This window comes from Amblyomma mixtum, chromosome 7 (genome assembly GCF_055824585.1).
Source record: "Amblyomma mixtum isolate Tamu chromosome 7, ASM5582458v1, whole genome shotgun sequence".
NCBI lineage: Eukaryota > Metazoa > Arthropoda > Arachnida > Ixodida > Ixodidae > Amblyomma > Amblyomma mixtum.
The window spans coordinates 15,951,717-16,023,488 of record NC_143018.1 but is presented as its reverse complement, the minus strand read 5'-3'; the positions used below and the strand labels follow the sequence as shown (position 1 = coordinate 16,023,488).

The window sequence follows — 71,772 nt, the reverse complement described above, 5'->3', positions numbered from 1 at the left end:
AATGGCGTGAAATTCCCTTGAAAAGCTTAGAGACTAGATATTGCCCTGATTAGAGATACTCGAATGGTTCTAAGAAAATAATTGCAATCACCACGTTATCACCTCTGCAGCAGTGTATTGTTGTTCTGTAATCTTCTTTATGGGCACTGACTGTTTCTGCTCTTTGGCGATTCATGTGCTATAAGTCAAAGTTAGCCACTTAACCGCTTCCTAACTAGACAATCTTATGAAGACAAAGATTCGTGCCAAGTTACAGTAGCTCTAACCCTCCTGGAGTGCACGAAACTCACGGGGATCCTCTCTGTAGCATTACCTGTGCAGGTCTGTGTTGCTGCCTTCCAAACTCTGCAGCAAACCATAACATAACCTTTCCGAAGACAAATAACCTCAAAGCCTTAAAGTAGTTTTGAAGGACAAAAATTGCGGCGTCTTCCTCGTTAATAAATTCAAAACGCAAGCGAGGCTCTTCTCTCTGCAAGCTCCCTCATCCTTACCGCTCCTAACGCACACACATCACGCATCTGTCACAGAAAAAGATCTCGCTCTGAGGCGACTGCAAAGCTGGAATGCAATTTCGTATAACGAGACGGAAAAGTAACGTTCACCGCCTGTCCTCGTCTCTCTCCCTTCTCCGTAACCGTCCAAAATCATTTCACGGGCGGTGCCTTCAAAGGAAATTCGAGCGCTCTCTCGAAAAACAAACAAGAAAGCAAACAGGACCGCCTTTTCAACCCGTCCGCGCTCGTCTCTTGCGCCGTGCACGCAAGTCACTCTCGGCGTGCTTCTTCCACTACGGTCCCGCGCTACCACCAGGAGGAGTCGCGGTCGCTTTCTCTTTTCCGATGCCGCGCGCGAGGTGCTTGGCCGCAGGCGGTTCCTCCTTTCCCCTCCGGACCCCTTTCTATCTCTCTCTCTCTCTTTCCTTCCCACCGCTCGTGCGCCACCCGTGGGAACAAAACACTCACTCTCTCTCTCTCTCTCTCTCTTTCCTCAGCGCGCAGCCGTACTGAGGAGGAATCGGCGGCCGGGAAGCAACTTCCGAGCTCCCGGGCATCTCTCTTCCTGGTGCCCCCCCCCCCCCCCCCCTCTCCTCCTGCGGCCAACAGGTGCATCGCCCGGCGCTGCCGCGGGCGGCTCGCCGTAACTTCTTACCGCGGAGGCTGACGGCATCATGGAAGGGAGTGCGTTGGCACCTTGGTTGTCACCCTCGGCGCGCGTGTTAGCCGTGCTCATACAACGCGTGGCTGCGAGGTGTGTCGTCGCACACGCGATGCACGTTGATTGTGAGGCACTGTTTCGCTAGGGGCTTGGTGCATGCACGAAACACTTCGTAAGAAGGAAGACAATGGGATAGCTAAAACCATTTACAGCTTGAGAACAGCATCAGAGGCCCCGTTTTTCACCAGAGGGTGGGGGTGTGAACGAAATGCTTCATTAGAGAGAAAACAATGCGATAGCTATGACCGATTACAGCTTGAGACCAGGAAATGGTTTACTGTATTTCACCGATCACTAACCTCTGATTTGTCTACGCGAAGTGATATGCATGCAAGTTTGGTAATAAATGTATTTTTTAATCATTACTGCAACCTAAAAGTAACATGTTCACATGTAACGTAATCGAGTAATTTTAATTTCCTGGGCTGATAGACAACTGCAGAAGCTCTATCTCTGTAAGACAATATGTTGCCGTTTCTTTTTAATGCATTTAATTTTAACGCATTTTTAATGCCAAGCACTTTAGTGGCAAGGTGATCTTGTGATGAGCCCGTATCTGATAGCAGTGAGACTCCGTAACATCACCGGTCAGGCCATGAATGGATTGAAAAGGAGAATAAATGGGCAATGGGGACAGAGGGGCAAGGGGCGATTAGAGGTAGTTTTCGTCTGAAAAACACTGGCCCCTATTCCACTATTTTATTCCGATACGACATTAACCGCTTTAAATACATTGCGACCTCACTAAAGAAATAACTGTATCCGCTAGTCCTGTCTACCTTTCTTCTGCTGTCCCGTGTGTTGCGCTTTGTAGTAATCCGTTTTAACCATGACCCAACAATCCCCGAAGCAAACGCTGCTAATAACGACGCCTGCTTAAAAGAACGCCTTGTTGGGCTAGTTGGTAACTGGCTAGTTGATTTGGCTAGTTAGTTGGTAGGGCTAGTTGTTTGGGCTAGTTGGTATACCCGCCTTGTTTCTGTGTGTGTTTCGCGCCTTTACCCAAAGAAAGACACCTGCATCCCCTCATCCACCCTATCACCGGCCTCTAAAATATATATATTTTTTTTTTTTTCATTTAGCGCTTCACAGGATTTGCTCACACCTGCTACCGCGCAGCGTCTACGGCGAGCTTGATTACCCGTACAGAATTTATCCGTCAGTGGCACTTAAAAGCGCTCGACGAACGCCGATCCCATGCGTGGAAGCCCCTCAGCGCCTGCAGCGGAGGCTTCTCCGTGGAGCAAGTTCGCGCGTGGTATGTCCTTTTCTTTCTTTCCTTCTTCTTCAACGGCGCGCTATCGGCCATCCCTCGCTGCGCCCCCGGCGGCCACTTACGGTAACGCCGGAAGTCCCTCTCCGTTTTGCCGCAGCCCCCTTTGGCCTCCAATTACGTCGCAGAGGAGAAATCGATCTGTGGGATCCGTGGTGGCACCGGCAGCCGAAAAGAGGATGCGCGGCCGCTATGCGAGTTCTTCCCCCTTCCCCTGCCCGGAGGGGAAGGACAGGTGCGACCTCCGGCCGCGCTCCGAACGCATCGCGGATTATGGAGGAACTGCGAACGGCGCGCGTTAATGCGTGCGGGCTGATCGACTGCCGATGGCGCTGGCGTTATACGATGGTCCGGACGGGGATATGGCTGTATTAAGGCGAAAACCTTAATAAGCCTTAATAAAGCCTTAATAAAGCTCACACTGTCGTCCGTTAGCAGAGGGTATCACACCTTTGGCAGCGTTTGAGTCGTGTTAACTCAAGACCTAAAAAAGATAGGAGAAAACGAACGGTTGCTTCAGATAGAGGAGGAAAAAATGAACCTAGAAGCCAGGTTTGATGACTGTCGATTAATTAGTTAATTAATTATAGCAAAAATGTCGAAATTGCGTCGAAATAGCGCGGACGTCGATATAGCCACGGGAACGATGTGACGTCACATCCACGGGAAGTAGTCACGGCATAGTGAAAATTGTCACATAATGGTCGGAAAAACGTCGGATTTATGTCAAATTAGATGGAAAAGAGTGTAATTAAGCATCATTACCACTTGAGATCTGCGAAAGATGTATAATTTGGGTATCGATATAGCCACGGGAACGGTGCGACGCCACATCCACCGGAAGTCGTCATGGTATAGTGTCCTCGGCTTTCGCCTCTCAACACTAGTTGTCAAAGTGTCCTCGCAATTTTTGGGGTTTACATGCGGACTTAAAGGCAACTTCCAGGGCAATCCTTCGTTTTTCTTGACCTCCTTGCCCTGACAATTATCAGTAGGAACTTTAAAACACGTTTTATAAGAGGCATGCGCTCACCATGCATTTTCTTAGAGCTGTTTTTCGTCTCGAGAACATGGGCGCTGGAGCGGGATGGGGAATGGTAGCTATTTCCCGCTTTCTTTCCCTCAAATTAACCCTGGAGGTCCGGCCTGTGGCGATGGCTTGCACGACAAGGTCCTCCGAGCGCAGCAAGGTCTCCAGTCCTCCCAGGTCTGATAAACACTTGAGTGCAGTAGGGTCATGCGGGGAGCCAAGGCTCTGCGTGACCCGAATTCCTTCGTTATAATAGTTTTCCTCTCTCTCTATCGCTTCCCTCAAACCTCCCTTGACCCAAAGCATGACTTTGTCTTCAGAAGAGAAAGAAATAAACATGCACTGCACCTGTCCTTCTCTATGTTCATGTAACTGGTTGTATAAGTTTTGTAGAATCACTCAACGGCGGTGGGGGCTCGTTGGTATGACACTTTAATGCGTCAAGTCGCCAGCAGAGCAGGGAAAACTTTAAACTTGGCACGGAAGTATGGAGGGGTCGACACCTCTCCAGATTATTGTTTACGAGAAAGCAGCACTGGCTGCTTTTCTTACGACGACGACGAAAGTTCGAGGAACGCATTGTGCAAATAGTATACGGTCCCCTCCAAGAGTTGCTTGTAAACAGAGACATAACGAAGCAGCAAAGTGCATAAACTTAAGCGCAGAGTAGGGACTATCTGGTTCAACGGTCGCGAAAATAAATTGCCCCAGGAACACATTAAACAAAAAATCAGATTCAGACATGCACTCAATCATTCAGCATGATTTCACAGGATGATGCCGCTCGACAAGTGTGCGTATGTCTGCATGTTTCACGTGTTTTCTAATGCGTTCCCTTATCGTCCTTGCTGGTAAAGGCTGCACTGAACAGTAGTCGGTTTTCGCTTCAATGTATGTACTAAGTCGTTTCCTTGTCTGCATGTACTGCATTTTCTTAACTAACGCAAAGGCTTAACGCATGGTGGCTTAACGTATTAAAATTAGTAAAGCAAGCGGCGCTACGTTGATTGGCCGATACAGAACCGGCAACATTATTTTCTTTAAAAAACGGGTTCGGTAAACATTCTGCTCTGTGTTTATACCTGTCTGTCTACCCCCCCCCCCCCCCCCCCGCTCCATTTTTATTTCTTTTTGCTTCTATGTACGGATATGTTTCAGTTTAGCACGCCGCCACTCTCACGTCGTTGCTGAAGCCACAGACCTTTCGTTTGAGCGCACCGCTCGGCCATTTTTCTTGCGCTCCTAATTCCTTATCTTCCGGCAAGTCGCCCCTGTAAATGTCTTCCTTGCCTGGCCACAGAGCGAGGGACGAGCAGCTGAACCGGTCACTTGCGGGACAAGCGCTGCATTTACGGTGCTAAGCCGAACGACGCCACGGCGATGGACATCTATTACTCAGGGCGGCGTCGATAAGAGCGGCGCGTTGGCGGCCGGACTCTGAGAACATCGCTTCCGCGGCTCGAATTCCCCGGTATGGCTTCGCGACTTGGTGCACTGGTTAGAACCGTTGCCCGCGGGAATCCCGCAAGCATCTGCTTCTTATCCATTCTTGCCCCAGTCATTCCTGGCCTTCGGGCATTCTTGGCCTTTTTGAACGTCGTATGTAATAATACAAAAGAAATCATCATCGTCCTAATCCTGATGATCGTCAGCTCGGCTCAGGGATACTACCTCTGCCATCTGTCTCCAATTAGCCATGTCTCGTCTTATATGTAAATTACTTTTGAGGAAAGGACAGAAGGCAGTAGCTGTCCCACCTTCCATACAAACCACCTGGACACGGCATAACAGACAGGGGTATTGCATATAGACCTTCTCACTGCTACAGCTTAATTGGGTGCACGAGCGTACTGGGATGCAACGCGCATGCGCAGTAGGCTACCTCTATGAAATCTGCCAACCTGAATGCTGTCTGCCACAGCACCCAACGAAAGTATGGCGGCGCCCATAAGGTTCAATTTCAAAAGGCGCGTATACCCCGTGGTTATTGCTGAATCGAGCGTTAATGACAGAGGTGTGTTGCAGTCCTCAGTGCACCTCGATCCCACCCCCCCCCCCCCTTGCCCCTTACATCGAAAGGGAAAAGACAAATAATCCGTCACCCAAGAGCTATGTGCCCTTTGACTCGGATGCATGGCTGCACAGTTTGCAGGTATAGCTGTCAGCGGCATTTTGCAGCTATAACCGAATGAAGTATACCTAATAGGCACGTCCATCGCTATAATAAATATTTTGACGGTTGCACCGCCCTCGTTCGTAATAAGGGAGCATTCGTTATACCTGCTGCCGTTATAGGTGGGATCAACTGTAATGTTCAACTATACGAGAAAAAGGTCTTTCATGGACGGTAGTGCATGTGCATTAGTGCATTTACACTGGCGCTTGTACTCAAGGTATCGCCAACACGACGGTGTCGCGATTGTGTCGAACTCCAACTGAGACAACTATTGCTCCCTCCGCAAATCTCTATACTTCTAAAAAAACGTCAACGCTTGCTATATTGAAGGGCCAGGCTTGGGTGTCTGGGTTGGCCACCGCCGTCCAGTCCAGGAGGACACGTGTCACGTCCTTATGTCCGTGACCGTACACGTAACTGCGGCGGTTAATCTGCAGGTGAGTTATGTCCACAGCAGCGACCTTGATGATGCCCATCCCTCTCTCTAGAGATGGTCACGCTCACTGTCCTTGCGTTTTGGAATAAAAGCACGTGCGGAGATACAGAGCTCCAAGCAGTGCGGAAGTGCTGAAGCAGGGTTGGGGATGAGGGCCATCGCGTGCCTTCCAGAGCAGGGCAGAACTATGGAGCGCATGCGCGTATCAGATGCTGCATAGGCTGCGAAAGGGGCTCAGGCGAGTAAGTTGGCCGGCGTTTCGCATAAACTGTGACGCTATCCCGCCATCCTCTGCTCGTACATGCATGCTCCAGAGTGCCCTGCCGTAGCGCGGGGAGACATAGACGGACGAGGAGAACGGAGGGGGGGTCGCGCCGCGGATCAACGTCCTCGCCGCTGCGTGAACGAGGCACGCGGCAACAGTGAGCGGCTGTCCTGGGAACCCGGGCCTCGGGTGCCTATTCCGCGCTTGACCGCCGCCGCGCGCGCCGGAAATCGTCGCGTAATTGCGGCGCCCTTTGCTGACCCCCGCCGGATGCGGCAGCGCTCGTCGGCGTCGACGCCGCGTGCAGTTCCGAGTGGGGGACGTCGACGCGACGACGGTAGCTGGAGCGGCCGCGTACAACAGCGCGCTCCCGAAAGGCGCCCCCCGGCACCTCTTTCGCCCTCGCTCTTTCTCTCTTTAACCGAGCCATCTTTTTCTCCTCCCCTCTCTCTCTCGTCGTTCTTCTCCTTCCTGTTCCCCTCTCTGGGACGTCTTTACACCGGCTGCGTTTTGATAGTGACCCCTGCCACTGATCCCGACCTCGTCAGGGCGCGGAACGTCAAGTTATGTATTATGTCGCACCCTTCCAGGTACTAAGATGCCCCTTCATGCGTTGTGATCACGGGGCCTTAGCGTCTCAGCTGGGCGCACTGGGCATCCAGTTGTCGCGCTCAGCCATGCTGGAGAGGAATAAGATTTTACTCTAATAACTTTTGTGATGTCGTGCCAAAAATCCGCTTATACATCGCGGGTATCGAACTAAAAGCTTTGCCGCCATGACACTATGTAGTGTGTGTGGTGTAGTCCGGACAGTTTTAGACGCAATGCCGTGTAGTTTCCTTGGATGCCACAGACTTCATAAAGATGACGCGTTGCTTTTCTTCACCATGGTAGTATTATTTAACAGGTAAGTGACAACTGTCACCTCTTTGATACAAAGGGGATGCTATGTATGTCCGTCCGTCCGTCCGTCCGTCCGTCCGTCCGTCCGTCCGTCTTTCTATCTGTCTTAGAGGCCTGAAAGTAGGGAAGTGACAGTGATTTAGGGATGGTGTTTGAGGTATCCAAAATGGAATAATTATAGAAGTGAAATCCTAAGAAAGAGTTAAATTATCAAAGTTAAAAAAAGGTTTGAAAACATAATAGTAATAAATCTCGCACTTTTTGGCGCCCACCACTTCTCTTTTCGAAGGTGACGCTCCTACCATCCATCGATCCACGTATCTTAATAAATAACAAGTTATTTATCATTTTGGGCTATTTAATTTGTAAAGCGTATTCTGTATAGTCGCCTTCACTTCATTTTCGAGGCCGTGTTTCCTGGTCACGAAATATTCTACAATAAATCATGGATTTCCGAAAGATCATATTACATTATCATTATATCATCATTATACAGCATTTCCGGCCTGCTACCACCCCAGTCAGGTTACATCCATGGCGGACGAACACCTCTCCCCTTTACTGTCGATTATCTTTGCCCTGCATCAACTGCGTATACCTGAGGAGTATGCTTTCGGGTGTTTATTTTTGCAAAAAATCCGTAGATGCGTTTGGGCGTTTATTTCTTTTCGGAGAAATCGATGTTTTTCGGCTAGGTCTACGGTGGAAACGCTAAAAGAAGTGATTATCTAGCAAAGAAATTGCCGTATTTTACCAAAAGGGGTGATAGAAGCAAAGATCAAGCATTTTTTTTTACTTTAAGTTAGAAAAGAACGCCTACCAAACTTGAATTAAATTCCTTTTCGCAAACCGACGGCCCTCTGTCGAATGTTTTGTTTTGATTTTTTTTACTTGACCGGTGCGAACGCTATGCACAGTTGCTTTTAGTGTTGAGCCTATTGATGCTCACTACCTTGTGTTGTGTTCGTAGCAGTGCAGAAATTATTGTTCCACATTAACACTTGAGTAGTTAAAATACGCTCAGCAAAATACGGGCTAGTCGCACACATGTAGTTTTCAAAACAAAGGAACAACGACGGCAGCAGTTTTAATTGACCTCCGACAGAAGATTCTTGAAGTTGCATTCATCCCGCACAACCACAATAAGTCTGTAGGTGTGTTCGTAGTCCGCCAGTTCCCCTGTCAACCCGCACTATAAATATGTAGGTCCGTTCGTTGTGCGCGAATTCCTCTCGCAACTCCTTTCCACACATGAAACAACAATTTGGACGTCAATATAGGGGTCACCTGTGAACTGGAAATCATATTGGGTGCTCATGGTGCAGGGAACCGCTTGGATTTAACAACTAACTGGCCTCCTCAACTTGTCTGAGGTCCTTGTAACATGCTTCAAAATGCTGCAAGGTAACTCCTTAGCTGCTCATCTACCGTGTTCATCAGGCTGTCCACGCTTCAGAGGCTATTTGTGCCTGATTCAACTTGTAGCAGGAAAAGTTTCACACCAACGACGGGACACATCTAGTGTGCAATGTTCCCCGATTAACATGCCGTAACCTCGATTAACGATGCAGATATCCCGCTTAAGAAGGCATCCTCAGAACCTCTTCAGAATATTCAAGAGGTTAGACAAGTGCTTTGAAGTTTTGGCTCCTGTCTATGATGAAGTAAGTGCTTGTGACAAAAGGCGTAATCAGGCGCGAATGGTTCACATCTTCTGTGAGGGCCATGGTTGAGGGCCTTGATAAAAAGCCACCGTGGCACTGTCGAGAGCCTCTTCTCTTGTACAAAAATTTGGAATATTTGAAAATTTTAAGAGGCTGTCTTGAATATATTGAACGTAATGGTTAATTCTTCCGTTGTGTTGCAAATTTTTCTTTTAAAGTTTTTCCATCGCTCGCACAGAGCAGTTAGGTTTGCAATAGAAAACCAATGGGGAATGCTTTTGGCGATAGCAGAAACGCCAATAGCAGAAAAAAGTGCAAGCCTACCGACGGCACATCAGTAGATACATTTATTGTTATAGCGAAATCTTACAATATATGGAAAAATTGCGTTCATCACATCTTTCCCGTTCGAAAATGTCTAGAATTGCTGGGTATTGGAAATGAGTTCATATGGTGAGATTCTCACCGATGTGAGCTTGAAATATCGGCAGTACTGTTCTGAATGCCTCGTGAATATTTTGCGTGTTATGAAAAGGAGGGGAGTAGGAAAGTTTGTCGGCGAAACAATCATCCGCATGTCTCAACAAGTCGAATACCGATGCTTTTTGGTTTTGACCGATTCCATAATTTCTTTTATTGGTGGTTGTTTATCGGTGTTTTTCGGTAAGATTGCAAAGTGTACTTTACGTATAACTTGTGCCAAGAATTTTAAACAGTGAGGAGTTTCGGTTAAACAATTTGCTGGGACAGTGACGGAGAGTCAGTTTGGGAGATTAGGTGTTTTGGTATGATGACCCAGCGAATATCCGAGATAATTGTGGCCAAGCACATTACGGAATGAAAGTTAGTTTCATTTTGGTATTGGAACATGACAGAATAACATAAATTTCAGAAAAGGTTTAGACAGCTCAATGTAAGGTTGTACCAATTGTACCAAAGTTATTTTGCACTGTAGATTTTTTTTTGCTTCATCGAGCTTGCTTGATGTGGTCCCGTTATTGCTCCAATCCAATCGGATTGACGTCAGGAGGGTGCAATAACTGATGTAGTGCGTGTGCCTTACTTACATTGCTTGAAGTTTCTGGGACAGTAGTGTCTAAAATTGAGAGATTTTCCCTACAACAGAGCAGGTTTTCTAACAGTCTTGCCGAACTAAATTTAACGACTGTGCTCCGAGTCTCTTCCTCATGTGAAGGATTTACCAGATCGTTTGACAGGCTACTCCGTTGCATCTGCCTATAGTGGGTGCGATTAACTACAAGCAAAAGAGCACAATTAAGGACCATAGTATATAAGTATGCGACTGTTGACACCACAGTTGCATAATACTGTGCACCCTCACCCAATGAGCAGTGGTGTCGTGTAATTTATTGCGCTGGCTTGCTTACTTTCTTGTGCGTCCCGTAACGTTGCCATTGTCTTTTGTTGGCAACAGTACCACGTGGTTGGGGAATGCTCCATGAAAAAAGTTGGAGGCTTATCAAGGTTAAGCCCAGTGGATGCGAAGCAGCCTTCGTTTTGCATTCTTATTATTAACGTCCTTAGCGTTTGGAGGCATCTTGACCGCATACACGCCCGGCGCAAAGACGCTGGCGCGGTTGCGGGCGCAGAGACTGACGCGACGGCGGGCGCGCGCCGCCTCATCCCTGGCGTGACGTCACATATCACGTGATGCAGCGATGGTGGCGCCGCCGCCGCGTCGCGCGCGACGGCGCGAACCGAAGCGTGGAAGCCTCCGCCGGGCGACGTCCGACGGCGCGATATGAGGCCCCATCTGCAGCCGGTGTGACGTCATCACGTGACGTCACATCATGTGATCTCACTTCAAGGTCAATGGTGGCCACCGCCGGGCGTCGCGCGAAGGCCCGAAACCTACGTTAATATGCTCCGCATAAAAACTAACACACACGATGACTCTCAATTTGTGAATGGAGACATCTATTTCGCGTACGCCCCATACTCTGTTCTAGCGTCCTCTTTGAGATCGGACCAAGAAATCCATCGCTGTTTATAAGGGTGTGGCACTCGAAAACCTGCCGGCTATAAGAACAAACGAGACACGTCCAACACGGCTGGGAAATTTGAAACGATAGAGGGTATGTAGCAGGAACTTGCAGTCTCCATATCTGCGCGGCTTCGAAGATCGGCCCCAACCTGCGAGGGAGGAGCGCATTCCTGTTGTCCCGTGCGGCTCACCTGACATCGGGTCACCGATAAGGTCACGTGATGTTTGACACTTTGGCAGCGATACGCGCTGTCCCGCGTAGGCTGCGCCGCATCGTACTTATCAGGCAGGCAACGTTTTCGCGTCCGCTCTGCATAGCACTGCTACAGCTCTGGTTGCGAGGCTTTGTGCGGGTGAAGATAAAGTGTTCGCGACTCTAGAAAGTCACATTAGTCATTTTTGGCAATATAGTCGCTGCTAAACAGGCTAAGGAGGAACTGACAGGAGTAGAATTTCGGGCCTGGTGAATAAGTGGCTATAGTTGACTTGAATAAAATTCAATAAAGAGTAGACTTTGGAGTTGCCGTTTCCTGACTCTAGGTAGACTGTCTATGAACTGCCTATAGGCAGTCTTTAGATACCGTGTAGGCCCATAATTTTATATGCACTGTGTAGTGCTGATTCTCTGTAGTTTTTTACATTTATCTACGAATCTAAAACTGTCTGCTGTAACACAGTCTATAGGCCTCCATAATTTTCTAAAGACAAACACTACCCACACGACTCTCTGGAAACTGTATGTCTGTCTATCACCTTTTAGTGTGTGTCTTGACTTGTCTACAGACCATCTATGAACTGTCGAAATAAATGGTTGTTGGGATAAACCGTAGCTCCTGCCCGTCACGAATGCTCACCAGCAGAAAAGTATGGTTTGGTTTGGTTTATGAGGTTTAACGTCCCAAAGCGACTAAGGCTATGAGAGACGCCGTAGTGGAGGGCTCCGGAAATTTCGACCACCTGGGGTTCTTTAACGTGCACTGACATCGCACAGTACACTGGCCTCGAATTTCTCCTCTAAAGAAATTCAACCGCCGCGGCCGGGATCGAACCCGCGTCTTTCGGGACAGCAGCCGAGCACCATAGCCACTGAGCCACCGCGGCGGCTAGCAGAAAAGTATGTATACGTAGCAGAAAAGTATGTATACCTTGTGCAGTACTCGATACGAAAGACAAACCGGTGCCTCATTTCACTGAAACCAAGCTTCTTGAATAACCTTCATTTCGAAGTTGATGCTGAGAAGTCCGCTACATCAGGGCTCTCCTGTGCATATAAACCTATGAGTATTGTCAGTAGACAGCTTTGGTCACAACATTCCAATCTCAATCTTCCTCTTTTCAAATTTCCAAAGGAAAGTATCGGTTTCTAGGCGCTCCCTTCCTATGGAGGAATATCAATGAATCGCGTATAGTTTAAACCATTCACAATGGTTCTCGTTTTTTTCTTCTCTCTATTCTGGCTATCAAGAGATAATCAAATCATCCGTCTTTGCCCGTGACATGTTTCAGACTATTCCCATAATTATTCTATAAATTCCAATGAAACTCCAACTGACTAACCTTTATTAATCTAAACCAACGAATGCGCCATTGTCTACCGAACAATTCTAGGATTAACGGTGATATTTCGGACGTCTAGATCTCTAGTTCAGCGAAGGCAGACAGGTAACAGTTGCCGAATTAATAACCGATATGTAGCTGAGGGAACTTGAAACAATACTTGATCTTGGCTCCGTAACGTATAGGCTACTTGCAACGCGTTAAAATGTCCAGGATGGTTTCGCCCGATTTCGTCAGTTCTCACTGCATATCGGAACCGGCGCACGGGCAGTGCGAACTGCAAGCGCTGCCAATTTTTCATGGCACCTGAATTGAGATAACTTTCTTTGTACTTTATAACTTGCGCACACTTTGTCTACTCTTTTCACCGCACCGATTGCAGGCTGGTTAGTGAAGCCAATTGTTTCACTGCCTGAAGTGTATGGCGTATAAGGACCTGCATCATCATCATCATCAGCCTGACTACACCCACTGCAGGGCAAAGGCCTCTCCCATGTCTCTCCAATTAACCCTGCCCTTCGCCAGTTGTGGCCACCATATTCCCGCAAATTTCTTAATCTCATCCGTCCACCTAACTTTCTGCCGCCCCCTGCTACGCTTGCCTTCTTTTGGAATCCACTCCGTTACCCTTAAGGACCAGCGGTTATCCTGCCTTCGCATTACATGCCCTGCCCATTTCTTCCTCTTGATTTCAACCAAGATGCCATTAACCCGCGTTTGCTCCCTCACCCACTCTCTCCGCTTCCGATCTCTTAACGTTACGCCTATCATTTTTCTTTCCATAGCTCGCAGCGTTGTCCTTAACTTGAGCTGAACCCTCTTTGTTAGCCTTCACGTTTCTGCCCCATAGGTGAGGACCTGCAAGTAGTGTTAAATCGTTGTCCTGCTGCCCACTGCTCGGCTGCCTTGGAGCGTTATGGCACCGCAGCGCACACCGTTTCCTTATTTTTTTTTACCCCGCCACCATCCATCCGCCCGACCATCGATCAAAGCGAAAACGAGACACCACATGCGCTGCCGAGCGGCCCCTTAAATACGCCAGGCCGTGACCACGCGCCTCTCTCGCCGCTTAGAAAAAGAAGGGAGAAGAAGGAAGAGGAGTAACTGAACCCGGGGTTCCGGAGGAGGCGTGTCCCTCGGACCAAGCGGTGGGATCGAGCGAGGGGTGGCGGTGGTCGGGGGCGTGGCCTCGGGTGAACGACCCGTCTCCTAACGACACACCGAGCGGCGGCGGCGGCCCCGCGTCTATGGGACTCGGGGGTGACGTCCTTGGGATCCCAGACCAGCGGAGAAGGGACCCGGGTCACGCGGGGGGCGGCGCCTAACGACCGTCGCGCCGCTATAGCGCAACGAGCAGTCGGAGAAAAAGAACGCGCGCGAACCATTTGCCGGTAATGGCGGATCCGGGATCATCGGGGGCGAAGCCCGGCTCTGTGCTGCCCGCGTTACGCGCAAGGCACGGACGGCGGGGGCGAAGGCGGAAGCGCCGCCGATAAGGCGATCTGGGCCGGCCATCTAGGTCAGCGGCGCCCCAGCCAGCCTCTGGTCCGAGCGCGCAGCTGGGAGCGGGCGGGCCAGGAATAAACCGAGGGAACGAAGGCTGCCGCCGGAGCCAGGACTCGAACGAGCGCGAGGCCAGCTGTGCACGAGACACACGCGCGAACACACCGGCGCGGAAAACCCCCCGCGGAGCGCGAAATCTCAGCGGGATGTCCAACTGCGCGCAGGAGCGCCGTGATCCATCAGAACGACGAGCCGGTCGCGGACCCGTCGCCGGAGCCCCGAGTCGGTCGGGCGCAGCTGTTGCGCTGGAAAAACGTAGGCCTTTCTCCGCGGCGTCGTGCGAGAGCGCGGCCGTTGCTCCAGCGCATGAGGGCGCGCGCGCACCGCGCACTGTCAAGCTGCCAGTCAACGGAACGCGGTCGGGGAGCCCGCCTCCCCCGCACGAACCGGGCGCGACGTAGCGCCGCAACTCCGATGCTGCTGCGGCGGCGACGGCGCAACGCTGCCGCTTTCTGAGCGCTGGCGCGCGTGCGCGGCCCACACTCTCCCCCATTGGCCGCGCATCACGTGCACTTGACGTATGGCGCCGCGGCGCCTCCCATTGGTCGCGCTAGGCGCGCGGGGGGCGGCTTGGCGTTGCGCCGAAGCATGGCCGCGCGGTCGGCGCCGCGCGCCAGCGGAGAGCCGGGATGCAACGGGAGCAGCACGACCCGCGCGAGCTGGAGCTCGCCGCGGCGGCGGCCGCCGCCGCCGGTGGGGAGTGGGCGTCGCGCTGGACCCTCGAACCGCCGCCGGGTCCGCCGAGAGGCAACGCCGTGCTTCCGCCGCCGGCGCCCGAGAGCCCGACGGCGGTGCAACAGGTGGCCGCGTTAGCGGCGGGCAAGAGGCCCTCGGAGCAGCGCATCCGGAGGCCCATGAACGCCTTCATGGTGTGGGCCAAAGGGGAACGCAAGCGGCTCGCCGATGAGAACCCGGACCTACACAACGCCGACCTCAGCAAGATGCTCGGTGAGTGGACGTCGTGCCTGTTGTCGCGGCCTTGGGCCCGTGCGCGGTCGTCGCGGGGCTGTCAGCTCGCGCACGGCCGCGTGCTGCTGCTTCTCTGAGGAGATTACGCCCCTTGTGCCGTGTGAGGTGCGCGGTGTGCCCGTGTGCAGAGCGGGCCTTGGTCGGCGTTCAGAAAGGCCGGATTGTACCTGCTGCGGTGTCGCTATAACGGTGATCCTCCCAACTCGGCGCTCTATGGACTCTCGGAACGCTTTCATCGGCTGGGCACCCCTGGTTCACGGCACATGCGCACATGTCGTCTCACATGTGACGTCCTTGTGACTTTGCCTGTGGCGTCGTCGTTTCGGTCATTGTTAAAAACGGATGTGGCATTTGTTGTGATGACGCTGACGAATTGGAAGAAAAAAAAATCGCAGTATGCGCGTAAGCTGACATTGGTTTGCCGGGGCACATTGCTTGTCTTTAAAAGACTTCCCCAAATTTTTGTTTTGAAAGGTAGCGTTTCATCGTTTAACTAGCCCATCTTGATTCGTTAGAACTCTAGCCTGCAAGAAATGCTCTTGATGGTAGGTTTGGAGAATGTTCGCTGTCGAACTGTATTCGCGAATTCTTCGAGGAGATTCCAGTAGCCCAGTACTGTCGGTGGACTGCCAATAAGTTTTCTTTTTTTTTTTGGATCAGCGGTGTCCGAAACGCGAACACCGTGTAACGATACCGCCGCAGAACGTCCGGTTCCCACGCCCCTTTTCCAAGTCTCGATGACCTCCTTGACACTTCGATCGCGACCACTTCCGTTCTGCCGTCTCTTGGCCCGTGTGTTTGACCCCACGGCGAGGCTCGATCAACGCTAGCAAGGTATAAGCCAACAGTTCGCCCTGTATCACGATACGGAACCTGTCCGGTCTGGTGCTCGGTGAGCACGTGATCTCTGCGTCGCTGAGTTCCTCGGCCCCGGCCACTTTCGGATAAGGTTTTGGGAGTTTTGTCGTAACATTAAACATGACCAACTTTCACATAGTCGTTTTAAAGTCCATTTTGTCATTATTTCGCGCGCATTTTGAAGTCCCTTTGCGTTATTGCTTCAATAGGTTTGGTTCGGTTTATGGGGTTTTAACGTCCCAAAGCGACTCATGCTATGAGACGCCGTAGTGAACGGCTCAGGAAATTTTGACCACCTGGGGTTCTTTAACGTGCACTGACAGTACACGGGCCTCTAGAATTTCGCCTTCATCGAAACTCGACCGCAGCGGCCGGGATCGAACCAGCGTCTTTCGGGTCAGCAGGCGAGCACCATAACCACTGAGCCACCGCGGCGGCTATTGCTTCAATAGAGAACTAGAAACTTTCCCATGCGTGTCATGCCAGGACTTGTACAGTTGCACGACAGCTTCGAGGAGATTCAGAAATAATGGATTTTATGAGACAGGCCGGGTTCTCGACATGGATAATGGTGTTCTATTTTTTTTATTGCTTTGAAACGACGTCTGCAACTATGATCCCTTTGCATTGGAGCAGCCTTTCACCGCGATAACTATATACTCTGCAGTTTTCATCACATTTCACCCTTAAGCATTTGGATATATAGCTCATACCGATATTTAAACATAACTCAGCTCGAAGCTAAATTTGCCGCTCTGGAATCAGCGCTCGGATCCTTCGCAGAGAACTTCACGCTTCGTCGTTTATGGACGGCGCGTGAAAGACGCAGCCTTTTAGTCCCTTGCAAAACACTGCTGAGTGTTATTTATTATTTCTGTGATTGTACTTCTCTTGAGCTGACAGGAATGCATAGTTTCGGAAACACTGCTGTGCCAGTAACTATCTGTGGTACATACGCATGACGGTCGTATTCGACTCCCTCGAAGTGCAGCAAGGAAGCGTAATCTTTTAGAGTCAGCAAGTGTGGTTGGAACGATAGTTTATCGTTTGCAGGCGAGGATGAAAAAGATCGGGGCATTTTTTAGCTAGACGATGGCATTCCCGTCTGGCGAACATAGTACAGAAACTGACATGCATTTTGTTTCTTTGATTCGGATTTGGCACATTAACCGATTGTAGCCCAATTTCTCCTGCACCGTGGTCTGTGGCATTCAATACATCCCGCTATGATGTCATCGTTAAGAGACCTTATCGCACTCTGACCCGATCACCTCGCTTTAACACATGAATCTATGTGCAAATCTATGTGATTCTCGGTTTTCATCTGTTCGCTTTTAATGAAGTTAAGCGCTACTTGAGTGGGAAGCCAGGAGGCTGTTAAAGTTATAGTTAAAAAAATCAGTGAATCAATGCTATGCTAGTTTACGCGGGTTGGGGTAACGCGAGTGTTAATAAGTGACGTCGGGCAGTCGCAGGTCTCGCGGAGTCGGCATATGCTGATGTGACAACACATGCAGGAGATGGCATCGCAAATCTTCGCGGGAATATGACGCAGTCGCGAATTCACCGCGGTTGCAGTTCAACAGATGGAATGGCTGCATGCGTTATAGCTATCGCGCTATATAATTATAGGCACTTGACAGCGTTTTATAGCGTTAAATGAGAGGTCGGTGTGCTCCGCGCAAAAAAAAAAAACAACTTGCTTGTTTCTCCTTTTTTTTTTTTTACTTTCGGTCGTAAAGCTTGAAATTCAACTGTCGCCTACGCTGCCCCTTTTTTAACTCCTTCGTTCTCAAACTGATGTCTTCTATCTATAGCGAACTCCGACCGCGCTCTGTCGGTCAGCTACTCCTCCAAGTCAGTGCTCTCTACGCATAACGGGGCAATGCCACTTGCAATTCCTGCGCATGTGCTTTCATCCCTGCCTTTGGCTGCGCTTAAATTCTTCTCCCATCTTGCAAGAACAGTCGCTTAAACGGCTCCCTGCGCACTTGCCTTGCATGTGCCCATAACGCCAACTTCTTCTGCTAGCAGCCGGCTTGGCTCGTCGTCTTTTGCTTTCTTTTTTTTTCCGCTTTAAGCTGATTTATTCGTGCGAAACACGTACACTTCTTTTTCTCACGAAGTAGTCGTCGCCGTGTGTGCCTCGCAGCTTGATCTCTTTCGCCAGCAGCTAAATGTCAGCGCGCGACCGTCGGCAAGGGTTAGGACTCGTCGTGGTATATTGTAGAGCGGCGTTGTGAGGCCGCGCGGTGGCATGCAGGACGCGGAGTTGCATCGCTTAAATGCCATAGCACATCGCGGATGCCGTCACGAGAAAGACACGTGAGAGCTTGAAGAGCTGTTGCTGCATTTATCGATTAGAGACCGAGTTTAGTAGATACACCAGGAAGCTTCAACGTAAAGGGTGTAGGCAGGGTCTGATATACAGCACAGGGTGCTGACTAGTAGCAGACAACAGGAATTTGGCTTGAACTCAGCTTGATTTTTCTTCCCGCGCAAGATTTGGAACGTCAGCTTAACAACGGACTTAAGCAGCCGAAAACACCCCACACTGGCGCTATAGAGCGCTAGAGCTTTTGTGTGATGTGTTTTCTGTGTTTTTGATGTATTGCTAAGTTTGCGCTCTGAAAGATAACGAACGTTTACTGGAATTTACCACACCGGGTTCCGCTGGAATCACGTGTTATACACCTTTTCGTCGTTATAATTTGAGTAGCCGCGGACTTGCGCGCATCTGCTGGCCATAGTCCTGCCATGATGAAGACGATAAGTTGTGACAGGTGCTCTTTGAAGAAACGGGTTTAAATAAATGTGGTTTTTTCCAATAAACGCTTATATGCAGTCAGCGCTCTGTGGAGCGTCCCTTCTTTTTCTATCCCTGCCTGAACTTTTCTCGTTGAAGCTTGAAGGTGTATCCGTAGACCACAAGTGAGCTGTGCGGTGTATATACAGCTTCTCCATAAAGTTCTGTGATGTTAGCTAATTTCTGTGTAATGATGCTCCTCTAATAGCCGACGCGCACGCGAACACTGAGTAGTCAGGGCGGGGCACGATCCAGTACACTTTATTAACTTAGAAGGTTTGTAAAGTCGGGACATGATTGAATGACTTCGGCTGTTCATGTTTTTTAACGCAGAGTGATTTCAGGGTCACAAGTAATTGATGGCCTGTGCGGCGCCCACTAAGGAGATGTAAAGTACGGTCTAGAACTGTTTAGGAAGCTCATTCGAGATTCAGTATTCCTCTGAGACAATTGCAGAACTAAGAGTTTAAGGTCTGTTCTCCAGGAGGATAACAAGAAAAGAAGTAGGAACCGACAAGCTGGGTTGTAGCGTCTGCTGCGAGAGTATTATCTGCTAAATAATCCATTCGATGTTCCCCTTGATACTGGACACTACTGTATAGATGTAGATCGCTTACCTTCGTGATTTCTCGTATATAGGACCTTGCAAGCAGTTACAAGAAAACAGAGGCAATGAAGATACAGTTCACAAAGAAAATATCAATAGTTTATCGGTGCTACATCGTGATCTCACGCACATAGTCACACAAAATGGCCTTGCAAGCAGGAGATCTTATTCGAAAAGATCACCATGCCGCTGTGATGCACCCGCTGTTGGATTATGCACTGGCTTTTCGCCTATAGATCCTTGACTGACGGCTTCATTTCAGTAATTCTGGCACTTTTTACGCTGTGTGCGGTCCTCTCTTATCTAAATTTCTGCGGGAATTCTTGTAGTCACGTTTAGTTAATATATCCACATTTGTCTTTATCTTCGTTTTGCGCAGCGTGCATTAATCAAAGAGAAGATTAAAGGGCTAACCGGCTGGACAAATTCACAAACTTAGCGCCGCTGTTGATCGGAGAAAAATTCACTAAGACTTAATGCGCATGCGTGCATAAGTGACGTGTATATATATACGATCACCGATCACTGGACGTAATGGAGCTTTGCTTACTCGTACATTTTTTTTTTTAGGAAAATGTACGTTCACAGTACAGTTCATAGTACGTTCAGAGTACTGTACAGTACGTACAGTTGGGCGAGCAAATTCGATCCCATCTATCCTGGCATTCGTTGAATCGTTGAAAGATGTGCACTGACAAAAGCGGAATCCAACTACTCAGTAACCGAGAAGGAATGCTTGGCGATTGTTTGGGCGATCGGAAAGTTTCGCCCTTACGTTTATGGCCGCCCTTTCGATATCGTCACGGACCATCATTCCCTGTGCTGGCTGGCCTCCTTGAAAGACCCTACAGGCCGCCTCGCTCGCTGGGCCCTACGCCTACAGGAATATGATATCCGTGTCATCTATCGCTCCGGCCGAAAACATAACGACGCCGACGCATTGTCCCGCTCTCCACTGCCGCCAGACGTTGTCTGCCACTCGCCAACCGGTTGCGCTTCGCTGTCGTTTTCAACAGATACCATGGGCAGCGAGCAAAATAAGGACCCCTGGATATCTTCGCTTGTAAGTTTTCTCTCAAATTCCTCGGCGGCACCCGTGCCTCGTGCCCTCCGCCGCCAGGCTGCTCACTTCGCCATTCGTGATGGTCTATTGTACCGCCGCAACTACGTCCCTACCGGCAGGAAGTGGTTGCTTGTCGTCCCTGCCCATCTGCGGTCGACATTCTGCGCCCTGTTTCACAACGACCCGCAGTCTGCTCATGCCGGCGCCTTTAAAACATACACGCGACTCCGTCTCCGCTATTATTGGCGCGGTATGTCCACCTACGTCCGCAAATACGTCCGCTCGTGCCCTGACTGTCAACGTCGCAAGCCGGCTCCTCACCACTCAGTCGGCCAGAGGCAGCCTCTCCCTTGCCCTTTGCGTCCTTTTGACAGAGTTGGAATTGACCTCTACGGCCCCCTTCCTTACACTGCTGCTGGCAACCGCTGGGTTATTGTAGCCGTCGACCACCTCACGCGTTACGCTGAAACCGCGGCTCTTCCTGCTGCTACGGCACCACACGTTGCCTCTTTCATCTTGCATCACTTCATTCTTCGCCATGGAGCGCCCCGAGAACTGCTGAGCGACCGTGGGCGCGTTTTTCTGTCCGAGGTCGTGGAATCTCTTCTCAAACAGTGTAAGATCACTCACCATACCGCCACGGCCTACCATCCTCAGACTAACGGTTTGACGGAACGGTTTAACCGCACCTTGGGCGATATGCTGTCGATGTACGTGTCTTCCGACCACTCCGACTGGGACAGGATCCTGCCGTTCATCACCTACGCCTACAACACCGCCACGCAGACCACCACCGGCTTCTCGCCGTTTTTTCTCCTCTACGGGCGCGAACCTTCCTCACCACTCGACACAGTACTTCCTTACCGGCCCGACGTGTCCGAGTGCACCACTCTTTCGGAGGCGTCCAAGCATGCCGAGGAGTGCCGTCAGCTCGCTCGGTCGTTAACATCCGGCGAGCAGGGGCGTCAAAAATTCCGTTTCGACACAAGCCACACTGATGACAGTTTTCTACCCGGCTCTCTCGTCTGGCTTCACGTGCCGTCTACCTCACCTGGCCTTTCGTCCAAACTTCTCCCCAAGTACCACGGACCTTACCGCATCGTAGAGCGCACTTCCCCGGTTAACTACATTGTCGACCCGGTGACACCCTCCACAGATCAACGCCGACGCAGCCGCGAGACTGTTCATGTGTCACGCCTGAAGCCGTACTATGACCCGTGTGTGTTGTCGTCTCCCTGACTCGCCAGGATGGCTTCGCCTTCAGCCCGGGGGTGATTGTAAAGAGGAAGATGAGCAGCGGCGGCCGCCGCTCCGCTAGCGCGCGGCGCGAGATCGCTGGCTGGATGACCGAAGCTCGGACCGGCATTTTGGCTATCTGTCGCTAAGTTCCTTTCCCCGGAAATCCTGCTACAGATGTTTCTTTCTCGTACCGTGTCCTGTTGGCAACTATTATGACAAAGGCAGTCGCATTTCGAAGTTCTGTCCAACTTTCGGTTTGACTGAGGTCGAAAAAAAAACTTACAGGAAGATTACAAGTCCATAACGCGAATGTTCAGCGTTAACTGGCGGGGGAAAGGGGGGTGGCGGGGGTGTGAGAGAGGAATTGGGAGTTCTTTCTTTTTCTTTGTGTTTCCATGGTGTGTTGTAGTTACGTCATGCGGACGTCACTGCGCTGTGACGAATCAGCGTAACGGGTGATCTGTGCTTGCTGTGCGGACGCCAACGACAACGATGCCATCAGCCGGGGTCACAACTAGTGACAGCTAACAGCTAACATTCCGGACTTGATAGCTTCAGTAAAGTTGCCATGTTTTACACTGGCTCCGTCGTAGAATTTCGGCTTGAGGCAACCGCGTTTACAAAGTGATCCACAGTGGTATCTCAGGCCCAGTAGCAACAGGAAAATTTGCCGCGTGATTTTACATTGCGCTGTGGCAAAATTCTCGGCGTTCGTTTCTTTTTTACAGCTTGAACACTCTTGGAAACTAAACTAAGTAATAAAGACTGTCAGTGTATTGTGTAACGTTCCTTTTTAGTTTTGCGCTCACCACTGTAATACTGGCTAAATCCATTTTTTTTAATAGCCTTTTGTTTCATTCTTGGGGTCACAAATATTCTGCGCCGCCATATACGTGTAGATATCCGTTAGTTTTAAGTACAAACATCGAATCCTATAAACTGGACTCTTTCGTGGAAGTGAAAATGCACCCGCCTTTTTAGAACTATGTGGGCCGTAAAACAGCTTGTTCTCATCTTAGCTGATGCGTTTTCAAGTATACAATCAGCAGATAACTATACAAGAACATGCATTTGTTCTTCTCCCGTTAGCGCATGTCCTCGTCTCTCTCCCCTCGTCCACGTTTTTGGAAGGTTTGATTGTGCATTGAAAAATGAGCGTTAACAAAACTTCAGGGTGGCTAATAGTTCAGAAATATTTAATGAACGAAAAACTAACACTAAAGCAAGTCAAAGAGAAGAGACGGACGACTGCCCGTGTCTTAATGAGAAGACCGTGGTCCAATCCCTTAGTGCTCGCGCCCCAGTGGGCACTGAAACGACTTTGTACGTCCTGTGGACGTTTAGGACGTCTATGGGACGTCCAAGAGGATCCCAGTGCCCACTGCGGTCAGGTATTGTTCACTGTACTCGTGATAAAGCGAGCGTCATTTTGGTCCCGTTAACTCGAATATGCTACCTTTACAGGGGTGCCCATGACGTTAGCCCAACCAGCGTAGCCTATTTGAGGCAAGCATTGGTTCCTATCGCATTAATTACCAAATAATCGTCGCATTTCAAGGTTTTCATGACGACTTTACGGATGACGTCAGCGCTAGCATTGAGAAGGCGGGAGATGTGCAGACCGTGAGAGGTATACTCTAGACAGAAAGAAGTAAAAAGCAAGTATACGCTGTCCTCTACGGTGCACTTACTTTTATAAAAGCAAGTGGCTGGAGGACAATTTCCTCCCTTCTCACTTCCATATATGCTTATTCGTGTTTAGAGTATAGTCAGGTGAGCGTCGCTACCAAAACGAGGTCGATTTGGCGGCTCAAATACCTTATTGTATGGTCTCCGATGCCGCAAACATGTCTACAAAGCCACTAGTCTCGGAGGCTCTGGAGTTACGGAGCAGTATCGCTCGTGGCGTCAAAGCGACCCTCAGAATCGCTGGACAAGGAGCGCTTAGAATCAGCGACCAGTCTTTTTGATAATTAGCAGGGTCATATTTGTATGCGCACGTTGTCAGGACGTGGATGATTTTACGAATACGTGCAAATTTGTCTTTAGTGTGGTGTGTTTTCTGTCCGACAAAAAATTGCGAGGACACTTTGGCAACTAAAGTGTTGAGGGGCGAAAGCCGAGGACACTATGCCGTGACGACTTCCGGTGGCTGTGACGTCACACCGTTCCCGTGGCTATATCGATACCCAAATTATACATCTTTCGGGGATCTTAAGTGTTAATTACGCTTAATTGCACATTTTTCCATCTAATTTGACACAAATTCTACGTTTTTCTGACCACTCTGTGACACTTTTCACTATGCCGTGACGACTTCCGGTGGATGTGACGTCACAGCGTTCCCGTGGCTATAGTGACGTCCGCGCTATTTCGACGCAATTTCGACATTTTTGCATTTAATTAATTAAATAATGAACCTACAGTCATCAAACTTGGCTTCTAGGTTAATTTTTTCCTCCTCTATCTGAAGCAACCATTGTATGTTTTCTATCATTTTTAGTTCCCGAGTCAAACGCGTGTGACATGCTTTGTTAACGGACGACAGTATGCGCCATCAAAGGCTTTCGCCTTAAAAGCAGTTTACCCGAGAGATTGCCTAAAGAAATTCAGTGTGGTCCATTGTTGGTAGCGCAGAACGAAACAGACTAAAGACAAAATAGAAGGCGACACGGGCGTCTTTTGTGTCTTTCGTCTGTTTTGCGCTGCATCACCTACAATTATACTATTACCAACTCACCCATCCATCCTTCTTCTGCCGAAAGAAAACCCTGCAAAAATTGTGAAAAAGACTTCTTTACGGATTATTTCATTACACAAGAGAGGAAAAAGAAAACGCCCAACTTTCCAAACGGTGTTTGGAGCTGAGTGTCAACTTACATGCCCTGTAAAATTTTATTCTCTGTTTTTTGTTTCTTGTTCCGCCGTGCGTCCGACGTCACACCGCCGCGCTCGGTACATAAGCTATTCATACAGGCGCCCTTTACACTGGAGCGACCCGGCAGACACTCTTTCAAGCTTCAAATGCGTACGGCCAGACGCGTGCTTGATACTTGGAATTATGCATGTAAACGGAAAGAACGTCATTAAGATCGTGCGTGACAACTGAGGCGCGCACACATAAGTGATAAGTCTGGTATGGAGGCTGGATTTTTATCCAGTGATAAAATCTAAAAATTTAGTAATGGCACTCGTGTCTGTCTTCAAAACAGCATGCGTCCCCGGTTATTGGCTATAATTTTTGCCCCGACAGTGAGTCACTCTGAGAGAGAGATGGTTCCCCAGGCATATTATTTCGCTCCTTTGAGATCCCCCTGTGTCCGCGTCCATTTTTGCAAGTGTTTAGCTTTTCGTCCGGGGAGGTCATTTGGACTAGCCTTAGCGTTTTCGATAATTTTAAATCATCTTCTTCGAATCACTGGTTGAGAATATAAGTGGCTCGATGTCGATGTGCTTTCCGTGAAGGTACCACTTAGCGGAGTAAATTTAAAGTGCACGCATATCATGACCTTTCAGGAAATTAAAAAATGATTTTTGAAAAAAAGAAATGGCGCAGTAACTGCATGCCTCACATTTCGCGTTGGATACCTGACCTGCGCCCTAAGGGAAGAGAGGAAGGTGGGAGTGCAAGAAGAAAGGGGTGCCGTAGTTGAGGTCTCCGGAATAATTTCGACCTCCTGGGGATCTTTAACGTGCACTGGCAAACGCGGACGCTGCGGTCGGGTTCGAACCCGGGTACTCCGGCTCGGTAGACGAGCGCCTTATCCACTGAGCCCGCGGGCTCTGTTCCCGCCGCCGGGGCTCGAAACCCAGTCGCAGCAATATTAAGGCAAAAACCTTTAATGCCTCGTCGCTGTCGACAGAAGGTTGTCATCAAAAGGTTGTCAGCAGAGGTGTCACGCTTTTTCTAGTCACACCAGAAGAAAATATTTGTTCACGATGGGGTTCGAACCACCATCCTTCCGTTCAGCAGCCGAGCGTGCGAATGGCTCCGCTACTTCCTGCCAACGCGTACGTAGTTCTCCTTGTCTAGGACGCTGGAGAGTGTTTGCAGAAAGGCGTCTAATCAGACGGATGCCTCCCAAAGGCCCTCCAGTGTCTCCAGCACTTAAGATTCTTAAACAATTGTGTACTTAGTTAACCTCTTAACCACATATCAGTGACACAAGCAGCAACACCGTGCTATAGGCTTTCGCCTCACCGCACTTTAGGACAACAAAGTGCCCCCCTGAATTTTTCATTTTATTTATTTATTGAGGTCAGGCTTCAGCGATGAAACGGCTTTCGCAGCTGTGGTCGTAAAGTAGAGCTTTCGCTATAAACATGTAAGCAGTACGCTCAGCCCGTGCCTCCAAACTGCGAGGGCCGTCATATCCCTTCCACCCTGTTCTTTACGTGGACTGTTGAACGTGCGATATGGCACGCGGGGAGAGAGAGACACCAGTGCCTGCAGGCGGTGCCTGCAGGCTGTGCCTGCGACAGCGTTTTCCGGATACGCTGCCGCATTTCTTCACTTAATCGGAATCCGCGGGCCATGCTCGCTGATTTGTCACGCTGCTGTCGGCAGTATATCAGCCGCTGGGCTTTCGGGTGTGACGCACGAAGCGTGGAGAGCTATCCGATACACAGCAGCATGATAATAAAACAAAGAAAAAACGACCTCACTCGCTGATGTCTGGGCCACCGTGTTATTCTGGTCTATCCGCGCGGCGTATTTGCATTTGACACGTGCAAACACGGCGCTAATAGCCGCAGCTGGTCGAGCGGGCGCCTTTCTTTGTTTTATTTTTATTCCGCGAACACCACGTGACTCCTTCCTGCCTTCCGCAGTGCGCCCAGCGGTCTTGTCGCGTGACTAACTCGCAGGAGCGCAAACATGTGCGGCGGCGCCCTTTATGGAATGGACGCGAAGCCGAGCTGTATACGCATAACCGATCTCCCATGTTTGTTTGTCTTTCTTTTCTTTTCTTTCTCTTACCTGTTACGTACTGCACTGGCCTTCAAATGCAACGTGTGAATCGGATGCCTTATTACAGGTATGCAGGTGCACGGCGTTGTGAGTTACCAGGCGGCTTTAAAACGGAGCGAGTCAGATGCCACTCGAATAATTAAAATTGAAGTCTAATGTTTATGAGCGACTCTTTTCGACTTTCGGGTGACAAATGAATTTATTGCCGGCTGATTATTATTTTTTGTTCGCACCTGGAAGAATGTAGGCGTGCTCTTTGTGGCGAAGGCTATGAAATTTAATATCGCAGAGTTTGAATATCGACGCTCAGGAGGGGCTCTAAAGAAGGAACGCAGAAAAGCAAGGTATTAGTATATATAAGTATAGAACCCAAAGTGGAAGTAGATAGTACAGTTTAGTTCATGGGCCCCGCCGCGGTGGCTCAGCGGTTACGGCGCTCGGCTGCTGGCCCGAAAGACGCGGGTTCGATCCCGGCCGCGGCGGCCGAATTTCGATGGAGGCGAAATTCTAGAGGCCCGTGTACTGTGCGATGTCAGTGCACGTTAAAGAACCCCAAGTGGTCGAAATTTCCGGAGCCCTTCACTACGGCGTCCCTCATAGCCTGGGTTGCCTCTGGGACGTTAAATCCCAATAAACCAAACCGGTTTAGTTCATGGGAGTTTAACGTCCCAAAGCGACTCAGGCTATGAGGGACGCCGTAGTGGAGGGCCGCGGAACTTACGAAAACCCGGGGTTCTTTAACGTGCACTGACATCGCACAGTACACGGGCCTCTAGAATTTCGCCTTCATCGAAATTCGACTGCCGCGGCCGGGATCGCACCCGCATCTAGTGTTAACAGCCGAACGCCGTAACCACTGAGCCACTTCGGCGGCTAAAAAGTGGAAGTAGAGGCGAGATTGAAGCTTTCATGCGAAACTATTAAAACACAGCACGTCACTGCTGCCGTGGTTTGTCCTGGTCGTGCGCGACATCGGGTGCTTTCGCCGTAAGGAAAAAGAAGTACACGTAGACGGAGGTTCGTTTAAGTAAACTGCAGCATGCGCGTGGGAATTCGCTTCTTTGTACCAGGACGCCATGGGAGGGTCGTGGGACGCATTAACGCGGGTGAACTTTGCGTATATGATTCTCTTGCCCCCAGGTGGCGCTTTCAGTAGCTGCCACGCCCGTGTCAGTGCCCGGGAAAATCGGTGCGGTATGCAAGAAATGCTGTATGGTCTAATTCACACTAAAACTCGCTTAATTCGAACTTCCGCTTTATTGAAACTGTCGCTTTGTTCCCGTGGATATTGCTTGTATTAGAAAAAAGTCTTTAATTCGAACTCCGCTTAATTCGAATAACTTTACGGCTTGCTGCGAGTCTGCATTAGTTGGCTGTGAACGATCCAGTCTATATCGTTTAGCTGGTTTATCGGGAATGGTTGGGACAACTGGATCCATTGAACTCGGCACCGGTAAGCGCGACCTCAATAGTTGCCTGTTTGTTGGAAATTAGCCATTTTTGCGTTCTTTCGAAGAAAAAAGCAAAACGAAATAAAGCGAAAGCTTGTGCGGGACGAAAAACACGTGCGTGCTAGAAAACAAGACAGAAAGCAAAAAAAAAAAAGAAAAAGAAAACTCGCTTATTTGGCTGCCGGCATGAAAAGCGCGTACGGTAGAAATAGCTGTCATTGGGGATTTTTAGAGACGAGAAACGGGAGGTTGGGATTTAGCCATGTGGGATTTTTGAGCGTGCGCCTGCCGCGGATTGTGATTTGCTTGTTTTGTTTTCTTTCATCGGTTCGCGAAGCTGCTTCCATTTCGCACTCTCGCTTATTTCTTTCTTTTTTATTTTTCTTGTATTCCTCGCTGTTTCGTTGCCTGGTGAGCCCCGGCTGCGGCTTGCTGGAAGCAGCGTTTAATGCGTTCGCCGTCGTGTTGAACGTCTGGTAGTTTTTCTTATCGTCTCTGGCTGATTGTGATTGATGATGTTCGGTGCTCAAAGTGGTAGGCGCGAGCTCTCTCCGCCTTTTCCTTCGCATTTTCTGCTTTACTGTCGACGGCTGATTGGCTCCTTGCTTAATTTGACCCCTGTCGCACTTTCCGAGAGCTTTTCTAGCTGTCTCGCTTCTCCGGACTTCGCGCGTCTGTTCGCCACATCATTTGCGACTTCTGTTTATGCCTCCACTTTAAGCACCGACTTTCTCAGCGATTTTTTTTTTGTGTGTGTGTGCAACAACAACAAAAAAGTGTGCATGTTTCTATTGTTCGCCCGTTCTGATGGCAGGGAGATGTCGTAAAAACGAAAGTATGCCTTCCTAAAAGGGCAGCTCTGGGGTTTTCTCGGGTGCTTTGAACTGGTGGCATCCGTTATATATTCCGTCCACCCGCTCTTCTCATTGTTGCATATAATTTTTTTTTCCAGCAGCTTGCACTTCGATTTTAATTCATCAGAAAACAACAGGAGCCGCAACTCCGCTGCGTGGCAGAAAGCACTGCTTCGCGTGACGCAACGATGACGTCACATACATTACTTCTAAATCTACTATGGCAGGACGCAACTCAAGAACGCAGCGGCAGATGCCCCACAAAGGAGGCCCTCCAGTCCATGGCGTACTACCAGTCGTCATGACACATGTGGTTAATCTCGTTAATCCGCGGTTAATTCGCCCTTGATCTTTCTGAACCTGTCAGCCCGCTAAGATGTTGTACTTGCATATGCAAAGGTGTTTGCCGCGACCTTGTGGCAACCGGTCAGCCCCGAATTAGCTGGAGCGCCTCCTTTGAGGTGCAGTTCATAGAGTTTCTTACTATTACCTAGAGGGAAAGCTGGCAAGCCGTCTATGGGAGTTTGCATGGAGACCCCACGTAACCACCTCAGCCACCATGGGCGCTCAAAGCATCATGGGGCGGTGAGCTACTTGTTGCGGAACTGCAACTTTTGGCCAAAAAATAATAGAAAAATTAAGCTGTTTGATAACTACAAACGTCCTAACATTCAATATCTTGTCTAATGATTGCAACAAACGAGCAGAAAAGTATTTAAGTGCAAAGTTTGCCCAAAATAAGAGATGACTAGCTTTCCTATTGGCCAAGTGATGAACACTAAAAAAACTAATATTTCGTAATTAACAGGCGCACTTTTAAAAGTAAATATGTTTTCAAAAAAAATGTTGTTGTTTAGATACTTTAAGAGGTTTTTTAATGGCATTTCGGAAGAGTGAAACCTTTTATTGGCGTCGTGTGTCGTCGAGTTTTCACTACTATGGCTTTTGCACACTGCGCTCGCGCGAAAGTCGTCTGCGCACACACAAACAGCGTTTTCGGAATGAAACATCTCAGTAAAGCCACTCCGTGTTCCCAAAAAAATACAACTGTTCCGCAACAAGTAGCTCACCGCCCCATGATGCTTTGGGCGTCCATGGCGGCTGAAGTGCAGCGCCGCCAGCTTTCCCTCTAGGTAATAGTAAGAAACGCTATGGTGCAGTTGCTGCAGAGTTTTCCAGTTACATCCCGGTCTAGGGAAGCGGCTTGGGCTATCTGGTGAAGCATGCTAACAGAGCGAAAGAAGGGACAGTATAGAGAACGAGAAACAGTGGTCAAGCGTTTGCCCTGTTTTTTCAGTTTTCATAATTCATTTCTGTTCAGCTTAGAGTTCAACAGAATGGAAAGCTGGGCTAGTTGTAGGTTGGTCATGATGGCATCTGTGGGCGCGGACAAACAAAACACAGAGAAGATACCACAGGACAGGCGCCTGCCCTGTGGTATCTTCGCTGTCCTTTGTTTGTTCGCGCCCGGTGATTCCATCATGAACAGCTTAGAGTTGTATTGCGGCTTTTAGGTGTAGACGTTTTGACTTTTTACAGCTTTCCCGAGCATACATGTGCTCTGGGCTGCGCAGCGCTTGCGCAGTCAGTTGCCCGTGTGAAATCCACCAATCGCAGTGCTGCTGCAACTTCCCGAGTGGTAGTGGGGCTGAGCCCAAAAGTTGCCTTTCTTTCTTTCTTTCTTTCTTTCTTTCTTTCTTTCTTTCTTTCTTTCTTTCTTTCTTTCTTTCTTTCTTTCTTTCTTTCTTTCTTTCTTTCTTTCTTTCTTTCTTTCTTTCTTTCTTTCTTTCTTTCTTTCTTTCTTTCTTTCTTTCTTCCTTTTTCTTTCTTTCTTTCTTTCTTTTTCTTTCTTTCATTCTTCCTTTCTTTCCTTCTTTCTTTCTTTCTTTCTTTCTTTCTTTCTCTCTTTCTTTCTTTCTTTCTTTCTTTCTTAGGGCCCTAGAGCTATAGGGTTTACAGATAGCAATGGCCATTTAAATAAATCTGCAGTGAAAGCAGAAAACGACTAGATTTAGTGGCTTAAAAACAGACCGGTGACAGAAGGTTAGAAATGCGCGACTGGAAACGAATGTAAAGAAAATGGCGAATTTCGAGACCCAATTATAACCCTGTTAAATAAAAATAAAGAAAAATAGCCGATAATGGTGGCAACTACCGCCACCCCGTTTCAAACGGCACGCTCCAGTCTTCCATCCATCCATCCGTACGGCCTTTGGTCCTTTTATGTTCTATCCGCTCAGCGCTGCTTTACATCTTATAAAGTAAAAAAAGTACTTCTCGAAACGGCGATACTTCTCTTTTTTTTTTCCGTTTTTGAGGATTGCAGTGAGGCCTACATATACTGCGGACACGGTTCGTATTATGCGGGGATTCGTTATTCATGGGTTAAACGGATGTTCGATTGCTATATAGACTGGCCGAAGTTTTTTATAATTTGTTTTCTGCAGCCCGCACGAGTTCTTATACGTGCGCTGTGCATAGTGCCTACTTCCGTTGCACTCGCGTGGCGCGGTATGCGTCCGCCATGACACCAGAGGGGGGGTCGAACCTTCGGTGACCTCGTGTTCAGTAGCAGAACGACCTAGCGACCGTGTCACAGCCGCCGCAGCCGGAAAAAGAGAAGTCTCTGCACGGGTGAGCGAATACCGCGATCCCCTGCGGACGCCCACAAGTTCACCGCCGAGGGCTTCAGTCCCCACTTGCGAATGCATTCGTTGTATTGCTGCGCAGTGAAGTAGATGGCAGATAAAAGATGGATAAACAAGAACAACTGCTGACATTGTTATGTTTGGTTTGGTTTATTGGGGTTTAATGTCCCAAAGCGACTCAGGCTATGAGGGGCGCCGTAGTGAAGGGCTCCGGAAATTTCCACCACCTGAGGTTCTTTGACGTGCACTGAGATCGCGCAGTACACGGGCCTCTAGAAATTCGCCTTCATCGAAATTCGGCCGCCGCGGCCGGGATCGAACTCGCGTCTTTCGGGTCAGCAACCGAGCGCCGTAACCACAGAGCCACCGCGGCGTGTTATGTTTGGTATAGCATTGAGTTTAACGTCTCAAAACGACTCGCACATGAGGGATCCCATTAGCGGAGGGCTCCAGATCAGTTCTGTCCCCCTGAAGAGTTCTTTAACGTGCACTGACATCGAATAGTTCACAGGCGTCTAGCGTTCTGCCTTTATCGAAACGCGACCAGTAATAATTGTGCTTTTCACCCGTTTAGCTGCAATTTCAGTGTAAGCTCCGTATTTATAGAAGGATTATTACTTATTTATTCGGCTTAATTCGCTATATCGCCGCCTACCATGCAATTTGTAAGGGCTTATTCGCTTTTTTTTTCCTGATCCTGTTCTCTAGCGCAAAAAGGAATATAAATTAAATTCAGGGAGTTTAATTTAAGGCTTGTGGTTCGCGTATAGCCAGTTTCAAGGTATCTTCATCTGCGAGCATAGCAATCACTCAGGCAGCAGCTATTGACAAAAATTGGTTTGGTTTGGTTTTATGGGGTTTAACGTCCCAAAGCGACTAAGGCTATGAGAGACGCCGTAGTGGAGGGCTCCGGAAATTTCGACCACCTGGGGTTCTTTAACGTGCACTGACATCGCACAGTACACGGGCCTCTAGAATTTCTCCTGCAAAGGAATTCGACCGCCGCGGCCGGAATCGAACCCGCGTCTTTCGGGTCAGCAGCCGAGCACCATAACCACTGAGCCACCGCGGCGGCTATTGACAAAGAGGCTTGGAATTAAGTTAAGAATTATGTAAAATGATAAGTGTGACGTTAAGATGGCATGAAGAGAGTAGAGTGGGTAAGGGAAAAAACGCGAGTTAAGGACATCCTGGTCGAAATCAAGAATAAAAGATGGGCATGGGCATGGGCATGCAATGTGAAGGCAGTGTAACCGATGGGCGCTTACGGTCACGGACGGTATCCCAAGGAAAGGCACGCATATCAACGGGTGCGTTAGGTAGTCAGGTACACGGATTAGATTAGGAGGTCTGCGGGAGTAATGTGGCCGCAGATGGCGCTGGACAGGGTGAATCAAAGAGATGTGGGAGATGCCTTTGCCCTGCACTGGACGCAGTTGGTCATGATCACGATAATTATAAGGCCCGGCGCCGTTCCTTTTAACTTCGTCTACATGAACTGGTGCCTATATTGACCTTTGAAACCGCCGCGCTGCGCGTCGTGCTGAACGCGGCGAAAGTGTTGGATTCTTTCGTCCGGGCAACATGCATCTGGGCCGCTTGGATGGAGACCGCTACCGCCGGCCTGGTCGGTGTTTACACGCGCCATATATTCAACTGCGACAAGGTGGATTAGGGAGAGGGGAAAAGCTATAACGTAAATTTGGGCGAATGGAAACCCTCGAACTCGAGGTCTAAGTCGGGCGATGGGAAAGATTCCTTTTATCTATCTTGCTTTTACTCACATTTGTAAGCCACTTTCGTCTGTGCTTGGGACAGCATCGACGGAATATCCCTTACTACGTGCGTGCAAACACGAGAAGTACACCCTTGGACGTAAAGTCAAATCGCCAACTCCAACGTTGAACGATGTGCCTTTTTCCGGGAGCTACGAGCGCTCTTTGATGCGTGTCTATCATTTTTTGCTTTGCGTGACTGATAATGACGAAGAGAGACAAAAGGCATCGCTACATTGTGACCTCTTTTGCATTCCATGTTCCATTGTGATCTCTCGTCATCTGTCGATTGCGAAAGCGCGCGGTCTGAAACGTAAAGTCTGGGGCACGAATGGATATTGCACAGTGCATTGTCCCTGTGTGCCATTTGAGGCGCTCAAGATTGTTTTGATGACGGAGTAACAGTGCGCGCTGCGGCGCGTTGCGTGTATTCCGTGTTTAATTTGGGGCCGGGTTTGGTTGCGTTATGACGGTGTTTATCTGTTATTCGCGTTGGTATGTATTCTACAAAGCAGCGTTCGCGTAGTAGTTCCACAATCTTTAAAAACCGAACCGGCAAAGAACTCCCAGAGATGAATAAAAATGCTACACCCCCATAGTCCATTTGGGGACTAACTGCGTTTCAGCAACTATTCGTCCCTCAAACAGCAGCCATTACTCCGTTAGAGGAATAATTGCAATGCGACATCAGACACTATTGGCCTCCGTATACGGGCTAACCTTTTGTCGTAGGGACTGAATGATTCAGTTCGTCCCAATTAATGCATTTTTTCAGTGCTGGCTGTTCATCGTCGTTTGAGGCGCAGATATGACGGTGACGCATATGAGACGAAAGAAAAGGCGACGGGCAATTGCTTATATAGAAACCGAAACATCCCATGTTCCGAAACCAGAGGTGGTTCCTGCAGTACTTCACAAGTTTTGAGTTTTGTTGTCGACTAAAAGTCATGCAGTTACACGAGCGCGGCAACCTATCTGGTTACGTATCAAACTTTCACAATCAGTGCTTGCGGCGCGTTTCCTCTACAAGTGGACTGTATTTGCGTTCCGTCGGAGGATAAAGTTTGTGGGAATCTGGCTTTCCGCCGTCGCCTTTGCGCGGCTGTGCCGGCCTACCGCGTCGTTTCTCCTCTTTCCCTTGCTCCCGCCTCAGGCGGTGGAGAGGCGGCTGGGTGACTAATCACTGTCATTTAGCCACAGCCCGTGCGCCGCATCGGTGTCCCAGTGTGTGTGTGGTGACGGCTGATCGGGGCCCTTGGCTCGCGCGAAGCTCGAACCCGTGGTGGGTGGTGGCCTGTGTCCACGTGGAAACCCACAAGTTCACTGACTGACTAACTCACTAGCACTCACTCACTCATTAACTGTTGTCCGTTCGCTTTCGACCTCACGGTCGTGCTTGTTTGTCCTTGCGTCATCGCACTCTAGTCCGAGTCTATAGTCCTCCATGGCCGCGCGTCTCTCCGCGGCAGCGCATTTGCTGTGTGCGGTGACGTTTGAAGCGGCAAACGAGGAGACAGCGATGGTGTGAAGAGAGATAGTGATGGCTCCGAGAGAGGGGGGAGAGGCTTGTCCGTAGATGAACGTCTCTGTCGACAGCAGCGGCTCTGCTGCCTTTTTTCCCCCTAGCTGGCCGCATGACGAGGGAGGGGGGGGGGGGGGGGGGGGGTGCCATCGCCCACCCCTCCTCAGCGGGGTCCCATAAATAACGCCGCCGGAAAACAAGTGTCGGCCGCCGGCGTTGCCCCCGCTCCCTCTTCCCTTAATTCCGTGCACCGCACCTGCCGCGCGCTGTGAGGGGTAGAGTTCTGAACGCGGGTGGCAGCAGAGGAGGAGAATGGAGCTGCTGCACCGCCCGGTACACACACAGTGTATGATCTGTCCTATCTAAATCTGTGCAGCACCGCGGAAGTTATAGCTGACGCCAACCACTGACTACCCGAACGCACAGGGCTTACTTATTACAAGTTCGTGAGAACGATTCGTGACTGGACCGGATCTTTAACTGCACGTCGGTGTCTTGTCGATGAAACCAGTAAAAAAAAAAATCTAAGCAATCTAAACTCTGAACTGGAAAAAAAAAATAAGAAGAGGACACGTAACGAGGCCGGACTAAAGGTTATGTTTTATTGAAGAACACCACCGAAAAAGGTTAACGGATCATGTGCAGAGAAACTAACGACGCCGAACAGTGGGGATATAAAAGCGTACAACAAATCTATCGCCTGCCATTAAAAAGAGAGAGAAGAACTTCGCTTTCCAGCAAGCATCTGACTGGTTGAGGAACGATTCGCGGCGGGCCCAGCGCCTTGACTGGACATCATAGTTGGCCGGCATAATAGATCGATCCGCCAATCACTGTTTGAATGAAAAAATAAAGCGTTACAAAAGAGGGACATAGACGAGACAACACCTTGTGACATCGCCGGGAATGTGGCCCACGTCTAGTACACCGGCGCCAGATGTGTACTTTCCCCAGTACTGCACGTTTCTAGTGGGACGGAGTACAGGTAGTTCACGTACACGCATGTCGAACTCTACTGCGGTCTCTGTTCACTGTGCGTGGAAGGGAGGGGACGTGTGAGAGGGTGGTCGTAACGAGGCGGTTGCTGCGGCGGCAGCACCGAGAGGGAGAGAGAGAGAGAAATATATAAAAGGCACCTTCCGGTCACACGCCCGATGTCACGCCCGATCGCGGGACGAATTTGACGGCACTCAACTGCGGCGGCCAACACCCCGGCTCTGCCTCCTCTCCCATTTCCGCGTCTTCTTCCTCGTTGGCCGTGCATGCTCTAACGAGGCGTCCGTTGCCAGGTCTCGGGTTCGATTCACACGGGTGTCCCGACATATTAAGGCGAAAGCCTTTCATGGCTCATACCGTCGTCCGTTAACAAAGCGTGTCACACGCGTTTAACTCGGGAACTAAAAAAGACAGAAAACCAATAGTTGCCTCAGGCAGAGGAGGAAAAATGAACCTAGAGACCAAATTGATGACTCTAGATTAATTAGTTAAATAATTATAAGCAAAAATGTCGAAATTGCGTCGAAATGGCGGAGGTGTCGATATAGCCACGGGAACGGTGTGACGTCACATCAACCGGAAGTCGTCTTGGCATAGTGAAAATTGTCACAGCATGGTCGGAATTGTGTCAAATTAGATGGAGAAACGTGTAATTAAGCGTAATTGTCACTAAAGATCTACGAAAGATGTATAATTTGGGTATCGATATAGCTACGGGAGCGGTGTGACGCCACATCCACCGGAAGTCGTCACGGCATAGTGTCCTCGGCTTCGCCTCTCAACACTTTAGTTGCCAAAGCGTCCACGCAATGTTTTTTGTAAGCTCTGCTCACACAACGCTGCGTCGATTCTTCGCAGAGCTCTAGTTCGATGCCCGGTGTTACGGCACGAAAAAATGAATAAATAAATAAAGCGTATTTAAGCGACGAGGAGATAAGCGGTGTTCGCTGTTTCGGACTTCGGAACATCTTCAACCACCTGCCATCCTTTCTTGCGCACTGCAACCTCAGCTTGCGGTCGTTCTTTTATTTAATCGTTTTTGAGTCGCCAGGTATCGATTCCACGACCTCGCGGTGTATAGTAGAGCGCTTTTCACGGTCCATCACAGTAGCGCGTAAGCTCAGTGTTTCAAGCGGGCCTCGATCGCCCCCTGGTTTTTTACGGCGTAATCTTAACCCGTATTGAGGCCATGCGTGGTGGCTTGCAGCGAGTTAGAACAGTGCCCAAAAGAATATGGTTTTGAAGTGTAACCTTGCGCTTCTGCGATGGAGAAAGCTTTGCCTATTCACACGGCATGTGTGCCGCTGTCACTCAGGTAAAGCACGTGTAGAATGTCAATAATAAAAAGGCTTTTCAAATAGGCTTAAATACATGCGATTTCACCTAGCTGCACTCTGAAATTCTTTCCATGACTGAAATTCTCGGACTTCATTGTAGGCCTGTGTTCGCTTCTTATACGCGTGTCACTTACGATCACGGTGTTACCACAGGCTGAGCTTAGACAAGTGTTTCATTCTTGCTTCGATGGCATTCAGCTTCGAAACTTGCAATAGGTACCCGGCATCATATATACCTGACAACATTCAGCGGTGCAATCATGTTGAAACACGATGACCCCAGGAAAGGCTACCAACTCTTGTATTGTTTCTGTAGTGCGCCGGCTTCAGATTCGTTTTGGGAGGGAAATTTCGGAAGAAGCTTTGCTATCTGTTCTCTGTGCATTCGTGGATTTGATGATTAAGAGCAGTCGTCTTCGAGACCGATCTTTTCGCCATAATTAAGTCCGAGCGTATCGTCGCGCTCCACACTTTTAAAATTCATTTCGATTTCTCAGCCCCGTGTTTCTCGTTGTGACACCCGTTTCTCTCTCACTTTCAAAGTGCACGAAGTGAACGGGAGCAGCCGGCATTTTATGTACGTGTCAACATCTTCCTTCAAACATGTGATGAGAAATCGTCGTTGTCAACTTTAAATGTGGAGAAAATATGCTTTTTACTAAATCTGCAATGTCGGAAGTCACTCACCTCAGTACTGCGGCCGGCTTTCGAGAGAGAGAGAGCCGTTAATGAGGAATGAAGCAAACACTTCAAATGTGCGTCGGCTGTCGCCCCCTTTCTGTTGGTCGTTTTTCTCTTTTTTTTTTTACCCTCAGTTTAGTGATCCTGGCCTATTGTGAAAGTGAGCAACGAAGTTAAAAGTGAAAACTGAATGTTTTGGCGTTTCCCAAGCAGTTTCACAGCGGAGAGATCCGCCTATTTGATTTTTTAAGTAAGTTTCATACAGTAGTACCTTTCCGAGTTCAATGCTCGAGTAAAACGCGCTTTCAGACTGCATTGTCCACCAGGGCCATAAGCGGACAGCGCTAGTTGCGTTATCCCCTCCCCTGTTTCTCCGAGAAAAGCCACTCGTAGTTTTACAGACCGTGGGCCTGAAACATGTGACCTCGGACTGCGCATTCTCATTGGCCACGAGGCAAGCACGACAACACTGCATTCTCTCTGGGTGATGACGTCATCGAGTTTCCTTTTGCAGTACATATACTGCTGCTGCTGCTGCTGCTGCTGCTGCTGCTGCTACTACTACTACTACTACTACTACTACTACTACTACTACTACTACTACTACTACTACTACTATATACCACACAAAGTAAAATTCGCAAAACTTCCTCGAAGAGCTTATAGTTTTTAAGAGCTAATGTGAAGTAACCGGGCTGGCGTCGACGGTGATCACTAGGGTGATGAGGTGTTCCCGTTTACACATCTCAAGACTGTACCACATCTCACTGGCATCATCACTACATCTCGCTGCACTACATCTCACTGATAGCTTTCGGACGCACTTCCTTCCTGCTCGCGGCCTCCCCCCCCCCCCCCCCCCCCCCCTCCGCACGGCAAGAGCTCGAGAAAGGGAAGCCAGGAGGAGGGATCCCGTTCTTCCTCAGCGTCGCGACCGCGCCATTCACTCCACCCGTCGTTGGCGTAAACGGCCGCCGAAAGTGGCCGCGCGGAAACGTTGCACGCTTCAGTTGAGCCGCCGCAATGCAGCAGCGAAGAAGGGAGGGGGAAAGAGAGAAAGAGGGAAAGCACCGGTCTCCGGCGCGGCCGAGAAGCCGAATAATTTCGTCACGGCCGGTCGCCTCCCGGCGGCGAATGCATATGTGCCGCCGATAGGCGATTGCATGGCTCCTCTCCCTTCTTGCGCCTATGCGTGTGTGTGGCCCCCCCGTGAGTAGTCGGAGGAGGGAGCGCGTTATGTGTGTGTTCACCGCTGCCGAGAAAAGAAAAAGGACAGCGCCTATAGCACGCGGCGCCCGAAGGTAAACGTTTTCCTGTCGATTGCTGCTAAAGAGATCCTCCTCTCGCCGCCGGCGATGTGTCGTGCGGTGAATTCGAGTCACCGTCGTCCTCTCGCGCCGCGAAATGGAAGGGGGCCCCGCGGCGCCGACTACCGTGCGCCTCTCTGCGCGTGTGTAGACGGCGGAGTAGCGGCGGTCACCGGAGATGCGCCTGCTGTCGGTGCAGAACTCGCTCGTGGTGTATACTACACCTCTCGTATATTTGAAGGACCGGTTTGTTAACTGGGCTTGTTGGGGGTTCTGCTCTTGGCTCGGCTAGTTGTGCGGCGCGTTACGCGACTGGACGCAGCGACGCCTGCCCGCGCTGACTCGGCTCCTGTTTGTCGGCCAGTTCGTTTGCAACGTGGTTTGCGCTACTTGTTGATCGCTCTCGTACTGGGTGAATCGCTCGTATTGCTTACTATTTCATTCATTCATTCATTCATTCATTCATTCATTCATTCATTCATTCATTCATTCATTCATTCGCTCAGTCAGTTACGTACTCACTTGTTCGCTACTCGCTCAAGCACCCTATCACGTGATCCCTCCCTCACTTTCTCAGGAGTGTCATAGACTGCCAGCTTATTAATCTATCAGCAGCCTTCACTTACCGGTTTACTTACTCTGTCATTACTCTACTTTCTCTGACAGACTCGCGCGTCCGCGAGTAATTTATGCAGCCGCAGAAGAGGCGAGGGATCCGCTCCAATTAATCGGTGCACTGCTTTGAGAGTACCTTTGACGAAGTGATAAGCACCAATGGTTTCCTCAACGTCCGCTGAAGCTCCGGTCGTAATAGTCTGTTTGCTTTTCATATCACTATGCCCTTCAAGACTTTGCGCCGGGCCTTGAACAGTAATCCACGACAATATAAGCTGTAGTAGGATGCAGCTTGTGGCTACTGATCTGCCAAGGCAGGTATCTGCTTAAAGAAGTGCTCCTCACGGCTACCGCTTCTTTAGCTTTGCAATTTTCATCATACAAAGTACGACCACAGTGTCACAGGAGTCAGAATTGTAGGCATCGCTCAGTGTCGCAACTGTGTAGGTCGATGCGGTCACCTCCACATTAATAATGCCGCGCCTGCGCTGGCCCCCAAAACACCTGCGTTAATTCCTTTGGTGAGCGGCAATGAAACATCGTATATTTGCAACGCAACTATGTATTCAACAGTTCACCGCTGACGACTAATTCTGGCTTATTCTTTTCTTACACGGGTGAAACTGCTTAAGCAAATTCTGTTGATAGCTGACAATTGTGCCTCATCTCTCCCTTTCCATCCATCCCGTTCATATTTCAGCTGATGCTCCTTAATTTGGACACATACCGACTTGTTCGGTTTCAAACAATGCGTTTTGTTTTTCGTCTTACTTGCGCTGTCCCAGGCATACCTTCCCCAAATACTGATCGCCCGTCGCATCACCACCTGGGTTCGTTTATAGCAGTCCTCAGTGTCGTCGTGTGATATGCGCGATCATGACGGGCCGTTCACCCGCCTTTTGTGCAGGGTTGTCCTTATTTAGTTCAGTGAGGTGCAAAACACTCTTCGAGTCGGCAGGTGTAGCGCGTCCGAAACCGACTCAACGCAAACATTCACACGCTTTTCTCTGCGACGGTGGATGTCAGGCTGGCATTTGCTCTGAGTTCTGTGTCCTTGAGCGGCGTCAGTTCAAGTCGTTCAGCTGACTGTTGTCGGTTGAACAAAATTTCATAAACCGGTTCGTTAAAACGAGGTTCGATTACTGGTGACAAAATGCTTCAGAGTAAAAATGGTGGAATACTTTCTACGAAGGTCCATTGTTCGAGAGATATTACTTACTGCGTTCCCTAGTTGGCGTAAAAAGGGTCCCTGCAAGCTAAGTGCGTCTCGAAACAAAAAGATCACTGGCAAGTGTGACACTCTCAGAAAAGCCTGCGAGTTCGCTGTATAAACATAATTGAGTACATAGCATGTACACATTTGCACACATAGCGCCTAAAGGGCTGAGAAAGCATGTCTTCGTTTAATATCTACAGTTCTGCTTGCTGTGAAGGCTGATACGAACAACGAGTTCCTCGCACAATCAGTGCTTCTTCGTGGACTTGTGCGCAGTGTGGTATTGAACGTAGCACTGCGTCGGCCGCTGGCGCGTCATCAGCGTGTGGCATTCCATAGAAAGCTTCATGCATTCCCTTGCTGATACTATCTTGATCCATATATAGAGTTCTTCAGTATGGTGACACGCGCGCTTACACGTACACACAGACAAGCCGGTGCTCCGCGTCGGACCTGACGCCGGTGCGTCTTCGGCAGACAAAAGCACTAGGGAAGAAATGACACGCAGGCAGGTAGGTATGGTGTGATATTTCGAATTTAAACAGTACGAAAGACGGGGACAAGAAAAGACAAGTCATATGCGCTGCACAGAGCTTTGTCTCTGTCCGCTCGAATAAAGTTCAGTTGCGAGTATACAGAGCTGCTTCTCCTCGTTCATTGTCCCCGTCTTTCACGCTGTTTAAATTTGCAAGCGACAGAGACAGCACAGCAACGTTCTGTGCTTCCTACAGCTTTCCGATCGACAGGTGTTTATTTCCGGGTGTCCGCAAGGTGTTACAAGGAAGTTGCTCTTAGACGGCACCATTGAATTTCCCAGTCACATCGCTGTCGTGTCACCCTCACCAAAGACCTGCTTCTTTGAGCATTTTCGCGCTAACTGCATACGCTGTGCCGCGGTTGCATACTTCAGTCTGCACCGAGAACGTCTCAACTGCGGTGTCGCCGGCCATCAGAAGCACGACTCGCTAGCTGTGTCTTATCTCTCATTTTCACCTGGCGGCGGGGCGGAAATCACCGCCTTTCGGCGTCAACCGGTGGCGTCAAAATCGCCGGTCTTTCCCCTCCCATGTCAGCCGAGCCGGCGTGGGAACCCCTCGGAGAAGGTTCCGCGCCGCTCTGTCGCTTTTATAGACTTGTAACTTTCGGTTGTACCCGATTTTTTTTTTTTGTCCGTCTCTCAGTGCATGCGCATTGCGTTTTGTAGTGCCCCGCGCTCTTTTTCATCTCTGTGGTACACCTGTTGTCTGGCTTCAGTCTACGCTTGTCAGGTGCGGAGCGCCGCTTCGAGACAGTTCTAGGCAGTTGCAAGTCTTTTCCAACCTCTTATTTGAACTCCTGTTGTTGCATGACCCCCCCCCCCCCCCCCTTCCTCCTCTGGTCTTATAGATGAATACAGAAACCGACGAATGAAAAAAGAAGTAACAGAATCAAGGAGCGAATGAACGTTCCAGAGCACCGAGACTGGCATCTTATCATCATCATCTTCAGCCTGACTACGCCCACTGCAGGGCAAAGGCCTCTCCCATGTCTCTCCAATGAACCCTGTCCTTTGCCAACAGCGGCCACCGTATCCCCAGGAAACTTCTTGACCTCATCCGCCCACCTTAGCGGGAACCAAATAGTCATTCGCGCCGTATGAAAATTTTTCGTGTGTGTCTGATGAGATCTTACACGTTGGAATCAACAGGATTTATTCTCAGTTCTTCGTAAATTCTATGTGAGTTCGTACCGTGCTTCAAAAGAAAATTGGGCACCGTGTTTCTGGTCGGTACCTTAATTTATTCCTAATTCCTAATCAGTATAGAACAGTTCGTTAGCAAAAGTAGTCGTTAAAAAAAAGTGAAAACTAGGAGTAATCGTTGGGGTACTGTCGGGTGCTATGGTTACTGAGAGCACGGAGCCACACGTGTGACCAGGAAGGAAACAAGTATGAACGAGACCACACTTGCATTCGATCTCACGACCTCTGGTAGGTGGGAGCCGGGCATTCTATAATGACTAGACCTCCAACCTTTTACATCATTGCCAAACTGGGAAATGAAAAAATAACTTCAGAGAAGAGAAGAACTTGTAGGCAACGCGTTACTCAACCTATGTCACATACATTGAAAATTGGGTAATGACTTTAAGGCTTCCGTTCCTGAATATCGTTCTGCTTAAAGTTGCTGTATCTTCAGCACATCGACGTCGGTGTTGCCTTTCGGTCCGGAGCGGAAAAAAACAGCGCTATGAAGGAAATGTGTCTTAGTTGATGTGTATTGCTTGACTTTTGTATCGAGTTTGATGACGTATTGACGTCTAAAGCGATGCATGGCGATTTCACTGTCACGCTCTCTTGGAACAAGACATGCGCGCTGTGTTTGCAATGGCGACTTTAGCCCTAGAAGTAAGCTGTACCCATGAAATTTCCTTTGCCGCTGTGAACCAAGCCAGCAGGTTGGACTCCTGGCTGCTATGGTTCGCATTTCCGGTGCGGAAATCCATGTTTACAAAAAGTAGTAAAAATGAGCGCCCGCTCCGACCTCCTTCCACTCATCTCACATATCATGCATGGTTGCTCCGACTTAAGGCCCATCCGTCAAAGTGAAATCTGCTCGCAAGGCGGAAATGGCCTGTCACGTGTCACTCGGCGCCGTGCACTAAACACGCTATGTATGTTTCGAACTTTCGTAAATATTCTACAGGCGCGTGGAACATCCCGCTTTCGGCATTTATCGGATCTGCGACAGTTCATTGGAATCTGCTAAGTAGTTTACTTCAACAGTTCGCATGGACCGCTAAGTCTTATTACCATACTACTTTAAGCGAATCTGCCGAAGGGGAACTCGATGCTTTGAAGCGAAGTGATGAAGGACGCCATGGTTGATGTGATACCCACCACAGTCGGTTCGGTCTTTATGCAGGGAAATACCCACCACAGTCGGTTTGGTCTTTATACAGGGAAATCAAGAAAAAGAAATGGTCATGGGAAGATATGTATTGCGAAAGGAAGCTAATCCTATGGTCCTTTAGGGTGACGGAGTTTATTCTAAAAGAAGGCAGGCAGTTATTGATGTGGGCCGATGAGAAGACTACGGAGTCTTCTGGGATTAGGTAGACACAGCTGGCGCGGCACAAGGTTAATTGGAGGCCTATGGGAGATGGCTTTATCCTGCAGTGGACGCAATTAAGCCGGTAATGATTATGATATATGAAAGGGCCCACACGTCCACAATACATCCTTGAACTTTATGCTGACAAAATTAAGGTAAGGGTGGTCAAGGTTTGTATTTCAGCGTAAAGTTTCTCCCAGGGATTGTGGCACTCTCCTTTAATTTACCCTTAGCGCAGGAGGAGGGATCCAGAACGTTTCTTATGCCCGTGCACTTGTCCATACGGTTCTCTGAGCGCAGCCAGCAGTGAATTTTTTATTGTGCTTTTATTGAGGTTATGTTGAGACTCTATTGACATTCAACGGCATGTGTCGGCCGGGGCCACAGAGTCACCTGAAACCCGACCGCCAGCGGAGCCCCACTCGTACCCACGGGGCGTATTCGTCGTCTCGTCGTCGTTCCCAAGCCGCGCTCCTTCGGCACGGCAGCCTTCGGCGGCGGCGCAGAGTGTGTAGTCATCATGGGCCGATTGCCCGCGCGTGCGTATACGGGACCGATCCGCTGCCGCCCTTGGAGCGCACTCACTCAAGGGGGGCGTGTCTCGGCTTCGAAGACGAGCCGGTGCCGATCGGTCGTCCCGGACCGCACGACGTATATCACGATTGCGCGGACCCTCGGAAACACTCGCCAGTACGGGCCAGCAGGTTGAGGAAGAGGGGGGGCCCCCTATCTGGCTCCTCTATCTGCCGAGCGGCGCCGCAGCGGGCCGTGTGTGCGTAGGCACTGCCATCGTTGCCGCCGTCGGAGCGCGGGCGGGCGGGGCGGCGTACGCGGTCGCCTTGACGAGTCCGTCCAAGCGTGTCGGCTGTCTTCCGCTCGCGGGTCGGCCCCGAGGGCTCCCGCTGCCGTTGCCGCTCGCTGAGCGCGTCTCTCTGGCTGCTGCTGCTGCGCGGACGAGTACGCAGCCGTCGTACCTCCACGCGCTGCTATGCCCAGAAGAGAGAGAGGTCGGAAGGGGAAGGGGGATGTACAGCCTTTGTCAAAAATATAGAGTCCAAGAGTTTCGCTTCCAAGCCGTGTACTGGGGTTCTTTCAGAATACGTGAAAGTCCGAACTTTCGGAGCGGGGAGGACGAATGTTCCTTTCTCTTTGGAGAGATTTGGAACGCTGGCGTTGCGTAATGAGTCGCACAGTACGACGCAGAAGTAAAGCCTTTGTTTGCTCTGTCTATACTTTTGACAGATGGTTGCGTTTGACTGCAGCAAATGAAGGGTTTTATTTCCTCGCGATATACCTGCATCATCTGGAGGGCAGTATCGCGGGAAGGGGTTGAAAGGACACATGTTCATACATGCTCATTACGTCTAGCTTACGTCCCTTTTTGGAAGAGAGGGGACTCGTCGCGCACTAGAAAGAACCTTTCATGCCATACCGGCACATAGCGTGGCACTCCTAAACTAGCATCTCGTTTAAACTCCGGCAATGAGTATTGACGAAGCTGGATAACTGAGATACAAATATTTCTATTTGGCGACGAAAATCAGCGTGAGCAGTTGAAGAAAAGGCTGCTCGCAGCTGCACTTACAAGTGGCGTTGTGTTATTAAAAAAAAAAAAAAAACATGTTGTACTACCCTTTGCTGCGTATGCAAAGACCGCGCGAGAGGTTGCTCTCCTCGAGCAAGTTCTATGTGCCTGGCAGGTTGCCCTCAGCACGGTGTGCAGGTGGGCAGCCGTCCACAAAACAGGCTTCAGACAAACAAACAGATGCGCAAAAGGCTAAATGCGGGGAATGGCCACTGTAAGCGCTGTCGCGCATTAAAAAAAAAGAAACTGATAGCGATGGGTAGTGGAAGAGGCTTGAGTGCTCATACAGACCTCATTCCGCCACCTGGACCTTGTATTCATGTCAGCCGAGTCCCTCTCGGTGCAGAGATCTCATCCTGGGGTAAGCTTGCCTCAGACCATGAGTACCATAGGCATAGAATTTATGCCAGCTCTTTTCTTTTTATGCAGTGCATGTACCGGTGGATGCACAGCAAAGCGCGTTACTCTTGTCTCTCATAAGACTCCGGATCTCTCACGAACAAAGCATAACTCTCTCTTGGACCCTTTATTAAATTACCTTTTTCGTGGAAATGTCGTTTTCTTATCAGCACCATCTAAAAAGCCCACAGGGACAATAACGCTGACTGTTGGACTAGTTGGTGCATATTAGAGCAGCGAACATAGAGACACAGACACGTTAGGTCGCATGCTCGTCCGTGTCAACCACCTCTTTCCTGTCCCCGCGTCTTTTGCTTGCTCTCCGGTCTCTCCCCTTGCAGAGACAGTCCCGTGCTCGCACTGCAGACGCCCGCACTCGGCTTCCTCGCGCGCCTGAAACCAGACTCCCGCGGCGGTTCGTCATCATCCCGCGATCCAGGGAGAAGAGACGACCGTCGCCAGCGATCTGGTTCCAAAGGCTCGGCTGCCGCCGTTCCACATCCGGTGGAAGCCTCCTTCGCTCGAACATCGCCGGGGTGCAGTGCTCGCACCTGCCGCGGCCAGCGAAAGCAGCTCGCCCTCGCCGCGATCTTCTTGGCGGGCGAAATAATGCGGTCCCGTCGGTCCGCCGGAGCTGCGCGTCCTTGGGAAGGCGGGGAGAAGGAAACAGGGGGGGGGGGGGGGGGGGGGGGGGGTGTAGGCGAGCAGCAAGCGCTGCTCTGCTTTCGCCGTTGCCGCCGACATCTTGAGCGGACTGACCGAGCTCCGACGAAGCACCGCAGACAGCCATGGTCCTGATGCGGAAGACGCGGAGGCTTCCGGGGGGCTCTGGGTGTGAATGCACTCGCCGTCCTGAGAAAGCTAGGACCCCGTCGTGTTGTTATCACTGATCAATAGCGGCTAATTTGGACGAACAAACAGCCCGGGTTAGCGATGGACGAGCGGAAGAAAATGGGCAGGGTAGGCGCAGACGCTCGATTATATTTGAAGGAGCGACAGACATAAGCTCAAATCTGAGTAAGAAACAAGAAAAAGGCGACTACAGAGTGCGCTAAAAGCCCGCCAGTTGTTCATTAGATGCTGGATTCAGTCCACTGCAGAGCGAAGAACTCTGTGATCTTGAGTTCGAACAGTTCCTGTGTCAACTGCCCGGCCACTGTATCCCAAAAAGGCTTCCGAATCTTCTAAACCTCACTTCCTAGAGAGAGAGAGAGAGAGAGAGAAACCCATTAATGAGAGAAAAAAAAAAACTCGCTGCCTAAGCACTTTAAAGGATCCATCGCTCAGTGAACCACCTTTCATGTTTGCACTTCGAAGAACGGTAGCGATGTCTTGGAGACAGTGAAATATGGCGAAACCTCTTCCCTGCTGGTGTCCCCGAAAAAAAAAAAGAAAGAAAGCGGCGCAAAACCAACCGACTGTCGGTTTCGAATATTTATTTAAATTAAATGGCGACCACTAGACCCCCCCCCCCCCCCCCCTCTTTCGTAGCCAAGGCAGGCGGCAGAATCACGGGGTCATTACCGCGATTTCCAAAACATTGCCGGAACTCCCGATCTGATCAGCTGCTGGTCCAGAACGCAGCAAAGTGCCATAAATTACTGAGACAAGCATAGCGCTGAGTCTACACCAGCGGTGTACTTGACTATCTTCATCCATCCGTCTCAATGATCTATATACAGCGTCGTTTTGGTCCGAGATTTCCCGATGATTTCGTTGGTTTCAACGGGAACATACGTGAGCAGCTTCCTTCAGGGCTTTCGGTTACGAAATGCAACGTAGGCAACAGTGCAGAGCAGCACGTGATATGCTGCTGAAGTTCCTCAGTCCTCACTGTAATGCTAGATGTTTGCACTCAGCGCGATGTCTCAAAAGCACAGATACTACTCAGTCGTCCTCCTCAACTCCTTTCCTCGCCGAGCGGCGCCCACTTCTCCCAAGAATAGAACGTGTGGCACCAAAGCCGCTGAAGTGAACAGTGCACCCCATCAATCTTATCGCCTTGCAGAATTTCTTATCGGCGGCCTTTCCGAACCGTCTCCACGCCCGCATTACTGCCTCGGTTCGCAGCGTCGCTGCGCCTCTGTAGCTGTCTGGCGAACAAGTGTACGGAGTGTATACAAGCCGTTAATGAAGACGACTTCACCGTCATTCGCCTGTTCCACCCGAGCGAAGATACTCCGCCCGCCGTATGATTCCCAGAGGTGCACTCGGGTATCGTCCTCTACATCTCACCCCGTATATGCATCTTCACGCTCTCGAGACTGCACTGCAGAGGTGCTCCATCGCCAGCCCGTTACTTCCTCATCAATGTAAGTCAACAAAGCGACGGCGCTCACTTATTTTGACACTGATGGATTGTTATGTAACGCGAAGAGGAAGAAAAAAAATGGAAAGGCCGGGGTGCAACCGGCGCTCTGCCATTGTTATTAGATCGCTCCAAAGGTCGCGCATTGCATGAAACAACTGGGCAAGGCTGACGTAAACAGATTAGGAAACTAGGAAACACATTGAGACGGCTGCGGGGACGCAAAGATGAAAGGAGGCGCTAGTTGTGAAAGAGCACGTGTCTGATTCCCTCGGGGTCTTTGCCCTCTGTGTGTATATATATTGTGGACGAATCATCTCGAAGTCACATTACCGTTTTGTTCTGTACTGTTTCGTTGTCTTCTTTTTTAAATGTGTTATTGACGTCGCTTTACTGTGTTTTACTGTCTGTCTCTGGGTTGCTTCAGTAGCTCGGTCTGAGAAGCTGCCGTTAACCGGAAGGGAAACTGTAGGAAAGGCTTCGTTTTGCAGTGAAGCGCCCATCACAACATCATTCATTGTTCGGGATCTTCTTTGACAAAACGAGACGTGGACAATCACTGTTTTTGTTTTCTTTTGCATAATTACACATTGACCGTGCCTATACTCTACCTATGCTGGCACTTAGTTCTTGATGACCGGATGCTCCGCAGGATGTTGATTCCAGGACATTCGTTTGCTGTGTACTCAGGGGCCAATTAGCGGCGCAATAATTTTGTGACCATGAATACGCGTCGGCTTGGTGATGTAGAGGCTTTCGAAGGTCAGGGTAAGGTGAATGGAGACTTGATATTCTTTGATGAGCGGGGCGAAATGCGCGTGGTGTACTCGCAGTGATGACGGTGCACACTCTTGGCTGATTAGTTTGTGAACTGGCTTATGAACGAACCAATTTATCTTGGTGTTCATTCAGAAAATTGGCCGCACTTGAACTAATAATGAGTAGCGAGGTATACACGTACGCCCAAACGGCGTACCTTTTCTCATCGATTCAAATTTGCGCTTCCAATGCAGCCTTGCTCGCAGTGGAGTTTAACTAGAGCACTGCTCGCCGCCTTCAAGTGCCCCATGGCGTAGGGTATAGTCAAATGATTCAAACATATAAACCTCGCGGCAGTGTACGTTCGCACCCTTGTTCTTATGATCATAAACATCGTGCTTCCTTGGTTCTTGGCACGAAACTGTAGAGACCACCGCGGAGCCAAATACATCGCACCCCTACCTTTTTCTTTTTTTACCATCACCGCAGCCTTTATCTCTACTTCCCTCTTCGTTTCACATGCAGCCGCCTTCAAAAGAGACCCATTAATCATCCTTTTCGTCAAAAGTGAACCGCACCCCACAGCTACTCAGTGCGGCTTAATTCGTTCCCGTATAGAGCATTTAGAGCACAACCAGAACCTAGGAACGACCGCTGGCCCGGCCTCGACGCAGAAAAAAAAAAAAAAAGAGATCGGTGCCATCGTTATCCAGCGCGGTAAGAGCTAACGAATTGTGCCTCGGCGCGGCGCAAACCATACTATGCTCCAGCAGCCGTGGTTTTCTACCTCGCAGATCATTAGCGCTGTACGCGCTGGCTCGTGCACTACGCATGGTACTACTACAGGGCCGGGATGCGCTGGTGTACTACGCCCACCCGATCTGCCGCCGCGGGCGGGTTACATCGCGTACGACATACAATCTACATAAAACAACCTGCAGCAATATACAACATAGAGCGCAAAGAAACGTACAAGAACATACAAAAACGTACAGCTACGTGCAGCATGCAACAACGTACACCGTACAGCATGCAACAACGTACACCGTACAGCAACATAAAACGTAGATTAATGTACAGCATATACATCGCGCACTCTCGTGCTCATCGGCGATGCGCGGCCAGCGGCTCCTCCGTCGAGCCGCCACGCCACGCTCGATTTCGCCTCCCCCGCACTGGGCAGCGCGGGTCCGATGCGAGACTGTTTCGCGGTCGCCCCACTCCGGTCAGCCTGGTCGGAAACAACAAAACGAGGTGGCAACGCGGAGGGGAGCGAACGCCTGGTTCGGTGGTGCGCACTTCTTCCTGCCTCGGCACCGCGCGCTGCTCTCGCCGAAGACCTCCGCGGACTGGAGGGAAGGGGGTCCTTGGCTCTGCGGTCGCCGTTCTTCCACACTACGCACGCAGGCCGCTCTCTCCGCTTCCATTCGGAACGACGATCACACGCTGCGTTGTGCTGCATTGCGCGGGCCGGTCGGAGTGAGGGAAGGCGTTTTCTCCGCGCATTCATTTTCGAATGCGACGAGCGGGGGAGCGCCTAATCAATTCATAGCCGCGTTTATACCCGAAATGTAGGAACTTCCTCTCCTGGTTGGCGTGTATTTTTCAACGAAGAAGAGTTTATGAACGCAATTTTCTTCATATAAATTTAGATTTCACTGTAACAATCAATATATCCACAGATCTCCCGTCGTCAGGCTTTCATTTCTTTTTGTTTTTTTTTGCACAAACGTTTTTGCTTTCGTCAAAAACATTCCCCATTAGTTTTCTATGGCTGTCTTAACTGCTCGATGCGAGTGATGGAAAAAACTATGGATGCAAGGCTTTACTACGCATCGCAAGAATGGACTATTACCCGCAATATTTTAATATCAGTACCTAGCAATATTCGAAAATTAAAACTTTTTCTCCGAGAATGTTGGACATGCTGCGGGACAGCCAACAGCGCTGTCTCCGAAGGTCTAGCAGCTAAACAAATGCTTCAAAGCGTATTCGTATGACCGTATTATGACGTTTGCCAATGCCTCCGTTCGTCACCGGGTTAAGTGAGTAAGCCGAATCCGTCGACGACTTACGCGATGCACCCGTCCTGAGTATTGTTTACATTTAGTGACAACTGACCGTCGCTCGCTAGAGGGCACTGCATGCAGACACTGAGAGTTTCATGAGAGATATACGCATGCTGGGCGGACATGTGGATACAAAGCGGTCACGCGAGTTCAAAGCAGGCATGCGGATACAAAGTCGGTCTGCAGATCCTGTCATACGTGAAGACTATAAGTGGGCGTGCTGATCCCGCGTTAACGTGCGGATGCTAGCGGGCGTGCGGATGCTAACCTGGCGCTTTTCTTTCTACGGGCTCATTTTTCCGAAGAAAGTGAAGCACAGATACTACGGGCGCGACCGCTGAAAGTCGTTACAGTCAATGAGTGGACGTTGGCAGCAGTCGGCCCTTGCTTCCCACCTCTGTCGAGTCCTGCCTCCATGTGCTGAGTGTGGAAAGTTGCATTACTAAGAACGCGTATCTTGTACATCCATCCTACTTGGAACTACACCTTCCAGCTTTTACAGAGCATGTCTGACGTGTGTGCAGTGCAGGAGCCCACCGCGCTATGGCTTAGAAGGGCGATCGCAGTGTGTTTGCTTCACTTCGGCACGGTGCCAAAAAAAAAAGAAGAAATATATGCGTTTGTTTGGTTTGCTAATGTGAGCTCAAATAAACCGGAAGTTCGAATCAGCAAGATTCTAGTGCATAAGATAGCACGCTGTTAACAAACCAACTCTTCGGATTATTATCGCTGCTGCATCACTGTGCATTCTCCTTATATTATCACCTAACTTAGTGGCGGGATGCTGAGACTATGTAGACGATGAAGGAACGCAAAGCATAATGTATGCTGCTAGCATATAACTTAAGATAACGCGATATTACGCATACTACGGACGGCCCTGACAGAGATCGCCCGTGGCGGTCGCGCCCTAGCGCGAGCGTCGGCCTGCCGTCCGTCCGTCCGGCGAGGCGACGTGCAAAGAAAACAACAGCACAGCCGCGCGGGCAGCGCCGGGGCAGCACGAGAACGGCAAGAAAGAAATAAAGAAGCGTCAAGCAGCGCCGGTAGTAAGAAGAAGAACAGGGGGGGTGGGGGGGGGTGGAAGCAGTCAGAGGCCGGACCCGTTTCGCTTGGCCTACATCCCGAGCGTGGGAAAGAGGGCCCGGCGCGCAGTGCGCGGCCGCGCTCTCAGCTGACGCCGGCGCCACTCGCGCCGACCACCACCTCGGGAACCTTCGACGGCGCTCTGAACGGGTTGGCCCCGCTCAGGCCGCTGCCGCGTCGGACGCTGGGGCTTAACAAGAGACGCCGCGGACGTTTCGGCTATCACCGCCGCACGGTGAACGATAACTCGAAAGTTCTTCTTCGGATGCTGGTTGCGAAGACGTTGTGCCCGCAGACGTGATTTGGAGTGAAGAGGAGGAGGAGGAGGAAGCTAGAGAAATAAGAATAAAGCGATTGCTGTTTTTGCGACGTGGAATAGTGGAAATAAAGCAAACAGCGCAGGGCACTGCCTGCAGTTTGTGCAGCCCGGCACTCGTCGTCGCGATTGCTCTAATTATTGGCCTTTTAAAAACAGGTTCGCCCGCTGGTTTCATTCGAGACGCATTGGTGCCGAGTGGTCCCAGGCAGCGCGCCAGTCAGATCCGACAGAGCTCGGAGGCTTGAAGTAACGTTTGACGCTCCAGAGTTGCTTACTTCAATGGCTGCCGAACGTAATGCCAAGGACGCACCGAAAAACACTGACCGTAGCGCTCAATCGGCCGCGTGTTGTTTACAAATTGTGGTACGTACAGTCAACGGCCGTAGCTCCGCTGCGGTGGCGTGCAGGTCGTGAACTGCAGGTCGTCGGACGCCGCTTTGGGAATCCTCAAACCAACCGTTACCCACCACAAACGTGCTGAGGTTGGGAACCAGTACGCCCACTACACTTGGGGCTTCGAACACATAGCCTGCGGCATCGAGACCTGCTTGAACCCTTGAAAGAAACGGGCCTCTGAACTCGTTGATCTGTGCCGAATGGCTTGCTGGCGTGCACTAGGTAAAAATAAAGGGAAGTGCCAGCACTATGGCACTGCGATAGGCACCTTGTTTCGGACTTAATGGCCGTTGGAACGCCTTTCCAGCAATAGATTTTATGGATCGAGTGATTGTGACCGGAGATTACGGTGCCTTCGTCGCCTCAGCAGTAGTAGACGCCGTAGTGAAGGGCTCCGGAAATTTCGAGAACCCCAGGTGGTCGAAATTTCCGGAGCCCTCCACTACGGCATCCCTCACAGCCTGAGTCGCTTTGGGACGTTAAACCTCATAAACCAAGCCAAACCAGTAGTAGTAGCAGTTTACTTGACACAGCAAACTCAATGACGTCACTACTCTGGAATACCGTTGTCATCTTCTGTCCAATGGGAGGGGAGAATTTGCGCATCAGATGCTGTTCGGCGGGAGTGTGACCCTTCTGGTCATGTACTAGAATCCTGCGGCACATGTGCGGAAGGGGGCAGTTCAGCTTTAACTCTCTCTTTCTCGCTCAAGGTGGAAAGAGCCATTAGGCGAGAAATAAGTGAGCCTTTATCTCTACGGTGAAACACACGCCCCATTTTTCTGTATATTTTAGCATAGACTGACACATTATATTTATTCACACCTAATTTTGAAGGCCAACGCTGTAGCTTTGATATCCTAGCCCAAGTTAAGAGAAAGAAATGGATTATGGCGGGAAATTTAATCTTTGCGTCAGATTACCAGTGTTCTGTTAGGATTACTGAGTGCATTCTGAGAGATGGTAGAGGTACCAGGGGATGTCAGGGATTCAGGTGGGGAGGATGAAGGCATTTGCGGGGATAGGCCGGCTGCCTGATCACTCGATGTCAGTGAGGAAAGCCATTATCTTGCAGTGGATATGACTGGCTTATAATGGTGGTGATAACGAACCTCCCATGTCTTGGGTATCCTTGCTCCTGAGGTGCGGTAGCGTAAGGTGTACACACGAAGTTTGCGAGTTGCGCGGACAATTGTTGCGCAGAGAACGTCTCGCGCAGCGCCCCTCGAAACGAAGAAATCCGTTCACACAGCTATCGTGTGCAGAGATCCACGTTAGCGCTTCGTGATTTCACGAAGAATGTTTTCTTTTCTTTTTTCCGTCGTTAATTGAGACCCACTCGTGTTATGAGCGATGAACCGCATTCGATCAAATGGAGTACAAGTACGCCTGACGCCGCGCAAGTTTACAACACAGAGTAAACTGGCTGTTGCCTGTTTTAAAATTGCTATGAAGTAAATCACGGCACGTTGTTACGGTTCCAGATTGACTGAATGTTTCCGTTCGCGGGCGAAAAAAAATCGCGAGTCATGCCCCTACACTCATTGGCAGCCAAATGAATGTTCTCTCGCCGAGAGAACGGCAATATTCCTTCGCGTACCCGTCACGGAGCTTCTCACCCCGTGCAGCTCCACAATAACGCTCGCCTGAAGCTGAGGTTGGCGCGACGTAAAGTTCGTGTGCGCTCCAAGCGTGCGTGCAGGCGGCCTTAGCGCGTCGGTCGGTCGCAACCCCTCGCGCCCTCGGCGCCGGCGTCTGGAACGATGGTCACGCGGACGTCGAGCCGCGCTTGTTGGCCTGTCAGCGGCCGAGTCACTTCGCTGGGACCTTTTCACCGCTCGTCTTCTCGTTCCGTTGGCCGCCTTGTTGGGGGCCTCGCAAGTTGCGTGCAGCGCTCATGAAAGGTGGACGTGCGTGCTAGGAATGACGCGGTGTATAAGCGCCTTTGATCGCCGTGAGAGTGGAACGGTGAGACTGCGTTGCACGGAACTGTTCCTTTCAGCTGCGCCAGTAACGGGCGCGACGAAAAGTGTTTCGGGGCCCCTTTAACGACGCCTTATAGCGTGTGTGGACACGCTTTGAACCGCGCCCCGTTTCCCACAACGCTTGCACAGGCGTGTCAATGCGCAAGGGTTTTTCGAAGTGGTTAACTCCCATATCACTCTGCCAATTAATATCATGGCTACGGATGTAACCTGTCGACTCGAATTTCGCTACATGACATGGGAGTCCTCGCCTTACGCTTCAAATTGTTTGTTTCCAGTCGAGCCCCATAACTATTAAGACCACCCGTTGTGGCGTGTTATATATTATAAGGTCGGTTCTCTGTAACCTGCCCATTGCTTCTGGGAAGTGTGAAGTCCTTTGATCCCTTTGTCTCTGGGGGCTCTGTCGTTATCTCACTATAAATACTCTGCGAGCTGTGGAGTGATGTTTTTGGCGCTACCCCTATCATCTCATTTGCACGTTATCGTGTTATTAGCACAGTACGTGAGTTCACCCCTGAAGGGGCAAAACGGTGGGCGTGCGATGTTTTGCAGTCAAAGCCTCGCGGGCGCGCGGTTCTCGGGAAGAAGTTCGCTCGCACCAAGTGGTCATGCAAGTGGTTGTTCAACCTTCCCTGGTTATCTCAGCAAACAGCTAACCTCGGGGTGAAATCATGAACGCAAGACATTCGACACCTCGATTTGTTTGGTACAATGTATCAGTGCTGTGTCGATATCATTAGCTGTTGTGTTTGGTTAGCAGATCAGCACGCTGTTGACCGTTGCCTATTGTTGCCAACTCTTGCTTTTTAACTTCGTAATGACGGGACAATTAAAACGTTTTGCAAAAGATATGAACTTCCGGTATTTAGTCCGTCTGTGTTTGTCTATTTAAGAAACGTAAAGATATTTTAGATTTATTAAAAAAATAGAATACTTTTCTAGTTAAAAGCTGTAAATTCGGATAATTTTCGATCTTGTAAGAATGACAAGACAGCACACATACTCAGGCCTATCCTATTATGAAACAGAAAATCTCAAAATCATTCTACCGCTTTTGGTCTGTTTCTTTTTTGTCTGTTTGGTGTTAGTGTTAACTTTTGCAGTGAGTAGCCGTCCAGAACGTCACCTGCACCTCTCGAAGCTAATACCTTCACTTTGTTTTCACAAATGTGTAAGAACCCGGCGCGGTGGCTCAGTGGTTATGGTGCTCAGCTGCTGACCGGAAAGACGCGGGTTCGATCCCGACCGGGGTGGCCAAATTTCGATGGAGGCAAAATTCTAGAGGCCCGTGTGCTGTGCGATGTCAGTGCACGTTAAAGAACCCCAGGTGCTCGAAATTTCCGGAGCCCTCCACTACGGCGTCCCTCATAGCCTGAGTCGCTTTGGGACGTTAAACCGCAATATTTCAAATCAATAAATCAAACATATGTGTAAGGAAATGTTGTTTCAACAATACTGCCCTGCTGAAAAAAGTTGTATGATGCAATAAACTCATACAGTTTATGATACAAATATAATAGATTTATCATTCAGGTCATAGAAAATTATCATACAAATGTCATATATTTCTGTAAAATCATACAGTCATCATAGATATGTCATAGAATAAAATACAAATTCTATGATATATCATGAAGATTGGTCAAATGTTTAGGGGAATCCCCCAAGGTGGAGTAGATTTGTAATAAGGGAATTTTTCTTTAACTACGAAGTTTCTGAGAAAGCTGTGTAGCTCTCCTTTGTAGCCGTATGGCTGCGCTCGGGTGGATGCCAATGAGTAATTACTCCTTTATTATCATGAAGATTGTATGATATTCTATGATGAAGCCTCTATGAGGTTATTGCATCATAGAACTTTTTTTTCAGCAGGGTGGGAAGACTTAATGTACTTCTGCCAACATAAACTGAATCTGTTCACTTATTTACAGCTTGTACGTTATACGCCGGGGATTACAAGGCTAAACTTGTACCGTGGCCGTCAGTATATGCGCCTGAAATGCCAGTGGAGGTGGTGTCGCCGTTGCAGGGCCTCCTATGCGCGGCGCCTGCGCGGCCTTCCCGCGCTTGCGTCACGGCTATCGTCACGCTTATCGTTACCTGGCCGCACTTCCTTCTCCCCCTCTTCCCGGCATCCGGCGTTGTTTTCCGCGCGCCGCTGTCGCCGTCGCAGCCCCGACCGCGGCGTAATCTCTTCTCCCTTGGCGCTCGCGATAATGAGGGAGCCGTCCCAAATACGGTTGTTACCATAGCGCCACGTAGCACGCAGGAAGCCTTGGCGCGTCTCTTTGCGGGCCTCTTTTTCTTTTTTTTTTTTTGTCGTTCTCTGGTCCCTATAGCGTTGTTTTTCTTCGTTCCGGTAGCACGCGGCGGGAGCTGCCTTTGGCACTTCTCCAGTGTGTGCATAAGTTCGGGGCAAAAAGCAGCCTGTTGGAGGCGGGTTTAGGGGGCGTTCTTTTGAGGAACCTTACACCGCTGCGCGCTTCTTCTTTGAAGCTCGCTAGAGCAAAGGGCAGGCCGTCGTTCTGTCTATGCTGTCTGTACTGATGTAACTGATAGCCTCATGGTGCGTTACGGCCGCAATGTCCATTTTCACGTGCAGTCAACAAGGAAAAAAAAAAACCTAGATGCAAATTTTGTTCTTGCTGATGCATGGCCGCCGCGGTGGCTCAGTGGTTATGGAGCTTGGCTGCTGATCCGAAAGGTGCGGGTTCGATCCCGGCCACGGCGGTCGAATTTCTTTGGAGGAGAAATTCTAGAAGCTCGTGTACTGTGCGATTTTAGTGCACGCTAAAGAACCCCAGGTGGTCGAAATTTCCGGAGCCCTTCACTACGGCGTCCCTCATAGCCTGGGTCGCCTTTGGGACATTAAACCCCCATAAGCCAAACCGAACCATGGCTGACCACGCGACTCATGGAGGTTGCTCATGTGGCGCGCGTTTTGTTTATCAATTATAACTGGCCTGACTTGGTAGAAAACGTGTGCTGACATGATAAAAAAAAAAAAAAAGATGTCAAAATAGGGTTCATCCACTAGCCTAAGCTGCTATAGGAGAACCCCTGTCGTTACTGTTATGCTAGACGAGTGATGCTATTAAATCTCCTTTTTTCCCCCTTTCTTCTCAGCTGAACAGAGATTGCGTGAACAGTCAGCTTTAGTTGGCCCTGCGGCGGCGCCGTACTCTTGCATACTTCTAGCTGCTCTAAAATGCCTTGGCCTCGAACAGCTCTCATCTGTTTTCATACGTGAGGCGCTTAAAGGCCTGAGGCTCGTCAAGTGTTGTGAAGTTTATGCGCGCCGATAAATCCCGGCTAGGCAGACGCAGCTGGTCGGGTAGTTTATCGCTCGTTGACGTTTACCGCGGCATCAGGAGGCAGAAATCGTCGAGTGGCTTTTTAAGCGCTATCGTTCTGATTCATGTCGAATGCGCTTGCACGGACAAAGTGTCGGCAGTAAACCGCCAACGCAGCTTCTTGTAGCCGCAATCCTCTATCTCATTTAATACGATTCAATATGCGGTCTCCCGTTAGCGTATAGTCGGACACTAGATAGTTTTCAGAGAAAATAAAGCAGCGGTGACTATCATAATCCTTTAATCTTTGAGCCTATTTGTAATGGTTCTTGCTGCACTACCGACTACTTGGAAATGGCGGTAGAAAAAGTGTTTAATCAGCGTTTTCGCACGCATTTGTTGACGATTTTCAGCGAAGATTGCGTCGCATTTAATGAGGGAGCGCTGGTTTCTTCTGTTGTACATGTATCACCCCGACGTATGGTCTATTTCCTTAAATCCTTCCTTGAAACCACATGTCAGCGGTACGGTGTTATTGTTTCTTTTTCTTCGCGGTGAACTAACAATGTCAGTGAGTGAAACCGAGCCGTAATATGCTGTAAAATAAAATCTAACGACCTCTTCCCATCTCGTTCGCAGGCAAAAAATGGCGCAGCCTGACGCTACAGGAGCGGCGGCCCTTCGTCGAGGAGGCCGAGCGGCTGCGGTTACAGCACATGCAGGACTACCCCAACTACAAGTACCGGCCGCGGAGACGCAAGCACGCCAAGCGTGGATCGCGCCGGGGTAGCCCCTCGCAGCCCGGTAGCCCCGAAGACGCCGGCGGCAACGGCGGTGGCCTGCAGACACCTCCGGACTCGAGCCCTGCCCGGGGTAGCCCTCCGGACTGCAGTAGCCGGCTACTTCCCGAGATGCCCTACGAGACGCCCGTGCCACCCACGCCCGAGCTGTCTCCGATGGAGCCCGAGGAGTGCTGCGGTCCCATAGACGACGGCACCGGGGGCCACCTTTCGCAGCTCATGTGCAAGTTCAACGACAAGTCCATGTTCCTCAAGAATGTGCGGCCCCCGTACCGTACCCACACACAGAGGGGCCTGGGCCCCCCGCATGCGCTCAGTCAACAGCACATTGGCACGACGGCAACAACCACCACCACCTCGAGCGGCTACTCCTTCCAGAGGACGCCTCCGGCCTCGTACTACCCGCCGCTGTACGCGGCTACCTCCCCGTACGGCCCTCCGCAGGGCGACCTCCCCCAAGACGCCTACTACGGCCCGCCGGAGCACATGTACGCGCCGCAGCCGCAGGAGACGTTCCTGGAGCACAGCGACCTGGTGCAGTTCCTGGACGCCGCGACGGCCGCGTCCCCCGTGGGCGCCGCAGCGGGCGGCTACACACTGGGCCCTCCGCCGTTGGGCGCCGAGCACGCCACGTACGAGACCCTGGGCTCCGAGCCGTGCGGCATCGAGTACGCGACCATGCCTCCGCAGCCCCACCACGCGTACGGCATCTACCCGACGCACCACCACCACAGTCATCACCAGGGCGAGCTACATCACCAGGAACCCGGTGCGGGCATCATCGCGGCGCTGGCCGAGACGAGGCACATCATGTCGTGAGGCGGACCCAAGTTATTGTTGTGAAGGGACGCGTGGTTCTTTCGACGTCGAGCCTCATCCTCCCGCTTGGAGTGCGTGTGATGTTTGCGTGTCCGTGTGCCTGTGTCCGTGCGTGCGTACGCGCGCCTTACCCCCGCCTGTACAGAGAGACAAGCCATGCCGATGCGCGTGCGTACACGCGCGCGCGACTGTGCGCCGCGGTTGCTGCCGCAGCCTTCGGCAGTGTGCACTACACGCCGCCGCCAGCGCGAACGACGACGAAGTCCGTCACGGACTGCCTGCCGACAAAACCGCGGGGGATCACCGCGGCGTTCGCTACGCTTGCGTGCCCGTCGACATGCACGCCTGCCCACGCCTCGGCGCCCCCTCCCTCCGCCGCCGCCGCCGCTGCGTCGATGTCGCCGTGGACGTCCGTCGCCGATCCTGATGCTGCTGTGATCGTCGCCGCACGGCCTCGCCGCCGCAATGTGTAAAGAAACGCAGATAAAGAGTAAGATAAAGGCGATAAAGACTCGAGACAAGAGTGAAAGAGAGAAAGATGTTTATAAGACAAGTGGCGCAGCGCAAAAAAAAAAAAAAAGGCCTTGGGTGTGTGCGCGCGTTTCTCGTTGCGCCTCCCCTGTGTGGCCTACTCGGCACCCAGGCCGCCCGATCTGCCGCCGCTGCTGCTGCGAGCCTCTTCTCACTGTGCAATAAATGAACACCACCGTCGGTTCTATTACACCAATATGCGGCTGCTGCGTCGTGTTTTGTGTGCGTGCGTTCGTGTGCGGGGCTGGGCGTAGTCCCCCTTGCGCCCAGCCCCCCTACGCCTCGTCTTCCTCTGCCGCGTAGTGAGCATGCGCGGTCGCGTAACCCTTCTCTGGCTTCGGCTTCGGCCCCCGGGTAAGCCACTCTCAGGGCTTGCTTCACGCTGCGCTGTTACTCTTTAGTCGTGTTGGGACTCGGGTACCGATTGCGCATTGCTGTTTTTGGCCTGCTCGTTCCTGGAAAGGTCGCGCCTTATTGACATACCGACGAGCCCAGATCTACGCGCCGTACGTACGTACAACCTTTGTAGAACTGTCCGGCCCACATGGTTCGCTGTCAAGCCGTGTAGCAAGGTAGCTCTTAATGATACCCGAAGTGTTAGCATACCCCGTGTGCTTGCCTCACTATGTCGTCATGCGTATACTACCTTCTCAAGCTTAAACAAACTGTCAGAAGTCTTTTAAGCCTTGACAGCGGACAGTGTAGGCCGGACACTTTGCGTCCGGGCTGGGCCGGGCTCTGTACAGCTTTTGTATCATCTTATACGGTGTGCATTTTCTAAAAAAAAACGCATTAGTCACCAGTTGTCCGAGCGAGGAGGCTTGACGGTCTGGGCTGCAAGCGGAATCAACTTATCTGCTCGACCTATTTAGTCGCCCGGAAACGTCCTGCAGGGTCGTACCGTGAGTCAAAAGCGCTAGTCTCAAAGCTTGCTGAATTCCAGAGCTGAAGGCACGGGAAAATTTTCGGAAGTCTTGTCTGCCGTGGACAGTATGCAGCTGATGACCTTGGTCTACTGGTCTCGTCGGTAACCAGCTGTAACAATCAGGTGCCGCATACTTCATAGTTGCTCCGGCGCGCTATTGGGCGTGGCAGTATGTCTGCTAAAACACATCCATGCGAAGATGAAATGAATAAATAATTATTAAATGTTTCAGAAGCCGCGTTGGCTCAGTGTTTACGTCGGTTGACTGCTATCCCGAAAGACGCGGCGGTCGAATTTCGATGGAGGCGAAACGCTAGAGGCCCGTGCGCTTTGTGATGTCAGTGAACGTTAAAGGATCCCCAGGTGGCCGAAATTTCCGGAGCCCTTCACTGTGGCGTCCCTTATAGCCTGTGCCGCTTTTGGCGTTAAACCCCTATAAACCATAAATGTCCCCGAGAATTAGAAGATGAAGCTGAGACTCGTATGTCTGTGATTTCGAACTACCCTAGCCAGCATGACAAATGGCGTACGGTTAGCATAAACAAATTTTCCGCAGTGAATAAGCGCTCACATTTTGAAGAAATTTCATGTTCGCTGTCCTCCTGCATATTTGCGGTACCGTGCTCAGGCTGATGAGAGGCGACATTCGGAATAAGCACATTCATTCATTGTTCACTTAGCAGCGTGATAGTTAGACCGCTGTCGCTGTAGGCGCGATCTGTTCCTGGAAAGAGTCCTTCAGATGCCCTTCAGAGCGCTCTGATGGCACGTCGCGCCATTTGGCAGCGCTCCAAATAAATGTAGTCTATGACGTCAGCGGCCGACAGGTTCGTTGGCTGTGTCATTGTTTTTCGCACTATTCACGTTCGGGTAAACAACGCTAGGGTGCTATTTTTTGCCACACGCTTTCTGAGTCTTGTATTAGAAATTCTTAACGTAGTTTGGTAGCTCAATGGGCCTATTGCTATTGCATTGTTCGAAGTAAGGACTCGCCTGTCATCTCAGCGCATTGTTCTCAAACCAGAGCACTCGGCATACACTACAACATGCTGAATTCTGTGAATTCAACTGCATAGGAATGCCCAAATTTGATCTGCTACAAAGTTTAGCTGACGCCAAGATCGAAAGACAAATCTCAACCGCAGTTCTTGTGGTAGTATTTACTCTGTGTAAGGAACAGTCAGACAACGAAAGAAGTCCACGACGTGCTCGAAGGCTGTTGCTCCGCCAGTACTCGCGCATCGTAGACTTTACAAATTTTATTTGTTATGCGCTAAATGGCATGGAATCCATGCCATGCCATTTACGGAAACCATCTAAAAGGCGTCCATTATTTTTGTATAGTGCGCGTGCAAGTGTGCAAGAGCTATTAAATTCACCGGCAAAAAAAAAAAAAAAAACTTTCGGCGTGATTAATCAGCGGATCAATGGGGCCACGCCTCACATCTCGATAATGTTTTTAACTATGCTAACCTTGCGATGCCAGCGAGGAGTTAGCTTGGCCCGAGCTCCGGATCAGTCGAGTTACTGCAACAGTTATCGAAGCGATTGTTGTTTCCTGCCAGTCAGTACTGGAATGGTAAGGCTTATTTGGTGGTATCTTTACAGATTATCCACAGGCCTTCAGGGTTTGCTTATCTACAAACAGAGATAAAAATGAGGAAGGCTAAAAAAATCTGAGTCAGTGTTGAGTGAAGGGCTAAGGGTACGAGACAAGACAGCGAAACAAGAGAGGCAGGGGGATTGCAGAGCCGGTTTGCAGACGGCTACTCAGCGCAGAGGAAACAGACATTATGCGATAACATGACCATGATGGTGATGTGTGATGCTCTTAGGCGCAGAAAAGCAATTAGACGAAATTTGTCTGGATAGGCAGTCTGCTGACTATAAGGTCGCAGTCTTCTGGGAGCGGAGTCCCAAACTCGACTCTTCAGCTATGTCGGTTGCGTTTCGGGAAGGTTACATCCAGAGTCCCGCCCCGTGGTTTTGGTGTAGAGGCTTTGCCAAAAGTAACCAGACAGCATGGTTTGCCTCAGTCGTAAACAGCAGCCCTTATGCCACCCCTTAAGCGCTAACTCTCTGTAAGGTAAAGAGAACACGTGTGCTCACCTTTCAAAACCTTTTTGTTCTTAAGGGAAGCCGTAAGTGCTCTGCTATACGAGTCAGAAGCGGTTACTTTTGACAAAGACTTGCGGTAAGGAACTGCTGGTGTTGAAACTAACACCGGCTTGTCAACCTCCTTCCTCATAGTCTACCTTGTGCGGGATGTCGACATATGTTCCACCCTTATTAAAAGCTTTGACCTCAAGTGTCTAGTACGGTTGGGAAGGCAAGCTGGTAGAAAGAGTTATCGTGCCGTACATACCGCAGCAATTACCGCTATTGAATCCCCTTAAGCGAAAAATTGTACAAAATGGGAATAACTGCACCGCGTAGTCTTTGCCGCCAACATTTAGTCCGCTGTGGGACTAGTTGAGGCTGGTGCCCATTTGTATTTAGGTACAAGAAAACTAATGACAGCTCTTTTGGGAACTAATGGCAGTACAGTTTGTCCCGGCAGCAGTTAGTCCCCGAATTGTTATATCCCTCGCAGCACCGTTCTGGCTTTCAGCGCCCGAGCTGGCTCCGTGTGCGCGCGCACAGTTCGTTCCAGGTAGCGGTACACAACAGGCCCGTTAGAGCGTTCTGTACGCGACATCCGCCTCCCAATAGCTCAGTGAACCTGCGCTTTCGTGGTATGCGCCGCACTGCGCATGCGCGCTATGTGTCGCAATCCCTCCCTCACCGCCGAACCCATCGTCGGATCGTCGCTAATTACGTGCTTGACCCCGCGCAGCCAGCGTTCGCCTCCCCCGCCGCGGCTCGCGCTCCGCCATTGGTCGGCGGGCGCTGGTGCAACGGTTGCCGAAGCCGGGGCTCCTTCGGCAGCAGCTATTCATAGCCCGATAAGGCGCCAGCAGCGCCGCGGCGGCGACGAGGCATGCGCGCTAAGCGCGGAATGCAACCTCCGAGGCGAGAGCCTCATGTTGCGGGCGGAGTTGAACAGCCGATTGGGGCGACGGCTCGTGCCGGTGTGATCGACCCAGGAGGTAGGGCAGACGCCCCCGCGCCCTATGCGCACATCTCGTTTGACTGCGTCGCAGTGTACGCGTACAAAAAAGTACATGATATATCAAAAAGAAACAAACTAAGAAAGCAGCAGATGATGGTATTTTGCAAATTGCGCTCTGAGTGAGGCTACCACTGCATGATGTTCCAGCTCTTGGAAAGAAATGAATTCGTGAGAATAGTTCTTTGCCTGCACACTGTAGGATTCCGCTGTAGCACGCAATGCAGCGGCAGTTGTGGGAGGGTATAAAGTGCGGCGAGGAGGGTTTGCGATCGCTCTGTAGTACGCTCCCAAAAATGCTTGCTCGCAAAGAGGCCCAAAATCAAGTCCCTACTTCAACAGGAATTTTATGTGTGTTAAAGAGAATACTCGTTGTTTTTCTTAGCATCCTTCACTAAAAAATAAAATTGTTGCAGAAATGGCGTCTGCAGCGGCCATTGCAGTACCCGTTGAAATCACGTGATGTTTGCAGGGAATGTCGTTGTTGCCAGGCTAATACGCCACGCACTTCGTCCGCGTCAGTGCGGTAGGCTACCAAGAAGTGTGACCAAAATAGCTGCCATCACGGTTAGTAAGAACACAGACAGGCCGTGCATAGAGCGCGGCCGTCGCTCTATGGCATAATATATGGAATCATCATCATCAGCATGACTACGCTTACTACAGGGCAAAGGCCTCTCCCATGTCTCTCCAATTAACCCTGTCCTTGGCCAGCTGCGGCCACCGTCTCATCCGCATATACCACATATGCGGATGAGATTATACATTTTATAATCTCGTCCGAATGTATGGTATGCATGGAGTTTAACGTGGAGGGCTTCGTGCTAATTCCGGCCACCTGAGGTTCTTCAACGTGCACTGACATCGCAAACCATACACGAATGTCTTCTGCGTTCCGCCTCCATGTAAATGCGACCGCCTAGGCTGGTATTGAACCTGCGTCCTCGGGCTTAGTGCCCGAGCATCCTAACCACTGAGCCACAGAGCCGGTAATCAACTTGTTAGCTGGTTGCCATATTATTTCTCGAAATTACGTTGGAAAGGGTTGCTCATCTCGCGCGATTGCTGAAATGTGTGAACGATCGTGTTTAGCTTGGATAATTGACCGGAAGTACGGAGGATTCAGTTGTAAGAAGACGGCCTTTTATTGAGCAAACCCTGATAGAAGCGCTTTGTTACTTTTATGCACTTCTGATACCAAATGTTTAGTTGCCATAAATTCCTTTCGACGAACTGCAGATAAGCACCATTTGTTGCGTTATCGCGCAGTCGTGTTCCATGAAATGATAATCTTTACGTCATTAAATAAACTTCCTTTGTGTGCTTCAAGCAAATTCTTCGAAACGAAGAAAGTGTTAGTTAAGAAGAACTTCTTGTTGGGCGAGTTGGTGCATACTGTTGTAGGTACGAATTGCGCACAAAAGACACACACAGGAAAACACACGAGAGAGACTGAAAGAGCGCAAACTATCAACGGACTATCAACTATCAAACTATCAAGGACGCTGCGTGAATGAACGCGCAGGGGAGCATCAGCGTTCAATTAGGAACAAAGAAGGAGCAAATTTGCCTGCTCATTGCATTGCATGCAACGGGTGTGAGCCACTGCTAAAAAGTATCAGAATTCTGGGCAGGAGCAAGGACAAAGTTTCCCGTGAACTTCTAGAGGCATATCACATCAAGGCAAGAGGTGATAACTGTGTGAGTGACACATCCGTTTCACTGTACAACGCGGAAAAGAATTTTTTGGAGCGTTTCTGATGGTTTGTCGCGCAGGGTTTGATTTGCCTCCTTATCCTCTCTTTCCCCTCTTTGTAGGCACGTGTGCACACTGCCTATAAAGCGGCACTGAATCTAATAAACATCAGTTGATAGTTTGCGCTCTTTCAATCTCTCTCGTGTGTTTTCCTGTGTGTGTCTTTTGTGCGCAATTTGTACCTACAAAAGTGTTAGTTACTTAACCCTCACTGGAAATGCTTCCGATCTAAGGCTTCCGATTGAGAAAGGTGTCTGATCTATAGCAAGCATATTCACGCCACTTTGACCGTGGAATCGAGCTAGTTGTGTTCGCCAGTGCAGCTAGTGGTCCTGGCTGGAAGCTCACTAAGCTTTCAATGGGCGAGCCCGTTTCTGGCGCATGAGTAACCGTGCAGACATAATGCATGGAAATGTCGTGAAAGAAGCTCCTTCCCGAAGTCACGCCGCGCGTGACCTATGCGGCTATGTGTCTGCATGAAACTGAACTTTCGCTTTCTCGGGAGATGAAATTTAAACAGTGCAGACCTACACGGAAGCGACAGAAATTGCGCTCCTTGTTCGAGGTCGGAAAGGTCCCGTTCGAGCTAATTTGCCACTTACTCGACATATTACAAAATCTTAAATATCGCCGACAGTGCATGCTAAATGGAATCTGAATGTAGTGCTTCTTTATAGCTGAAGTATTACTGCTCTATTTTTCTCTACTTATGTTAGCTTTCTTTTAGTTAAGCGTGCATACAGTACGCATTTGTCAAATATGGGGAGAAGGCAGCACACGGAAGCAGATTTTTTGCGACTTCTGCTTTCCCTGCAGTACAGAGAGAGAGAAAAAAAGAAAGACCGGGCCACCACCAAAGATGCTCGTAATTTCAGTGCTAGCTCTTCGCTTAACCTGGCTTTTACCGTATGATGTAACTGATGAATGATGCGTGAATAGTACGCTGCCTCTAAAATTAGCAACAAGTTTGACGTTGCTCTGCCCAGCTGTCCTGGTTATCAGCAACTAGTGCCATCTGTTGGCCGCCAGTGGCGAACGCCGCGTAACTAAATGACGATATTTTGGAGTTGCACTTTTGAAAAAATAGAAATTTTCGGGAGGAATATGCGCAAACATGGTGATTATAATGACTGAATGTTCCTCCTCGCTGAAAAATATGGCCCACAAAATGCGTCCTGCGCTGACACCATCTATTTCTGACGGTCATACAAAATCAATGGAATATACCGAACATTCCAAATTTCCTCTGCGGATCGATGGATGGATGAATGATAGGAGCGTCCTCTTTGAAACGGGTCTGTGGCAGTTGCCGCCATGTTCGGCGTTTTTTTCCCCCTCTATTTCTTTAAGCAATCCGTCAAACTTAACGACAGTGTCTATAAGTTCACCATTTTTGTTTAAATACAAATTTTAATCCTGAACTTGTAACTTTACTTCACCGTCGTGCTTTTGAACCACCAATCTTCTAATGGCTTTTTGCTAACTTCGACCGCAAATTCTTTCATTTTGTCTTTGTTGAGTGACTGAGCCTGCATCGAGATCCGGATGGATACCATCTCATTTGAGTAAAAGATGTTCAATTGTTTCTAGCGATTTGCCACACACTGCACATAGGTCGTCTTCTTTGCTGAATCTCTTTTTGTAACTTAGCGTTCTAAGACACCCTGATCTGTAGCTTCAACGAGTAGGGTGCTGTCGCTTGAGTTGCCATAGAACGATTCGTCCCTGGTTTTCCTTACTTCTGTATAGGTGTAAAGTCTGCTTTTCACGTCGAATTAATCTAGTTCTTACCTTCTGATTTTTTTACCTGCTGTTTAAGTCTATTTATTTCTCAGTTTTTTTTCCTTCATGTTTACTGATTAGGTGCCTAGTCCTTTTCCGGCTGTGTGAGTCAACGCTTTTTCTGTATAAGTATTTAAATACCTAATCTGCCCACCTGTTACTGCCTAATTTCATATAATCTCTTACTCTGAGCTTCCCGTGCTTCGAGCGCTGTCAGGTCGATGTCCACCTCTACTGCCTCATTTGTGGTTCTCTTGTGAGCACCTAGTGCTAATCTTCCAACAGCTCTCTGATTTATTTCTGGTCTCGACTGAACTTGTGCCCTTAGGCACAGAACCGCATTCCCAAAAGTAAGCCATTATACCTTGCCACATACCTCTCAATACTTCATAATGTCGCGCATTTTTGTGGTTTATTCGTTCGCGCTCAAAGCCGCCGACAGGCCGCTTTATCATTTTGCTTGTTACTCAAGATGCGACCAGACTTTATCTCGATTGATCGTGGCCACGAACAACTGCTTCCACATTTTTTTCCAGATTGTTGTAGTTGCTTTTAGTTCCTTACCTCGAAGGTTCCCTGCCAGCTTTAAATTTTGTGCGGCCAAGAACTGCAGGCGTTCTATTCGACTACCGCCGATAATGCTTGTTGCTACGCCGCCGCCGAGTCATTCAGTTATTTGCGGGCGCATGTCAGCCCAAATAGAGAGTTTCGTTTGGAAGCCTTTTTCAGTGTCTTCCCGCTCGCCGGACTGCCTGACCACAACGTGACAATACCTTTGGGCCCTCATAACGGCTTATGCTTCATTATCCCGGCGTCTCTTCGTTCCTTCGTCCTAACAGTCTGTTCATGCTTTTCCATGTAGTTCTATTCTGTCTCTGCCCATGCCCTTAGACATTTGCATTCTGTCAGTCTATTTATCTCATGAGTCATGGCCTTACATGTATTGTAAACACGTGATGAGTGGAACGGTCGAAAGTCATCAGACGAGTGCTTTCGAGTGGTCAAAGTGCGCAGCGCCACACGACACGTGGTGGCAGGCGCACGAACTAGAAGCATTTCTCCCGATACCCCAGGCTTGGTAGCCGACCGAGCGCACAAGGCCTAAAGGGTTTGCATTCAACGGCTGCTCAAGCGCCGGGATGGCACCATCGTGGTTCACATGTCCGCCTGTTTCCAGCGTCCGGTAGCTGCAGCTACGCGGGTGAGCACTTCGTTGTCCTGGCAAAGCTGTCTAGTGTCAACGGCATCGATAACTCGCAGGTTAGGATAACCTTGTTGTCGCTTTCGTTCTGCTTCACGGACGTGTGAATGTTCACGTAGGCGTCGCTTGCACTCCGGCTACGTTCGCAAAGTTCTACCGAGTGCAGCTTCGGGCAGCCCACCTCTGTAGTGGAACGAACAACGCGCCACGTGATGTTGGCGTCATAAAAGAGCACGACTTCGGACGACGCGTATAACCGCCGCACGTCCCACTAACAGCTAGGTGTATGTAAATGAACTCATTTTGATTTAAAAATTGGCCTTCAGCTGCTCCCACAAGCCATATTAGTCTTCTAACATAGCGCGCAGGAGTACCGCTCCCACTTACCGCGCGATGCCAGTACGCACGCGCTGATTGGTCCAGACACACTGCAGCGCCATCTGGCGCCCTCAGTACGACCTGCGCGCGCTGCGCGGTTAGCGGTAGCTGTATATGGTATGCTAAAGTCGTGTATTAATTGGTGAACTCAGCTATAACCATATACAGAGAACCCTGTTCGATGCGCATACTGCCGACGCGTTCGTCAGATATATCATTCTACGTATTTGAATGCCGTATGAGGTGAAGCTAAAATAACTTGCTATATAACCGCCAGTATGAGGTGAAGCTAAAGTAACTTGCTAACGCTGTTCTGGTTATCCTTTAGCCGCTTTCTTTTGTCCAAGTACGAAAGATATGTTTCTACATATGGAAGACGGCTTTTCTATTACTTTCTTTTTTTTTCCCGGAGCAATGGAATTGAATTCTTTTATCGTCGTCCAGCTTCACTCACTGAGACCACTTTCGCTGACGGCAGACGCGTGAATTGCGTGGTATAATGTTTTACGGATGGATTGCAATAAGACTGAATAGAAACCGTGGATGCGCATGGGTTATTGAAAAACAATCATGCTTTCAGTAAACCAGGGAGAGTCATATATGCATTTGAATACAGCAAGAACGCAATGTATGTATATACATGCCATGGTTGCTGAATTACTCTGCCGTTCGACTGGTGAGCCCGAGGTCGCGGGTTCGATCCCAACTGAGCCAGCTGCATTTGGAGGTTGACGGAATGCAAAAGCACTCTTCTTCTGAGGTTTGGGTGCGCATTAAAGAACCTGAAGTGGTGGAAATAACCCAGATGCACTTCAACCATTAGGCTGCACTTCACTTCTCAATCACAGCGCGCTGCGTTGTATTGGCAAGTAAAAAGCAATCATTCATCGCCAGAGCAAGCACAATCATTGAGTGATTCATTGCTTGGTTAATTGATTGACTCCCTGATTATTCAATCAATCAATCAATCAATCAATCAATCGACCAACCAGTCTGTCTGTCTGTCTGTTTGTCTGTCTACAAGATGATCAATCAATTGATGTCAATAAATCAATCAATCTACCAATGAAGCAAACAAGGGGAGGGAAATGAGGGGCTCGTTATAAATATGAGAAAGAAGCCAACAGCCACAGAAACCAAGGGGCACAGGACGTGCTACGTCCGCCGCTTACGAACGCGGGTGGCGCTGATGAACACTCTCAAGTTAGGTTATTTGTAAACATAAATACCCCTGAAAGCAGAAGACTTGATAGCCGTCGCCGTAGCTCAGAGGTAGAGCACCGGACGCGTAATTCGGAGGTCGTGGGTTCGGATCCCACCGGCGGCATATGGTTGTTTTTTCTTCTGCTTTTCTTATCAATTAGCTTTAAGCGATAACATATTCAGTATTATTCTAAATTGATCAACACCACAAAAAAAAATCCCCTGTGCCCCTTGGTTTCTGTGGCTGTTGGCTTCTTTCTCAAATCTACCAATGAGTAAAGCAAGCACGCAGTCATTCATTCATTCATTCATTCATTCATTCATTCATTCATTCATTCATTCATTCATTCATTCATTCATTCATTCATTCATTCATTCGATCAATAAATAAATGAATGGTAGATAACGTGGGTTCAAAACGAAGAAACAGTTCATACAGTAGTAATATCGGCTGCCGCTCTCGTCAGACAAACAAAACCGATATCCTCGCAGGCGCTTTGATTCCCTGCTGAGAGGATGTCCTTTTCCTCTGCCATATTTATGAACAAAATACAAAAAAAGTGCGTTGCAAGGAGCACCTCACAGATGTTTGAGTGGGCTCCTTCAGATGTTGCGAAATGCCGAGCGTCTTGCACCTCGAGCCAATACATTCGTTGTTTTTTCGCGACGCGCGATAAAAGCGGCCGGTGAGATTCCGAGCTTAGCAGCCGGGTGCCTGCTCGGCCTTCTTCACGCTTTGCTGGGTGGGCGTCGCACGAATGATTAGGCGCATGCGGTGGCGCTGTTTCCCCGATAGCGCGGAGCGCACGGACAGACCGCGAGGGGGTAATCGCTGCGGCAATTGATATGCAGACGCGCTACTGTGTAATTTCGGGAGGCGTTTCAGGCTTTCCTGCGAGCTGCGGTTGAATTTGATCGCGTAATTGCGCATCGCCGGTTGTATAACGGTGGCTAATAGCTGCAATAAGAGGACC

The 71,772-nt window shown here is 49.9% G+C and overlaps 1 protein-coding gene across 1 annotated transcript; it reads left to right on the top strand.

Annotated features, from left to right (window-relative positions):
- The first annotated feature begins 13,936 nt into the window (after window positions 1-13,936).
- On the top strand, window positions 13,937-60,640 carry LOC149335102 (uncharacterized). The gene is made up of 2 exons (XM_089551791.1): window positions 13,937-15,038; window positions 58,934-60,640. Exons 1-2 carry the CDS (start codon window positions 14,720-14,722, stop codon window positions 59,911-59,913), a joined length of 1,299 nt encoding a protein of 432 aa, XP_089407917.1. The 5' UTR covers window positions 13,937-14,719; the 3' UTR covers window positions 59,914-60,640.
- The last annotated feature ends 11,132 nt before the right edge of the window (window positions 60,641-71,772 follow it).

Excerpts from the sequence above, each read along its gene's own strand:
- LOC149335102 (XM_089551791.1), top strand. The coding sequence starts at position 14,720 with ATGCAACGGGAGCAGCACGACCCGCGCGAGCTGGAGCTCGCCGCGGCG. Across the intron at positions 15,039-58,933 it reads CGACCTCAGCAAGATGCTCG|GCAAAAAATGGCGCAGCCTG; the intron begins GTGAGTGGACGT and ends TCTCGTTCGCAG.